Source organism: Clytia hemisphaerica, unplaced genomic scaffold (assembly GCF_902728285.1).
Source record: "Clytia hemisphaerica strain Z4C2 unplaced genomic scaffold, Clytia hemisphaerica genome assembly, whole genome shotgun sequence".
Lineage (NCBI taxonomy): Eukaryota > Metazoa > Cnidaria > Hydrozoa > Leptothecata > Clytiidae > Clytia > Clytia hemisphaerica.
Genome location: NW_027103551.1, coordinates 2438991 through 2492626, shown reverse-complemented (window position 1 = coordinate 2492626; position 53636 = coordinate 2438991). Strand labels below are relative to the sequence as shown.

Sequence of the window (53636 nt, the reverse complement as noted above, 5' to 3'; positions counted from 1 at the left end):
CCTAAAAATGTTCTTTCGCCCTTTTGAGGGTATTTTTGTGTGTTTTTCTTAGAAATCGGGTGTTTTGGAGTCCCCAAAGCCTTAAAATGTTCTTAACTTGTTCTTAACATTTTGAAAGTCTTCGAAGTCGAAGTCGTCGAAGTCTTATGTTCTTATATAGTTTTTCCTATAAAAAGTAACGTGTATACGATTCTAAAATTACAAGAAACTATTTTTACAATAAAAAATTCTTATAAATAGAAGATAGGTCGAGGACACATTTGATTGAGTGTCGCGGTGATTTGATAATTGTTCCGCCAGAGGAGTAGCAAAATTTCGCGCTAACTTAACAAAATACAACCTAGTACCCATTCTTCTTTATGTTCATCCTTCATTTTATGGTCAGCTTAAAGATTTTTCCCTACACAGATGACCCCCTCACTCTTTTGCAGACTAATTTGCTTTTTAAAGTCAAAAACCTTAAAAACTAATAAAAAAATGTTTTTATCTAATTAGATAGCGTCTAGAGGTATGCATGATTAAAAGTGCAAAAAGTGAAATATTTTCTTGGTCGCCCAACCGTGGTGGACCGTTTGTTCCCGCCCTCACTTTAAAGGGAAGGGCGGAGAGGCATCATTTTTGGAATATTGACCCGGCTGTCGAGGGTCGAGCCCACAACCCTGCACACCGCATAGAGTTATAAGGCCCAAAGGGCTAGATGTCGTACTTTAAGCTCTTCCAAGCAAAAAAAAGTGAATATCGCAAAAAATATAGCTGCTATTGTTTTCGAAAACCCGCAAAGATTCTTATTGGTCAAGCACTGAAATTCCTTTCTAATGTCACATGACCCAGGTAGGATTTCCTACCTAACCTCGACACACTTATCAGCCAAAGCACGACATCTAGCCCTTCGGGCTTTATAAATCTATGCAATATAACCACTCCTTCGTAAAATTTGTCTAGAGGTTTGGGTTCGAAGGTGTTTACAATAAAAGTGTTAAGGCACATGTGAAATCGATTACGATTATCGAAAAATGTGATGTTTGTGCTTTCATATTTACCGCTCTTTTATTAAAATTAACTTTCAAATATGTTTAACATCTTTATAAGAGCTATCGAAGTTATAAATAAGGGCTTAATTATTTATCCACTTGTCCTGTAGCTGTTAACCTATTTTATTGATGATTATTGATACCTAGAGGATCTCCTCGATTTTCTGTTTTCCTAATCTACTGTTCTGGTTGAAGAGCAAGACAAAATGTAACTAACTATACGCCAATGCTTTTCAAAAGATTTCATTCCAAGATGTAAGCATAGTATACTATGATGTAAGACACGCGAGTTCTAAGAGATTCTGAGTATGTAGTAAGCTAGGATCCCTGGGATGCTAAACTAGAGTCTACTTCTGACTGAAATTTGCTTTCTAAGGATTTTTGATGACGCTGAGTCCAGTGAAGTAATCGCGCTATCTATAAGTGGACCCCGGGCAACTGGGATGCAGGCTGTTAGGCCGGATGCACGAAGGAAAGGGAGACTTTAGTCAATTTCAATTTCAATACAAATTGAAAAGAGAGAGAGTTGATAGAGGGTAATTAATTTTCCCGGTGTCATCAATTAATTGGTTTCAATTGATTTGTTCAAAATAAAGGAAAATGATAATTAAGGTTGTTAATTGAGCCGGTCTTTTACGGTGTTCCCTCTCCACTAATGTATGTAGCCACCGTCCTAATTGTTGTCGCAAGTCTTTCAAAATTTTAATGATGCATGCTGATAAACAAAACTCGAACCAAGACCCCTTTAGTGTATTTAGTTGCGTAATTCATAATCGATGGCTCTGGCACCCGAAAAATCATTTAAAAAGGTAATTTAATAATTTAATCTCAATGCACCAAAACGTATCGAGTTATTTTCACAGCGCCAACGTCATAAACTGGAATGTTGTGACTATAAGCAGGCGCAACTATGCTATGTGCCGACGGAAGAAAAATTTCGATTCTCACTCCCTAACTCAAAAGGCTCTATTTCAGACTGATTTTGCCCAGAAATGAAGATCTAAAGTATCAATCGTGATATCTTGAAAATAATCTTTTACCTGCTCCTCCCGACGGCATGGGTCCTGATTCGAGTTATTTTATGGAGGTTCCACTATTGAGAGAACGCTGTAGTACACGTTTTTTTTTTTATAAGAACAAAGTATATAAGAACATAAGGCTTCGATGGCCGAAATATTAAGAACATGTTAAGAACATTTTAAGGCTTTGTGGACTCGAAAACACCCAAGTTCTTAGGAAATTGCAAAAAAATACTCACAAAATGGTGAAAATAAGAACATTTTAAGAACATTTTTAGGCTTAAAACTCAAAAAGTTTAGAACATCGTAAGGCTTCAAAAATTTTTGACGTTCTTATAAAAAAAAAACGTGTACAGAAATTTACAAAAAAAAACCCCAACGAGGTACTCATAGGAAAAATGAGACCTTCAAATGAGACTTATTTCTTATTCTCATTTCATAAGTCATTAAGAATCACATCAGAAATTCTCGAGAAGTTTCTAAATTTTAATATTCTTTAAAAAAAATAGCATTCCGATGATATAATTTGAAGTTTTAAAATAATCATCAGTTAGGAAGATAATACAAAATTGTAATATGAAACTATTTTATTTGAAAGTGTTACAAACTTGGTAGTAAATAAAACCTTCATAATTCCTTTTGTTTTCATACTATGGTGTTACTTTTCCGATATAATGTAATATCAATAATATCATAATAGGTTATTACTTTATTACATTGATGCGGTGTTATTTATCTTTTCGTGTAACATGAAAGATGTGAATTTTCACAATATTCAGAAAAATACAACGATATAACCCATGGTGCGAAAATCTCACCCCTGATTATTTTTAATATCTCATTTTTTAATATGAGCGCTCGGGTTTGGCTCAATACACCTTTTCGACCTTAGCCGCCAATTGCCGCGCGGGCATTTTTTCCCGCTTTATCCCACTAAAAGCGTCCCAGTCCTTTTTTCGCGCCTTTAGACAATAGAAAAATGTGTCAAAAAAGGACTGGGACGGTTTTAGTGGGATAAAGCGGACAAAACAATGCCCGCGTGGCAATTGGCGGCTACGGTCGAAAAGGTGTATAGAACTTTAATGCATGTGAATTTTGGGGTTGATTTATCACATGAAGCAGCATTTCCTTTATGTGTTAAAATCATAACCTCAAATCAAAAAGACCTAGGTAGCATGAGATCAACGATACACTGGAGAAGCACTATACGTTTCTTGTAAGAACAAACTATATATATAAGGCTTCGATTGACAAAATATTAAGAACAACTACGAGCATTTAATTCTTTATAAATGGAATTCGCATTTACTCCGATGTGGTTTCATTTACCAAATGTAATATTTGAGCATTGTCAAGTTAAAAAGTAGAGGCCGCGCGTCCACAGAAATTTCTTCATGACTCACGGCACTAGGGGAACCATAACGGGTGCCACATTGGTACGTCACTTATGTCGGAACCCGTCTTTAAGAAGGATCTTAATGTTTTCCTTCTTCTAGGCTTAAAAGTGTTAGAGATTAAGCATTTTTGTTAAGCGCTTTCCTAAAAGCCTCATCTACTTGTAAAATACATGTATTGTAACCTACCGAACCCTACCAGTAAGTCTAGAAGAGTTCCACACCAACAAAGAATTTTGATCAATTATTTTGATCACGCTATCACACAGGCCCCCATAAACGCATCACGTCATCACGCCAAAAAAGGCCCTATCACGCCATCCTGCAAACCGCTTGGGGTCTCCAAAAATAACCTTGACAAAATTACCTGTTAATACAGAGATCTCAAACAAGGGGATTAATAAGAGATTCTCGACTATCAATCAAGATTTGCATTGAAATCTAAACAATGTTATGTTACTATAAAAATAGAAAACGCTGAACAGCGGATCAAGAGGCACAGGATGTTGAATTTTCTTCTTTTTTCAAATATAGACACTCCTTATAATCTTCTAAATAATACAGTATACTTTGGCTTATTCGAACGCTTATTCGAACTTCTATTCTCTGTAATCTTAAACCTAGATACAAGTATCAGAAAGTCTACCGTTCGTCACCAATACTACATACGACCCACATCCCTGTGCCACAGATTCCATTGGACCCTCGCCCTACTGGAAAATTCGGCGGAATTTCGTCCCGGTGTGAAAAAATCCACTACACGTTTTTTTTTTTATTAGAACACCTAAAATTTGGCTGAGCCTGGATGTGCTTATTTTTTTAGCAATTTTCAGCCTAAAATGTTCTTAAATGCGTTCTTAATTTTTCAGACTACTCTAAATCGACAATATGATACAAAATAAAGAGCACTTAAATTTGGCAAAATTTGGACAATATTTGACTCTCGACTTTTGAAGATCCACCCCTAAATTCGGTTAAAAATGCTTAAAAAGAGGAAAAAATTGTAGTTTCTTGTCATTTTTTTCCAAACTGAGGCTGGGCATGTTCTTAAGATGTTCTTAATTTTTCGACGAATTTCAGCCTATATGTTCTTATAAACTAGGTTCTAATAAAAAAAAAACGTGTACAGTTTTAGCTCAATGGGGAAATTGACTTTGATTTCATCCCCATTTGATGGCCTGAAATAAATTTCTTTGTAGGAAACAAACTGTGTCGTCTGAGTGGTTAATAAAGCTCACGTGAGCAATGGCTCAATTTTGACGAGCTTATTAGAAACCTTGTAGAACGAATTTTACAGTGAATTACTAAAAAGGTTTTATTAAACTGACGTTTAGCTTCGAAATATTTCACGTTCAAAACAAGAGCATGAAAAATGCGGTAACGGTCCATTGAAGTTCATTTAGTATTAAAGTTTGAAAACAAAACATCAAGAGTGTGTTAAAATCATTACGATCGTGATGCTACTAGGGTTTATAATTCCAGACAAAAAGGGATGCATTGTTTTAATTGAACCTTTTAAATGGTGGCTAAGAAAATCATCATTTTAGTACTAAAATCATTTTTCAATTAAAGGGTTGGGTCTAGCTGTAGATGTTTCCCGCTTAAAGTTGATAACACATAGTGTTTAAAAATTGCTTTATAATCAACTTTGACATTTCAGAAAAAACATTTAGGGCGCTATAACTGGCACACGACGTTGTTTCAACATCCATCTAACGTTTTATGGACGTTATGAACGAAATATGGACGTCAAAAGAACGTCACATAGGCGTAGCAAGATCCCTGCAAAATTTATGAGGGAGTGCAGACGTTTATGACATATTCATTATCTTTTGATAAAAAAAAGACAATAATTACAGTGTCGTAAAAACCGCTCTCATCAAGAAAGTTTCTTGCTCTCATCCATAAATTTTGCAGGGTACACGCTTTTTTTTTATAAGAATGGTGTAAATCCATTTCATCATGGATATTCTTAACTTTTTTGGGAAAATCATCCTAAAATATTCTTACAGCATTCTTATTACTTGTGGGTAATTGGCAATTTATAATTTAGAATGCTCTAAAAATGACATTCTTTGCTTGAATAGCAAAATTCCACGATGGTGATATTCTTAGCAGATTCTTAATTTTTTGGCCATTTTCATCATGGACATTCTTATAGTGTATTCTTATAAAAAAAAAAGCGTGTATCTCGCTACGCCTATGAATGTTGCTTTGGCGCTTTGTTCCATCTGGGATGCCTACATAAGTATCTTCACCAATCAGTAGTAGACATACGCCCATGTGCCAAAAAATTTCGATTAATCAAATTCAAAGCATTTGATAAAAAGTTTTGATAAATACCCAAATATATTCGATGCTTGATTTGTAAATTTGTCCAAACTTTCCCTGTACTGTAAAGGTAAGTGGTACTTTAAAAATAAGGGACCATTTTAAGACAATCAGTCTTCCTTCTTTTTTGTTTTCAAGGTACAGTTGGAATATTTCATTAAATGATGTTAAGTAACGGTTTAATTGAAGAAGATTGTCCCAACAAATCAATTAAAATCGGGAAATAGGGGACAAAAGAACGTCAAAAAATTAAACAATGGAAAAAAATATTCCTCAATCGGAAATTATTTAGGAGGCAGTCTGGAGGGAACATTATCGCGACAATAGTAAAGGGACAAAAATTTTAACACCTTATAATGACCCATAAAAACATAATTATGAAATTGACAAAACATTTTCTTCCTTTTTATCATTATCTGACACCAGCTCCCACTATCCTTAACAGCTCCTAAACATCCGCTTAATGACAATTTAACTTTATCCTATACTAATTAAATACTTCTTAAATACCTAGTTTAATAAGTATTAATTGTTTACTGTTAATAGGTATAACTTCCTTCATTTTAACAATAGATTCCTTAATGCCACTGAGATGATTGATCTTATCCTTGACTGTTAATCCCCAATTTCATATTCCTAAGGAAAACTAAAAAAGTAAACAAATTAGACAGTCTTAACATCAAATGCCTTGATTCTGTTTATGTAACCCTTATGATGATGATAGTATCAAATGATTAAACAAAAACACGGATTTCTGTGACATTGAATTCTATTTAATTCGATTTAATTAGCAGAGGATGAATATTTAGAACAGAGGATTTGTCTGTATTCTTCCAACATTCCTTTACTTTCCACAAAATTTTTTGCTTTAAATTTAAATTTAAATTTTCACATCACCCTCAACTTCTCTTTTGTAACAGTCTACTTAGGCAAATGGAGGGTACGGTATGTGCCGCCCTTAAGGGTACCTTTTTTGAATTTTCAAAGTCCCGATAAGGGTCGGAAAAATCAGAATATCAAATTTCAGTCCCACTGAGGATCGGAGAAATAGGAAAATTTCAACTTTTTACCCCCGGAAATATCAGAATTTGGTCAAATTTGTCCCAATAAGGATCGTAAAATTCACAAAATTTTCCTTTGTTTTCTCCTTTTTAGTCCCGGTAAGGGTCTAAGGGTCGAAAATCGGGCGGCACCCCCCGTCAGCTCGCAACCCTGGTACCCCCCCGGATATTAAAGCACTCTTACGAAGACCCATAGTTTGTGTGTTCTGACTGGCAAAGATTAAAGATAGAAAAAGATTTTCACAAGCAAGGCAGTCCCCAGGTGCGCAAATTTGTTTTTTAACTTTTGGCAGTGTGTATGATTAAAACAACTTACTTTCTTATAAGAAAGGTAGGATTTGGCATTCGTGGGAAATATTGGCTCAATCTAAAGTAACCTGATAGGGGTAATGAAGATGACGATTTTGAAGAGGGACTAACACTTTTTGAATGCGAAACATACAATAAATATATAGACAAATACAGACAACAAACTCAATGAAGGAGCGTGCGATCAGGAAATTCAAGCAGAGATCGCGGATAAATAAAATCTAGAACAGGCGCAGGCTAGACGGTTCGCACAGAAGCGAAGGTGTGAAAGTTACTTAGAAAAACATCTACTATATTCGCCGGGAGAAAGTTAATGAAATTTGAATGATATTGACACAAAACATCAGGCGTTTACCGATAGGTTGCGCGAATTGTAAATAACCCTTAAAAATTCTGTGTATTTAAGATTACGTAATGAATATCGTGAATACTTCTAGTCAATAAGGTACAGCCGAAAGCTTCAGTCAAATCTTATATTTAGGCTTTGAAGCCACTTATTTTCTATACATAAGTTGCGAGGTCAGCGTCGTCGGTTTTGAACTAACATTCTTGAAGTAATGTTTACTACCAAAACTTGATGTAAACATATGAACAAAGAAAGCGCACGATTTCATTTGTCATCTGAAATACGGTGCAAATGTTGGGCGCGTTATCTTGCTTGAGGAAGGTTGAACATTTCGCCTTTACCATTTGGCTTAAAACTGAAAGCTTTTCTACTGGAGTCCTCCTCCGTCCTTTAAAAAGCGAAGTATTCTTATTGTTGACAAATGTGATGATATAAAAACTTACAAACACGGAGTTGTTAATTTTGATTAGGATTAGCAAGCACATCAACTAATCAATCCGTTAGAAGGATCAAAAGCTTTCATCTGTCCGCCCCCTATCTTCGAAAATAGAAATTAGATGACAAAAGTATTTGATTTTCTAAGCCATTTTATGTGTTTTTTTAAGAATCAATAAATTCTAGCTGAGGCTCAACTGTTCTTTTTTGGCTTAAATGTTTTTAAAATTGAGCCTTTTTGTTCTTATAAAATTGTTCTAAAACGCTATTTTAAATGATAGTAAAGTCAGAACAGACTTGCAGTCATCACATTTTGATAAATTGTTCTTGAAGGTAACAAATATAATGAAAAAAGTAATACCTATTTGGAAAGATAATTCTAAACGGACTATTTTAAGGCTTTAAAATCTTTAAAGGTTTTCGAAGATGAAGATAAAAAACGAAAAATTTAAAAAATCATTATAAGTGAAGATTTATGTAATACTGTACAGTGTTTGGAAACAGAAAAACACTATAAAACCGTAACGGTACAATATTGGCTTTACAACAATCGAAACAGACCAGACAGCGGTTCCGTCATCTTCCTCACATCAAAATAAAAAACAATCATAAATTAATATAGAGAAGAAAGACGGGAATTGATGTCTATTTGGACTTCCAAAACAACAAAGCCTGAAGTCTCAATGCGTGTGGCTCTAATTACTTGCACTTTATCTATACTATTTATTGTATTAAGTTTTCCTAAACTGCATCTAAACAATCTCTGCGTATCGCTGGAAAGTCTATGCACTCTTTCTTTAAATAAAAACAATTTTATAAGAACAACGATGCTTGAAATTGTCAAAACATAAGAACTTGAGAGCAATACTGATTCTGGAATTTTGTGAATTTATTTGCAATTATTTAAGCAATTTCGGGATTTAAGTAGCAAAAATCTACTGGTTCTTATAAAAAAAAGTGTATGTAAAGTTACATGGATGTTATGGACGCCAGATAGACGTCGTTCTAACGTTGTGTGTCAGCTGTGAAGTGTTTTAGTAACGGTGTAAGTAATCGGAAGTGATACATCAAGACGCGGTATGCATCAAAAGCGTGATAGCGGTTGATAAAACTAATCGAGTGCCAAAAACCGCATTATTTCCGCGATGCCAGTTTCTGATGTTGCTCAGTTTTTACGGTGTTTCTTGTGTGCGTTGTTAAGTACTTTATGCGTCTATGTATGGACATTCAAAGTTTTACAAAATTAAACTGTTTCAAGCCCGGGGGGCTTTAGGCAAATGGAGGGTACGGTATGTGCCGTCCTTAAGGCTTAAGGGTACCTTTTTTGGATTTCTAAAGTCCCGCTAAGAATCGGAATAATCAGAAAATCAATTTTAGTCCAACTAAGCGTAGAATTAATAGGAAAATTTCAACTTTTTACCCCCGGAAAGATAGAAATTTGGGTCAAATTGGTCAAATTTGTCCAATTAAGAGAGCGCTGGCGCCTTGACCACTCGGTCATCGCTCCATTGTCAGCTGCTTCCAGTATACTTGCACTTAATGTGAGCCGTATACAAATCATACACAAATCTGAGGCGAAAATTAATCATCAAAAGAGCTAAATCTCATGTTTTTTTTGCGAAGCAATCAATTTCCTATCAACTCGGATCTACTTGTGACGCCCAGGGCGTATATAGACAATATCAGACTATATCTCATGTATAGTCAAAGGTAGCTCTTCCAAACGTGGCTAAAAGATTCTAAGGCAAATGCTTAAAATAGAGTTTAACCTCATTTCCTTATGATTAATGACTTATCAAAACAATCCTTCGGCGTTTCACAATTGATTGCTAAATTGTTTGATAATCAACCCGTTAAGTAGAAACGGTTCTTTAAAGGGAAGGTAATGAAGTAAGAAAAAATGAAGAAGAAAAAAATCAATTTCATCCAAATAAAATCAATTAAATTACAACCAGTTTTGGTTACTGTGTTGATTTCAAAAGAAAAGAAAAGAAAAAACTATGCTTTTTGACAAGTGGCGCATCTCATTAAATTTGAACCACAAGTAATCATGAAGTTGATTATTTACAAATTAACAGCGAATTCCGATTGAAAAAGTGGTTTTAATTTGCACTAAAATGGACAAAGGTTAATTTTGAATAATCAGTCACGCTCATTAATTGTAATTAGTAGAGATTTCTTAAAATCAGCTGGTTTTTAACATATAAAGCGAAAGGCATTTTTAATCTTGTCTTTTTTCAGCATTTTCGGTGAATAAGTTATAATTAAACTCATTAAAACGGGTTAAATTAGAACGCGCCTGAATCCTTTAACGTGCAGTGTTCAACTAACATTCGCCGTGATATACTACTAAGGCGGGGTAATCTCTCGTTTTTGTGAAGCATTCTCATTTCTTCAAATTCATCGCAATGAAATTTCTGATCCTCAGAATTCAGAAAGAACGTTTACAAAAACATAATTTGTACCCTTTATCACCACGCAAGAGAAAAATAAAACCTCGTGGCACAGCCAAAATTTCTTCCCCGGTGAAAAAAACTACCCAACAATTTTGCCCCAATGAAAAAAAGACTTTAATCCCAATTTAAAATTCAATGGAAAAATTGGACTCCAAAACCACCCCCACTGCTACTGTTGGAAAGTGTTCCAGCAGGGCTGTGAAACAGGGGTGTTAAAACGAGTCTAAGATTCAATGGTGTGTGGGAGTGGAAGGCATCCAGGTTAGATGTGGGTTCAAATTGAAAAAATATTTTTTCCGTTCTCTTTTCTAGATATCCGTAAAGTCTGCAACTTTAAATTTTAAAGATCTGATACCAATTCAGTGTTACTCTTAGAGATCAGTGATTTACTTCATGATAATATCGATAATGATAAATAAAGATGTTTCGCCAGATTGGTGTTAATAAACAAACATAACAATACTAATTGGATTCCTCCATACTGTTTCATGCTATTGTTTATAAGAAAAACTTTATGAGAACATGAGGCTCAATTTCGACTCAATTGTGAGAGCAGATAAAGAATAGTTTGAGCCCGGAGTTTGAGCATAAACTGAATGACCGAATACAAATGTTAAACCCATATTCATGATATGTATGCACCATTGCAATGTCTAACATTACGGACCCAACAGCTGATTGGTTGTAAGTGACGTAGAATCAGTCAATACGTCACTTACGTTGGGTCCGTGGAAAACATTGCAATCGTGCATATCATGAATTCCTTAAGAATGGTTAAGCTTTAAAAGAAGATCTCTGGAGGCTGAGCAAAAACTGGTTCTTACAAAAAAACCATCAACCATTTTATAATTGAAATGAACCCTATAAGACGTTTAGTATGGGAAAGTGAAGTATGAATTTCCATATTCGTATGAAAATTTATAAAGAAGAGATACCGGCTTGTTGAGCGATATATTCTTTAACGAGTTTACCATACACCTCGCAGATTAGTTAATAAGATGAATTTTTCAACGCGGTATATTTTGATGTTTTTTGATAAATGAGTGAAAAGTTCTTTTTATTTCGACAAGGTTGATTATCATGTATTCGTCTTCACATCAGGGCTTTATATCAATTTCTTAAATGCAAATTTATTCTATTTTGTAAAATAATTTTTTCAGTCGAAGATAAATTTCACAAGGTCTATCAAATGATATTAATTTTAAGATTTTTCAGACAGGAAAACAAACGTTGAAAAGCAAACTAGGTTCCAGTTCACCAGAGCTTGCCAAAGTTTACGGGTCTAATTTCACCTCAATGGTGTATAATAGCTTCAGATAGAAAACGATGATTTTTGCCCTCAAGCTACAATGCTAGACAGAACTGTAAGTCAATCCTATTCCCACAATATTAATGTTGATGGTGGAGTCTTGTGAACGTGCAAAATTTAAACTCCAGCATTGATTTTGGGGGGAGAGGGGGGGCTTGCCGGTGGAAAGGGGTCATCGGACACCAGTTTTGACCACGATTGTACCAAGGAAAGGCAAGGAAAGGAAAGAAGCTAGAAATATTACTGTGATAGGTGAGACATAACACCAACGATTGACCTAAGCAACACTTCAGTTAGAAGTAACTCTTGTTAAAGGAAATGACAGCACCATCATCACCCCGCTGTGTCACAGACCCGGTGGAACCCCAATCCTGAGGAAAATCAAGCAAAAATTTCGTCCGAGGTGGAAAAATACCCTACAATTTCACCCCCACAGGGAAATCGATTTTTAGTTCATCCCCATTTGAGATTTAATGGAAAAAAATGCACTTCAAAACCACCCCACTGGATATTTTAACCTTAGAACAATAGAATTCCTATCTCCGTTGTGGGAAGAGGTTCCACCGGAGCTTTGAGACATGGGTGTACCATCATGCACCTCTTTATTCTTAAGATACACGCTAAAACAGTATATCTAGTCTAGTACTCATTAAAGCATAATATGGATGAGAATTCATGAGGCTGAAACATAAAGGGGATGAAAAATATAAGAAGAAAACCAACGAATGTATGAAATGAATACATATGTAAAATACCAGAAATTTGTGCAGTCTGGACACGAAGTTGCTTCTTTAAAAAAAAAATTGATACGTTTTCGAAAAATGAAAATCGAGGAGGTTGAAAAAGGAATCTGTTCGCTAATTCAATTTTTTTTCAAGACTTAACATTCTTCACGCGTAGGTATCGGTCTATAATAGCTTTCTCTTTTTCTAAAACTTCACATCCAAGATTTTACATAGGAACAGAAGGTCATTGGAGAAAATCCTCTCCTTAAGTTTCGAAGGTGCAGTTGAGTCATCGACAATCTTAAAATATAACAAGAACAAAAATTAAGGAGTCCTAAAAATCTCTTACACTGGGTTGACTAGGATATTCACTATATAGAATGATAAGAGACTCTCGAAGAGACTTATATTAGCCAAAACCTAAGAACAACTAAAATTTAGACAATCTAATTCAAAATTTCGAAAATCACCAATACAAGAGAAAACTGGTTTGAAAGGGTTCTAAAGAAAAATAAGGATAACTGAACGTTTAGCCAAAATTAACTGGTTTTGTAAGAAAGCATACTAGATTGGTTCAAATTATATTATAGGAACATATTGATCTATAAGTAATGTTTCTTATGAGGAAATCAGCTGTGAAGGCAGTTAAAGTAAACTACAAGATGTAAAATAAGATATTTATAATCATTCACTAGATATTAAGTTTTTTATAAGAACAGACTACATAAGAACATAAGGATTCGATGGCAAAAATTCTTAGAATAAGTTAAGAATATTTTAAGGCTTTGTGGACTCTAAAACACTCAATCAAGAAGAAAAAGTTGAACAAAAACACTCACAAAATTGTGAAAATACGAACATCTTATGAACATTTTTAGGCTTAGAACTCAATAAATTAAAGATATCCCGACGCTCTGAAATTTTTAGATGTTCTTATAAAAAACGGTCAAAGTGAATGTGTTTGAGACTGTTAACTAAATGGAATTAACAAGATGGCGTTGATTTTTATGGAAAGATCTAATGATTCGAACAAACATTTAGGATGATATTGTTAGTTATGGAGATCTCAAAAAGGGAGAATCGAAAAGATTTCTTTTAATACGATGAAGAGCTGATAGAAAAATTTAAGTCAATCAATATCGATCCCATACTAACAACAATAAAAGTTTAAATTCATCAAAGGGAATCGATTTTTTTTGTTAGAACATAAATATCAAGAACTTATTGAGGTAATTGTGGAAAACCAAAGACCCCTCTTTTGGCAAGAGATGGGAATGTTGATATTTAAAAAAATGTGAGAAACTTACTGTTGGGGGGAGAGGGCACTCGATGACATACCTACGGCCCTAAAGAATACTTTTTCAGGCTTCCCAAAGTGTATTGTGAAATAAATGACGGAAAGTGCACTTTAAGGGCTTAAAAAGGCAGTTGTAAGTTTTTTAAGCAAAATTTTTTATATTTGATCATTTTTTGCTTCTAAATCGACAATAGTTAAAAAAAATACACCCTAAAGGGTCGATTTTCACCCAAATTTACTTAAATTTGGCTTAGTTGTATGGGTCCAATTTTGAAACCCTAAATTTTGTCCGTACGGTAGTCACATAACCCGAGTATTACTGAATCGACTGTAATATGTTTTATATTGGTGTAGTCCCCACCCAAAAGTGAAACTAGGAAATAACTCTGTTGTTTTTCTTATAAAAATGTATGTGAATTTATATTCTAAAACGGGTGCTTATGAATAATGTAAATATAAGGGCTCATTAAAAAATACGCAAATTCGAAAAAAAGGGTTCTTTTGTACGATCTTACAAGTGGCTGCTAATTGTTAAGAATAGAATTATTTCATATACACAATACGGTGATATCATTTTAGGGGAAAAAAGAGGGAAATTTGCCGACAATATCAAAAACCTGATAAATCGATATTAAAAAAAATTGATCTGATTTTATATTCGAAGTTTATGATATGTGCTAAAAAATAACAAAACAAAAGCGAATCCAATTGTAAAAGAAGCAATGACACATTCTTTCAAAAAAACAACAAATACAAACAAAAGAGGATCGAAAAAAAAAACGAAACAATAGAAATCATTATAAAGTTTGATTGTTTATAACATCTAACTACCAAACCCCGGGTTTTCAGTTTTCATAGAATCCGTCTACCATTACTACGACATCAAAAAATTAAGAAAACGCGGGCTGTCGGTATATCGTCTTTGATCGCATTTTAGTAGATAATAGAGCTTTAGAATAACACGGATATATGAAATAATGTATATACGGTCGATTCGCAACTGATAATTTGCCATGAATGTAACACAAGGTAATCAGTACTACTTTGGCAATCAACTTGCTAACACCGAATTGTTAAACTTCTCCAGAACGTTCATTTGTTAATTTTGTTGTGAGAGACGTACGGATTTGACAAATTCTCACATCATTTGATTGTTGTTTTGGATTGTGCAAAATTTGGTATTGCATTTTTCAAGGTAAAAAAACTTGATCAATTTAACAAACTTGTTCCCTTGTACACCATGGTAGCTTTATGGGATTCTTGATGACACCAGTGTTTAATCTTTGTAATACCTAGTGCCCCAAATTAAGTACATATCAGTGCACACAACGTTTTTTCAACGTTTATCTAACGTTCAAAACGTCCATATAACGTAAGATGAACGTTGAAACAACATTGTGTGCCAGCTTGGTAGGATCTAAGGAGGATTCAAAATTTATTGCACAATTTATGTTATTTTTGGCCATGCTTCTTACAAGAAAATGAAGACTATACGATAAGTAAATTTTGAACCCCCTCAGATCCGCTATTGATGTTAGAAGCCCGATAATTATATAATTGGGGACGATGTCTATTCTTTAATAATGTTGGATTGTCATTGGTTGGTTGGCTTTTTTACGAGACACGAAAATACACAGCATTTGCATAGAGCTCGTTTTCCTAATTAATGTCAACATATTTTTAATTAGTGTAATGACAAACAACGTTATTTATAAGGCGCCTTCATATTTATTTTTGCGATTTCATCAAGATTTATGACTTAATGGGGAGACAACATTAATAAAAAATCGCACGTAAAAATTCTTTCAATTCCAATTAGAAAACCGCAGGTTTTTTATGTATATAGTCGGCCAAAATTAGTAACTGTAGCCTTTTGCAATTTCTGAACATTACTTATTTTAAAGACTAATTAAAAGGGTGTGCGTTCTATAGAAATTATCATGAAATTAGTAAAAAAAGGTTAGATTTTGCTCTAAAATGCTAGAATACCTAATTCCATTGAATAAACGGGAGAGGAGGAAGAAAAGGCTTCAGGGGCACAAGATGTTTCAATATTTCAAAGAGGGAACTCTAATTTGATGTTAACTAGCCCAAATCTGCTCATATCATCGTATCATCCAATAAAAAAGATACTCTTAAAAAAATGACAAACAAAGCTTCGCCCGGCTCATGGTGCCAGTTATAGATCAGAAGGATTCGCCGCTTTTACGGCGGTTACGACGCGGCGCTGTGGGTCTATTAAAAACTCATTAACGAGGTGTTTAATTACCCTGTATTTAATGATTGAATGAAAAACATTACTATACTCTTTTTCTTTATTTAATATAAAAGATATTTAATGACCCTCCTCAAGAAAAATTTGGAAACTACAAATCAGTTAGATTTTTCATTTTTGCGTCATTTGATTATAGAAGTGAACTAGACGGGTAGCGAGCGGATCTCTGACCTGAAATATTGACGTATTTTATTTTCGGTGTTTATAGCTTGATTGGAAACACGTTTCAAAATGAAGTCCGATTTTTCAATGGCATCGATTTTGAATCGAAAAAGTGAAGTCGATAAAAATGAAGTGAAACTGTTAAAAGATGTTAATATGAGAATCGCACTTGAGGATGCTGATTTATGGCGAAGTTTCCACAGAATGACTAACGAGATGATTGTCACCAAAAATGGAAGGTAAATTATTGATACAAATACGTGTCAGTCGGGAAATAGTGTTGTATCTTGAGTAGAACTCAACCTTAAAAGGCTGGGATGTTACTAATGATGCAACATTCTTTTCCGGGTGCAATGTATATTTTAGTATTACATACCTTTAGATTTTGGAGTTTTTTCACTATAGTATTACGCTCCATCAATGAACTTTAAAAAGACTTGATTTTCACATAGGTCTCCGAACGGGGAAGTAGATATAAGCAAAAAATAAACTTTCGGCAAACATAAGAAAAAGCGGCTTGAAAATGAGGTCATCTGCGACGGAATTCATCGATAAATAAAACATTACGTAAAAGTTCCTTTCTAGTCTTGTTTCAAGACCTTTTTTAAGAGAAAAAAGGGTTTGTTTTGGGTTCTTTGTGGTTTTGAATATAATTAGTTATCGGATTTAGGTAAGTTCAAATATTTGAGTTTCTGTTCCTGGGTTTGAAGACTGTTTTCTTGAAGTAGCCGTACAGGGAAGGAAAATGCTAATTGTTTTTTCACGGATTTCTGCATTTAAGCCGATCAAAGGGCCTAAAAAAGTTTGTTTTTAAAGAAAACAGGAATTTATTTTCAGAAAAGGATATATGTATAGGATTGAGGGCTATATTTGTGGTCTAGGTTGCAGTGTTTAGAATTGTTTGAAGTGGTTTAACAAGTTTATGGTTGATACCAGATTCTATGCTAAAACTATATTGACACTTTGACCTCGAAGGCTTTGTGTTTCTTTGCGTTGATTGTAACAGGTTCAGCCTTAAGGTGTTAAGGTGTGAAGTGGTAGTAGCCTTAGACTAGCGACTTTGTTTATATAATTTATCGCGAAGTGAGGATTTAAAATAAGATCCCTAAAAATATCGATACTTATCAACTCGGGATTACCAAACTATATTGTCTCATTTTTTAAGGCTAATTATAAACAATTAATCCTTCAGTTAATCCTAAACATCCATAAAGAAGAAAAAAGAAGAAATTTTTAATTATTAAAGGATAACCAGGCAATTTTATCGGATTAAGTTTTTTCTATTGTGAAAACCCTGACAAAATTATACCCCAAACTTTTTCCGTTTAAAGAATTTTTTTATGATGTACTTAATGAATTTGAATAGATCAAAAGGTACCGGCTATTCCATGACAAATTAAAAATTTAATTGTCGCATAGCTAATTTTTCATTGTCTATTAAAATTACAGTGATAATTAATTTCACTTTTTTCTTTTCACAATTTTCATTAATTATGCCCCTCCGCGGGCCGTCGGTGTTTTTGCGGTAACCTTTTGAAAAATTTTCACGCCTTTTTATAAGAACTTTCACACTAGAAAGAGGGAATTTGATGAGAAATTGGGGTAAACACTAAATTTGAGAGAAGTGACAAAATCTCGAAACACACTTTTCTTACAATAAAGCACAATCAAACCATCCGACAAATCATTTGGTCTCTTTCAAAAAAACCACGACGAAATCAAAAAGATACCGACAAAACCGATAGAGCAATTCTCACCTAGCCATTTAATTACAATTGCAATTTAAAAAAGGTCATTTTCAAATGTTTAATTACTATTACAATTTATTTTATTCAAAAGCCAAATGAACTACCATCACATCCGTCCAAAGGTGAAACATGACGAAAACACCTTTAATGACACTCAAGAATCTAAAATTCATTAAAATCGTCCAAAAATAATCAAATCGAAAACCTATACATACTTAAAAACATTTAATAATCTTTACGTAAAGATTTGATCACTGATAAAAAGTTAATTTGGGATGAATTAGTGCCAATCGAATCTTAAAGCTGGTCATTTAATAGATCCTAAAATTACCCCATTTTCTACTTTCGTAATAGAACTTTTGCTTCGTCATTAAGTCTAATAAAATAATTAAATGGTTTTAAAAACGTCATAACTTTAATTTTGAGGTCAACAAACTCGCATAGACTGTGTAAAAAGTTGATAAAAGTTTATAATGTCTGTAGGCACACTCATTAATTCTTGTTCTATTCTTCATCTTCAGGCGTATGTTTCCTGTATTAAAGTCACGAGCCAACGGTTTAGACCCTACAGCAATGTACACAGTCATGTTAGACTTTATGCCAGTAGATGACCACCGATGGAAATATGTCAACGGGGAATGGTCACACGCAGGAAAACCAGAACCAACGGCCGCAAGTAAAATCTACGTTCATCCCGACTCACCAAACTTTGGAGCTCATTGGATGAAAAGTCCAATTGTTTTTTCCAAAGTCAAATTAACAAATAAAGAAAACGAAAACGGACAAGTGGTAAGTACGATGTGGTTTCTTTTTTCTCGGACAGATTTTTAAAATGATTTCTTTTTTTCGGACAACACGATTTAGTCACTTAAGAATTGTAACTAGATTCTTTCTCAAAAAGAGATTTATGTAAAGTTTAATGGACTTTCGGTAGGTTAAAGTCTTAAACACAAAACACAAATTTTATGATATGCTAAGCCTTAGTTTAGATAAAACGGGTGCTTAAGAAAAAAAACGTGTTTAACGTTGACATTATCTAACCCTAATATTTTCTTGTCACAACAGTTGATGCTCAATTCCCTCCACAAATACGTCCCACGAATTCACATAGTCAAAGTTGGCAATGGAGAAAAAGTCGTATCAACGTATTCGTTTGTCGAGACAGAATTTATTGCCGTCACGGCGTACCAAAATGAAGAAATTACAAATTTAAAAATACGTTATAATCCATTCGCGAAAGCATTCCTCGACGCAAAAGAACGTAACGACCACCGTGAATACGTAGAGCGACGTAACTCATTTTGTAGTTGCTGTCCGCCATCATCACCTTACGCACTACCGGGACACCATTTCCCGACACACCTTCCGTCACCACATTACATGGGCGCAACGACGTGCGGAGCCGAAAAACTTTTAATGAGGCATCACCCGTATTCTAGACCCACATCATGTAAGTATTTTACTAACTCGAATGACTCTTTAATTCGAACAAGTTTTATGATCTCTTCAGTGAATGTCTTATAAACTTTACTCAATATCTTAAAATTTCCTTAACTCGAACAAACTTTTGTGTTCCCCGTGCGTGTTCGAGTTATGAAGACTTCGATGTGTAAAGTTCATCTCCCTTGAATTTGAAGTTAAAGATCTTAGAAATTTGACTGGGTAGTTAACAATATCTCTTAACTAACCAGAAAAAAATTACACAAACGATTCTGCCTTGAAGTCATAACTGTTGCTTCAAAATACCTAAAATTTCTTTGAAATATAACATTCAAATTCAATAATAATATTCATCAATTGTTCTTTTACAGATTACCCATCATACAATCGTTCAAGATCAACCACATTCTCCGATATCCCTTCACCAACCAAAAGTTCACCATTAAGTTCATCCTACCCCACAACACACTTCAAGTATGATGACGATATTCACCGTCATTCTATTTCTCCGCCCATATCTACCCGCCATTCACCGCCTACACTGATTCGTAGCGATGTATTATCTTACCAAGATCAACTGAGAATTAAACTAGAAGCTTCAAACATTCATCATCGCTTTCATCAAAATAACATAAACCCTAACGGACAAATTGAACTTAGACATACAGCAATTTCTAGATAATTTAATTTTCAAGTTTTCAGTCTCCCATACTTTGTATATACTTTTTCTTAGAGATAATTTTTTCTTATCGTTCTTTTTTAAATTCTTCTAAAACACTTTTTTAAACAGGTCCTCTATTGCAAAAAACCTTCATGGTAATTTTTCGGAAAAGTGAGTTTACTTCTCAATTTTCTTACCAGTTTTGGTTGTAAATATCTTTCTCGACTTTCTTTGAAGGAAAAGATCCCAATAGTTACCGAAGAGAGGATTCTACATGGCTTAAATAGATAAAAATATTATTTTTGAAGAATATTTTGATGACACTTGTAAATAACAAAAGGAACAAACAAAGCTTTTACAATGTAAATATAATTAATTGAACAAAACGACTAATTTAAAAAAAGATGCACAAATTCACAAACAAACATAAACAAAGGAAATATTGTTGGTCATTATTTTGTTACTTTCTCTGTGCGAGAAATAAATAATAATCCCTTTCTAGAAAAAGCCCATGACCCTTAAATGACCCCCTCAATTTGCCTGTAATTTCTCAGATTGTTCTTGTCTTTTTGGTTTCTAGAGCCCCATTTGTCTCATAAAATTGTTCTTATAAAAAAAGAGTTTACCCTTCATTTAAAAACTTTCTTTTGCCGTATAGTCAACCAAACTCGGACACAAAGCTTTAGAACTTTGTATGAAACCCTTCCAAGGTACTCTCTTGTCTACTACTCCAAAACTTTATAATTCTAGCAAATTGTGTATCCTCCGTGAGCATTTGAGTTAGAGAGAGGAGACTATGCTACAATAAGAATGGAAAAGCAATTATCTCGTACCCAGAGCCACTTAAAATGATTTTAAATTTATGGGGGAAACGCGGGGGAGGGGGACTGTCCATTTAGGTCTAAAAATGCATTTTCTGGAAATTGGTATAGTGAATTTTCTATATCTCAAAACTTAAGGATCGATCTCTCCTATTCGAGATAAAGAAAATTCGTGATAAAATGAATATTTTGTTCGACATAGAGGGCGGTCAAGATAGAGAGCGTTCATAGAACCATTAAGCTAAAAATAACCCCACTTAAGATAAAAAAATTCGATGAATTGTCACAATATAAAATGATTGAATGAGAGGAATATATCATATTACAGAGCATTAAAGATGCATTTCCCGTCTAGATTAAGCCTTAGGGTCCGGTATAAAAAATCATCGTTACTCAAAACAATCTAGCTTTGACGTCAAACATGTGAGATGAAGAGAGTGACCGCACATGAACTATGATGATATTTCAGGTGACTAATATCGAAGGATAGCGATAATGAACTAAGTGGGTTTTGGATCTTATAACACCCCTTCTCATAAACCCTGTGGGCTTTTTTCAGCCAAAGGAAGTAGAAATGACGGGCAGAAACTCACGGGGACTGATATTCCCATGTTTTGCCGGGGATATGAATTGTAGATGGAAAATATAGGAAATAATTTTTTTGCACTGAGGATTTGTTAATTTGATTATTCTAGCGGAGACAAAAACTGGAGCATAATTTTCCGACAGTTTTTCTATTTGAGGGGGTCCACCGGGTCTGTGAGAAGGGGTCGTATACGTTGGAAATAAACTTTGATGAAAAGATTCGAAACTTCATCGCTTCCATGGCAGTTAGAATATTGTCAATTAGAATCATGTTACAATTTTTAGAGGTGTAAGAGAGATTCCCCTTGTCAAATGGTTACCACAGATATCATATTTATTTACACAATAGATAGGATAACTGCTCAGAAATTTCCCATGGAAGTGTGTTCAGTTTGACATCGACTAGTCCACTGTGTGTGGTTTTCTAATTTCCATTGGATTTTCAGACGTTCGAATTTTCAAGGCATTCAAATCACGCTGTTGACGACCAGAGCTAAATGCAAGATAACGGACTAATAGCTCTAAAACTGGACATTTCCTTAATATGGAAAGCCTGTTCCAGTCAATGGCGGACTAGTGAGGTGCATTAGAAATGAAAATCTTACCTTTAGGTTCAATCCTTTTCTGATGACCAACAAATGACAATAAGTTCAATATAGCGAACACCTGAAAGTATCAAAAGAAAAATATTCCTATAAATTTTATATCCATACTGGGGGTGGACGAATTTTTCCAGGGGGTTTAAGGTATGAAGAAGAATTTTCCAAGGGTCTTTTTACTAATTTTTTTCATTTTGCAGGTATCCACACATGGACTTTACTTTAGGGTATAACGTCGGGGTAGAAAAATTCACTCTTGGTTAAAGAGATGAAATTTAGGGGTCATCATTAGCCGGACAAGCAATGTCCACCAGGGTTCGTGTTATTGAAAATTCAGGGGGAAATGTATGAATTAATGCGGTAAATGGTTAGAGTTTTCATGACAAAGTAAGTTAGTCTGCAACCACAGTTGGAGGCGACCAGAAGGCTCCTCTTTCGATAGCTATCAATCCGAAGGTAGGGGATAGCAACACTCTTTCTTCCTAGATAGCTTCACGTACCCTTGATCCTTCTCTTAATTGCTGAGCATCAAGCAGGGAGGCATGTAGTACCATTTTGGGAATATTTGGTATGATCCGGCTAGGGGTTTAACCCACAAAATTACGCACCCTAGCCAGATGCTCTACCACTGCACTACGGTCGCTAATGACAAAACAAGGACACTTAAATAATTTCTTTTGAAATGTCTGTGTCAACTCCGCTATCACTTCGTGTCGGTTAAAACCGGCTATTGCGAAAAATGCAAGATATATTAGCTTGAAGCTAAATTCCGTTCGTTTAGATGCACGTAAATGAGTTTAACACGGAAGCCAGCGTAAAATCCGTATTAAATCATCAAGTGAGAGGGAAACAAATAAAACTTATATATGATGTCAAGTGAAGATTAAACCAAATATGATCATTTCCTAATGCAAAGTGTTTACGCTGTATAGATTGTGTCGAGTATAAATTATAAACGGATATCGCAAGCGTTGATAGGAGATTAATATGACTTTTCTTTGATTGTTTACAGAAGTTGATCACAAAATATCAAAACATGCATTTTACGTCCCGCAACGGTAACCAGAAAATGTAAAATTGAGTATGGTCAAGGGCAATAGACTTCGACCTGTTAACACAAACGAAAAACACAACGCATGTATGTAGAAGATTCTAAAAAAGAACCTGGCTCGCACATACCCGAAAAATCTACTTTGTCTAAATACCCCCCATCAACAGGCACAAGATACTTTGCTACAGAAAAAGATCTCTGAAAAATCTGCGAGAGGTAGAGTAAATTATCATACCTTAAGTTTGTAAGCTGATGAAAATTCTTCTTCTATTCAAATCGAATCCATGTATTACTTTTCTTTTCCACATTGAAATAAATATTGTACTTTGTCACTAAAAGCATATAGTTATCTAGAGATGAAACAATGGTAGCATAAGTGGATGTAGGAGGTACTTCATCAAGACAGGACTATTTGTCCACCCCTCCCCCAAAAACTCTATGTTGATGGTGGAGTCTTGTGAACATGCAAAAATCACTTTAACATTGATTTTTGGGGAGAGGGGCAGAGGAAGCTGGCGAATCTTTTATTACTATTTTTAAGAGGATAGTCTGGAAATATTTTGCACAAAATACAAATTAACTTTAGTTGAATTTCGGCGTGTTTTTCATTCTCAAAGCTGAAATCTCCATAAAAAAAATCAAAAGCAGCAATCAGGGACAAAATACTTGGCACAAAAGGGAAATTCACCGGGGTGTTTTGAAACCACAATCGATTTGTAAGTGCTCTAAAGTAGGTTCGAAGGGTAGAGTTTTAACTCTGAGTTTTAACGCTAGACTCAGGGCCGGCGAATCAATTTTGAAAGTGGAGGGGCCAAATAGTAAGTGTCTAATGAGGCGCCACCATGGTTGGCGCCGACGGGCCTATCTTAGCAAAAAAGTGGGGGGGCCATGGCCCCCCGGCCCCCCCAGTTTCGCCGGCCCTGAGACTTAAGACTTGGGACCTTAGGATCTGAGGATCCAAAAGTTTAAAAATGGTCCAGTAGGGCTTGAAATATAGCCTAGAAACCAATAAATCCCTCCCAGATCGAAATAATCGATGAAATCAAGTTGAGGGCCTGAAATTGACATTCTCGCTCGAACTTCAATTTTCGAAAAGTGGTAAATTAGCCAAAAGTGCAAATATATTATGGCGCGGATTGAGGAGTCACAAAAGGGGCCTCGTCCATAGCTTACACGCACTTATTCGCGACTCATAACCTAAAGAGGTCAAATTGGTCAATATTTAGATACACCTGGTTATCATTTTGTGATTAGGCCAGCGGCCGAGACAGTGAATTGTGTCACTTCGTAGAGCGCCGCGTAGATCAGGGCAAATTTTTGATATTATGATGCTAATAGGGTGGAGAATTGATAAAATAAATAAATAAAATTATTAATTTGTAAAGTTTCGACTATATGGTGCCGGGATAATGCCTTTTTTAAATCGACGTTTTGGGCGTTTTCCAATGACGTCAGCATTTTTCTTGGAGCGATTTCAAAAAAAAATGAACCTCACAGCTGTATAACTCTGGTATACATATGATGACAAGACAAACAAACTTTATGTCATCGGCTCATCAAGGGGCCTGGAATCTAGTAAAGGTCATTTGAAAATCAAAACTTTCGGAAATGTTTAACAGTTTCATCATCACTAAAGAAGATACCAAAAAAATGAATTAAAATATTATATACACAAGAAATGATTAGAAAATTAGGCTTAAAAAATGTCTAAATAATTTATATTATCCTACTTATAAAAAACCCAGTTGACTTGGTTGACTGGAGTTAAGACACCCCTTCCAGTCTTTTTCGTTGAGGGAGGCTTCCCAGAAACCAGTGATGCTTGATCCTTTTTACTTGGACGGTACTAGACTAAAAAGTCCGGCAACAAGTCTTTCTTTGACCGGTTCTTGGCAAATTTCGCCATGCAAAATTTTCTATATCGGTGCCAATATTCCGGTATTTTACGACAAAGAATACTGGTATTCCAGTATATTGCATCCTCAGAAGCTTTGGTGAACTTATAAGAGCCTGTGGAGAGTATGTCCAGTCTTTACAACGAATGCAGTCAATGATACAAATGAACAATTCAAAGTTCATTGAAAGTAAGACGAATACATGTCACTCCAATCCACCAGCAAAGGCAAAGTAATAAAATCAAGTATCGAGTATACAGTAATCCAACTTTCGAAAAGTAGGTACTGCACTGCACTGCAATGTTTTTTGAAAATTGGTTTGAAAATAAAACGGAACCATTAGTACAAGTTTTGCGGATGATGATTATTTTGTATTTTACAAATGATGCGTGAACATAACTGTTAAGGTAAACAATGCTTCCGACAAAGTAAAGCTAGCTAAATGTTAATCAAACCATTAAATCTATATTGAAAAAAAATCAAACTTCCAAGCCCCTATTATTTAAACATTTACAGGTCGACTTTCAAAATAGATCACGGCGTTCAAAGCGACAAACCTTAATTTATCTAATTTATGCAATAACCAAGCTAAGTGGATAAGGACCATAATTCCTTATTTTCCCATCTACCGACGGCCCTGGAGAGAGGACATTAAGTGACTTTGTATAGAAGTGTAACACTACCAACATGAAAAGGATATAGATTCCATTCAAGTTCTTGCTTCATAACGCCAGATAAAATTAATTCAACATTGTAAATATCTAAAAGCAAATGGTTAGATGCATTAAGTAAGTAAGTCCGCGACCGCAGTATGAGGCGACCCGAAGATTCCTCTTTTGATAACTATCCACCCGAAGGTAGGGGGCACCACTCTCTCCCTGGATTGTTCCGATTACCCTTGATCCTTCTCTTTAATTGCTAAGAATTAAGTAGAGAGACATCAAATACTTTTTTGTACAAGGTACAAAGTCTTTGGTATGCCCTGGTCAGGGATTGAACCCAAGACCTTGTGCAACGTAGCCGCAAAAATACCAATCAAGGAATATAAACAAAATCTCTTAATTATATTATCTGTACTAGAGTCAATTAAATTAGGTAATGAATTTGTTGTGATTCTTCAAACAAAATGGGGCACGTGTATCAAGAAATTTTTCGGTAAAACAGAAAATACGAACCGAGTGTTAACAAACAATAATACGAGGTAACACCTAGTACATAATTTATCGAAATATTCGCAAAAATTTATTCCATTAAATTAATGTATTAAGGATGTGTAGAAAATGAAACTTACCATAGCCATCTTTAACGATGTCAGCCCATAGATTCTTATCATCTCCACATGAAACTAAGTAGCTGTTGTATGAAGGGTCCTACGTAGAAGTAATGAGGTAAAGTTTGCTTAAGATGGTTCATTCCATTTTATATCCATCCAGGGGGTGGACGAACATTTCCAGGGTAATCGGAAAAGATTCTCCAGGGGGTGATCGGAGAAGATTCTTCAGGGGCTGTAAAGAAGCATTTTTTCATCTTTCAAGAGGGTAAAAGGTTATTCTAAAATTTTCAGGGGGCAAAAGACAGATTTTAGTTCGTCCACCCTCACATTTAAGGAATGAAAATAATTTTTCAAAGGGTGCTTTTGTCATTTTCCAGGGGGTATTTACACATTTCTAAGAGTCTTTATTGCCTTGAAGAGGTTTTTCCACCCCTCTGTATGGCACAGTATGGAAATTTCATGGAACAGCCCAATTGGAGATAAATCAATAAGCTTTATAGAAACACTGGAGGCAGTTTCTCAATTCCAGTGAAACAAATCTTTGATCGCAGTGGTACCGTAATGGTAACACTACTCAACAGTAGTGTAAATGCATCAAGAGTGCTATAAAAAACTTTTCCTTGAATATCTGTGATGATGTAGCAATGCGAGTCTAATAAAGGGTAAGACATACCAAATAGTTGGTAAATTAAAAAAAAATGTTTTGTTTTGGATAACAGATTTCGCGTGAAAAGAAATATAATATCTTCACGAATATAAATTAACCGTAAAAGTCCTTGAAAGAGACTTGAAATTATTTTGGGAGTAAAAAAAGATTGAATTTGTTTTTATATATACTCACATTTTGTGCATTGTGAACAAAAACGTTGACTAATTCATCAACTGTTTTAACTTCTGTCATCTAATAAACAAAGTACAGTGAGTTAGAACATGACAAAAAAAATTCTCTACACGTTTTTTATTAGAACAAACTATATAAGAAGGTAAGGCATCGATGACTAAAATATTGAGTACAAGTTAAGAACATTTTAATACTTTACGGACTCTAAAACACCCGATTCTTTAAGAGAGTGGACATAGTACCCACAAAATGGTGAAAATAAGAACATGTTACGATCATTTCTAGGCTAAAACTCAAAAAGTTAAGAACATCCGAAGGCTTCAAAAATATTAGATGTTCTTATAAAAACGTGCAATTCTGTAAATTTGAATCTTTTGTTTATTATAAAATGCAATGCAAGCTTAAAAAATCCAAAGAAGAAAAATCGTTTAACACCGGGAAATGCAAATAAAATTTTGTTGAATATATGGTTCATACTTTTCCACCAGCACATTCGATAATTTCTCTCATCGCGTTCGGTGCCGGCAAAATGGCTGGCGTCACATGGAAATGTAATCCCTATTTGAAAACATGAAAGATGAGAAAGATTTTCATGGTATTGTGTACATAATAAGGAAGAAAGATATTGGGCTGTTGGGCTGGGGTACTTCTAAGAACCTCTGAATGCAGAAAAAGGACTGAAAAGTATCTCATCTATCGAAAATTCGTCGGCAAAAACTGTTTGTCTGTAAAAAGTGGAAAATAGAACAGAAAAAAATAATAGAAAGTGAAGAAATTTTTTGCCAAGAAATATTTTTTGACGAAGAATTTTCTACCTATAAAGTAATAGTATTCCAACCTTCCTAAATCCCATTCAAGTTACAAAACACGATTAAGATTTGTTCGCACGTAACGGTTCCGTTTCGCTTCAAGACGAAACGAAGCCATTCTATTGGTTAGAAGTGATGTAAAACTTAAATTTAGCCAACATAATGGCTTCATTTTGTTTCGGAGCGAGACGGAACCGGACCGTAGCGTGTGGACGTGGTCTAATAGAACTCAGTGAAGTTTATAAATCTGTATTCTTAGGATAATTTATGGCTATTCAGGGAGTTTTCCAAGACTTTGAGCAGAGGCCGTTTTTGTAAATGTACATTGAGTTTCTTATAAGCCTGAAGAAAGGGAATTCGCTCAGCGAAGCTGTACATTGATGTAGCTGGGGTCTGGTGGGTGTTCAGAGGGCGAAACTCCGGAAAAAATCTTGAATATGTAGATAATTTAAGTTATTTTTGCTTGTAAACAACCAACAAGTTCAGTTTTGCTAGAAAATAGCTTTTTGAATTGGGATTGAGTTTCAAAAACACATCTTAGGTTAAAAAGTGCTTAGAAAAATCACTGGTATTTCCTCTCCTTTAAGGGTTAAGTTTTGGACCCCATGGTACGACCGTAGATTTATAGAGCCCGAAAGGCTAGATGTCGTGCTTCGGCTTAAAAGTGTGCCACGGTTAGGTAGGAAATCCTACCTAGGTAACGTGACATTACACAATAGAATTTCAGCGCTTGAACAATCAGAAGCTTTGCGGATTTTCGAAAACAAAAACAACAATATTTTTTCCTATATTCAATTTTTTTTCTGCGATGGCTTAAAGCACGACATCTAGCCCTTTGGACTTTAAAAATCTGTGGGTACGACCCTTCGTGAACCTTACTTTGCAAACTTGTCTTGTTTGAGCCCTTTGAAGGGATCTTTTTAACTTGAAGCCAAACAGGTCTTCAGATTCAGGATCGATCAAGGTATAAGTCGACTCGTCTAAAACGAAATGGAATACCTTAAGGGAAGAAATTTTCGCGGAATTGAATTTCGCAGTTGAGAGGATTTTTTGTTTAAAGTATGGCCTATTTTTCCCTATAAAGACCAATTTTATCGGTGATTTTTTAAATCATGAGAATATTCGTGTTTCGCGGAATTTAATTTCGCGGATTTGTCGAAAAGCCGCTAAAATTAAATTCTGGGAAAATTTGTTCCTGCGAAAATTTCTTCCCTTAAGGTAATAAAAATATGGAGAGTTACAATGTAAATTAGATAGTATAGTATCCACTAAACTAATAAATATCCACATTTGCTCAATATGCTGGAAATCAATGTCCAACTCCTGAAGAGATAAATTAACAATGAAATCGCTTACCCAGAAAAGATTTTGCTTCAAAAGAATCATCAACCCATGCAGGAGCCACCAGAAATTTACAAATACTGACCGCTGATAAGAACTTCACTGTACGAGTAATCTGAAATTAACGAGAAAGTACTTAAGTCCTAATGGAAATTTGGAAAGATCTTATCCGCGAAATGTTTTTGAACAGAACTCTAAAAGTTTCAAATACCTTTTATAATGTTAACTGGTATCAAAGAAGCGCTAATAATGTGTATTTCAATAACTAGTATGTATAATTTGGCAGTAAAAAAACAAAAAATCATGAAAATAATATTGTCTCCCCATGTTATCCGCGAAATTAAGTCCCCGCGAAAATTTATCTCATTAAAGTACACTTAAATTGCTAGCAGATATTAATAACTATTGTTGAAGCTTTCTTCTTTAACCACGGGAAAATCAACCTTCAATAGTTTTCTACTGTAATTGAACTTAGTTGTTCAAGTATTCAGTATTCATGACTCTGAAGTCCCTAATAAACGCCCCCTTCTTGTTAATTTTTCTATTTTTTCTCTCCCCCCGGACACCCCTCCCCGCTGATTAATTTTTGAAGATTCTAGCGATTTTGGGTATAAAGCTAAGCCATTTTATAAAGATCAATAGCCCAATAGTTCAATATAAGAATCAATGCCTCACAAAACCAATAGTGTATCATTAATACTGAGATTAGGCACTTTTGAAACAGAGGAATAATCAATGAGCTGTTCCATTTAAAATCCATACAGAGGGATTGGACGAACCTTTTCATCAAGTAAAAAAAAAGTTATTGAAATTGTGCGGATACCCCCTGGAAGATGGCAAAGTTAGTATGAAACCCTTGGAAAAATTCTTCTTCGAGCATTAAAAGTGAGGGTAGACGAGCTAAAACCAGTCTTTCACCCCCTGAAAGTTTTAGAAAAATTTTCTACCCCCTAAAAAAATAAAAAACTTTCCTTAGGACCCCTGGAAATTCTACTTCAAATCAAAAGAAGTTTAATATCAAGCTTGATGCATAAGGCCGCACCAAAGCGACTACTTAGGGGTCAGTACAGAGTCCCTTCAGGGAAGGGGGGGGTCAGTATTAAAATCTCACACAATTTCAAATGGTAGGTCCCGAGAAGACAAAATTAGAGGGTGGCCACTATGTTAAAATATCCAAAAAAAATAGTACACGTGTACTAAAATACTACTTCTCTAAATTGAGGTGGTGGCTTGCAGAAAATTATTCTCTCTTAATACAAATATAAGTCTGAGATCTAAGTACCGACCCCCCTGGATGTCAGTAAATTGATGGGCGACTAGTTCCAGTCTTCTCCTGTAAGAAACACTGCCCGTCTTTTAGAGCTATGGCGTTAGTGTGGAGAATCAGGTACGTTATCTATATACACGTTTTTTTATAAGAACATCCAAATTTTTTGAAGCCTTCGGATGTTCTTAACTTTTTGGATTTTATGGCGTGGAACGTTATGATATGGCGTTAGTGTGGAGAATCAGATACGTTATCAACAAGTTTTTTTATAAGAACAAACAAGAACATAAGGCTTCGATGGCCAGAACATTAAGAACAAGTTAAGAACATTTTAAGGCTTTGCAGGCTCTAAAATACCTGATCTCTTAAGAAAATGGCCAAAAATGCTCACAAAAATGGCGAAAATAAGAACATGTTAAAAACAATTTTAAGCTTACAACTCAAACAAAAAGGTAAGAGCATCAGAAGGCTTCAAAAATTTTGGATGTTCTTATAAAAAAAACATCACTATCTAATCACAAAAATTTGTCGCCGTTATCAAAGATAATTTAAGTTTTTTCTTTAAGAATATTATGATGAAATTGTCAAAAAAATTAAGAATATGCTAAGAATAACACCATCATGCTACACCAAAAAGAGTGTAGCGAGTTCAAGATTGTGTGTTTTCAGTGACAACCGGAGACGGTTATAGCTTTTGATTTGTCTAGATCTGGATTTGGTGAGGACGAAGGTAAAATCAACACTTTCACCGACCTCGATTTTGTTAGTCAAAACTGAGGGTCGTTCCAAAAGGCTTCAGTCAACTCGCTTATCATGATTTGAATAAATCTATGTTGCCTATTTCCGTCTCTTAATATTTTTTGAATTCGTTTTTAAAGTACTTGCGAAATTTGTAAACAAACTGTATGCAGTGGATACAAAATCAAAACAAATGTCACATGTCAAAATAAAAAATCAAACCAAATATGGCTAATTTTGATTGTTCAATTGTTTTACAAGTTTGTTTCGGACACGTGATTTTAATTGTTCTCTTTAATGACACGTGGTTCGTGCAATGTTTACATTTTACTACTTTAATGTCCCTTTAAGATCACTATTAACTTCAAACACCAAAAAAAAAAAACTAAAGACCATCAGAGCGAAAAGTTTCTGCCAAGTTTCCGATGATCGATAAGATTTTCATTGACGTCATCAAAGTAATCAAAACTGTCCGATTTTATTCGATGCACATTCACAATCTTGGCGCCGCCATGTTCCGAATCGAAATCTTTGGCTCTCGAGTCTTTCCACCTCTTTATAAAGAATGCTGCAGCGATAATTAAGAGTGCTATTATTGTACCAATAACAATGGCAAAGATTTTGATAAAACGGCGCTCCATTGGTTCAGATTATGTATGAGTGTAACTTGATAAAGACAAACGTCTAGGCGTCGAACACAACGGTTTTTAATGTTCAACTGTAAATCAAAATTGACTTGTATGTCTTTTGGATGAGCTCTTCCTACGACGGAGACGGTTAGTTTTAATTTCTTTAGATCCTGACTGAATGAGGTCGTTGGTAAATTAGCACTTTTACCGTATTCGATTATTTCCTGATGAGGAAGTGTTTGAAATTATCAGTAGTATTGTACGTGGATATCAAACGCAATAACGTATTCCCTGAGTATTTAATCACCAATATTGTACGGAAAAACCATTGGAAAATCTACTTTCGGATAAATATCAATGTATGAGCAGTAGAGCTAATAATTTTATAACTCGATTCTTCTATACACCGAAAGTAATGTCGTTTTTGTGACAACTAAGATTCTTCCTGGGGCTGTTAATTTTATTGACACGAGACAATTTGAATTTTGATGAAATCCAGCTGTCAAAAAGAAAGAAAAAAACTACTGCTCTCCGTATCCAATAAAAATTCGTTTATAAATCCTCTTCATTTTCTTTATTTTTCTAATTTTTTCACAAAATATTTCTTCACTTTAAGATATTTATCTACTAAAATAAGGGAGGTGGTGGTGAGGGAGAAACGAGAAAGAGAAAATTACTTTTAATTTTCTTTCTGTAAACAAGGAGAAACCTATCCCTCTTTATCGCTTTATCTTACTGTTTACGTATGCAATGTGTGACGGGACATTTTTTTCAGGCATGTGAAAAAAAATGGTTAATAACTAGAAATCAAAGAAAAAAACATATCGACTTTTTGTCACCTATCTATGGAACAAAAAATAGTTTTTATTCATCGGGGGGGGGGGGGGGTGAAAAAAAATACATAACATAGACTTTTCCAGAGACTAAAAAGTTACTTTTTAGTACATAGTTGGTGTTGGATGTGGAAACTCTACAGTTGAGCCCATTGAGTTTAAAAGCCCGGAGGGTTAGAGAAGAACCTTCAACCTTTTGAAAGAAAGAAAAGTAAAGGTTTAAAATTTGCGGTGCTTTAAGAATGACGGATTGAATCTAGCGCTTTCTTTCTTTTCACGCGGCATATTGTTCGAGATCTGGCAATTTCAATTTCAATCTGGCATTTGTGCAGACGTGTAAACATTTCAGATGGGAAATAAGTGGTTTCATTCCCCATCCAAAAGTTTAAATTCTACCCCCTTCGGGGCTTTAAGCTAAACTGAGCCACTCCTTCCCACACAGTTTTCAGCCACGCCTTTTTAGAATCAATTCCATGCTGAGAATCTTTTGTTAGCTTATCTGATATTCAACTTATCCCACGACCCTTGTATGCACTATCGAAGCTTATATATAATGTAATATCGAGAAAATCTTTAAAGGTTTCGAAAAGAAAAAATTTGTTTATCAAAACAGGATTTCTCGACATTTCCACGTAAGAAATGTTAGCGTCAAAGGTCATTTAAACCACCTTGTTGAACGATTTCAACATTAAACAACGGATTCAGAGTGATCTAAAAGCAGGCATCTCATATGTTTAGAAAAAAATATAAAAAAAAACCACTGGTCAGCCTGGAAAAAAAATTCAAGAAAAAAGAAGGTCTGTGATTTACACGTTTTTTTTATAAGAACAAACTTTATAAGAACATCAGATGGCCAAAATGTTAAGAACAAGTAAGAACATTTTGAGGCTTTGGGGACATCCGATTTCTCAGAAATACCCACAAAATTGCGAAAATAAGAACATGTTAAGAACATTTTAGGCTTAAATCTGAAAAAGTTAAGAGCATCCGAAGGTTTCAAAAATTCTGGATGTTCTTATAAAAAAAATGTGTATATTTTTTTTCCTTAATCATTCGCGGGTGTCATTTTATCACCTTTGAATATCGATTGAAAGAGAATATTTAAACATGGAAAATTCAATGGAATAAAGGAAATCCATGAAGGGGAGAATCCGAAATATCAAACTAAATAAAAATCCACCGGTAGTGAAAAATTCTCGTCAACCAGCTTGTGTTATAAAAATCTTAGTTTCCCATGAAAGGAAAATCAAGGCAAGATACATATTGATAAATAAGTTTTCTTTGCATATAGAGATATTGCCTCTTTTTGACATTTTCATGTCCCCATTTTCACCCAAATTTTAAAATTCTAATCCAAATTACGAGCATTAAGGAGGAAGTGAGGAAGTCAATTTTTGATATTTCATAATATTTGGGACCTTTTCAGAGACTAGATTGCTGTTTTACCCCTGTGACTTTTGAGGGTTTTGAAAAGGGACCCTAATGGCTCACACATATCCCCCTCCGCCTGGATATGTGAGTGATACCCATTTTCATTACCAAGAAGGTGGTCACGACGTCGTTTGAACGTACAACTAACGTCAATCAGATAGACGTTTTTGAACGTTGTTCGACGTGTTATGTCAGCAAGGTGTCCACACTGACCTTTATATATCCTTGGACCAAGCTATATCCGCCATCTTTGATTGAAGTTTTTTTTAAGTTGGTACCCGCAAAGAAGCCATTGTAGTGTTTGAAACTTTGCCTAACGACAAATGGCGCTAGCTCTCTCTCTCCGCGGGTACCGATTTCAAATCTCCGATCATAATATTTTGCTTGGCCGGCATTGAGGGGATATATAAAGGTCAGTGGGTGTCCATCTAGAAGAAAATGTACGAATTCAAGGGGGACATAAGACTCACCTTTGGAGCAACGAGATGAGTGCAGTCGTTGACTCCTCTTGCCAATTCACCTTTTAGTTTCACAACATTCTGTAGAATAGAAAAAAGAGAAGAGATGTAGTGCAAATTATTACACCCTTTCGACCGTAGCAACCAATTGCCGCGCAGGTATTTTTTTGTCTGTTTTACCACCCTCAAACTGTCCCAGTCTTTTTTTCGCACCTATAGACAATAGAAAAAGGTGTAAAAAAGGATTGGATCGAGTTTAGGGGGATAATTAAATAATAAAGCACGCGCCTGACCGCGCGAAAAGGTGTATTGCGAAAGAAGTTTATTAAGTTCACGAATAAGCCTGAAAATAGCTGAAAAATAGCCATTTTTTGGACTGGTTTCTCCGCTGAAAATGCCAATATAAAAATTTTGTGGTGAGTCAAGAATCTGACGTGTTTTCGCGAAATCGCGAAAAGTTAATCCAATTAAAGTAATGAATTTTTCACAAGCTCATAGTTCTTAAATTTAACACTACTGTACTGTGGAAAACCGGGGCGTTTCCGTAGAAGACATTATGCCATTCATATCATGAAAACCTTTACATACGAGCCCTTGTTATGAGGTACGAAAAACACAAACATAAAAAAGATGCACAAACCTGGCGTAAACGATGAACAGTTGTACCCGTAAGACCAGTGAATAATACCCTCTTTACATTAGGGTTTAATTTCCTAAAGTTAAATATAAAAAAATCAACAGTCAGGCGTAATCAAACGTTATTTGATCACACACATGTTGAAAATGGAAAATTGATCTTTTTTGCTTCAAAAGAGTTTTGGTGCATTTTTTTTTCTCTGGGACGAATAGTAATGATAACTGATGGTGAAATTATGGAAAATTTCGAGTGGTTAATTTTCTATTTTGCATGCCTACGTTGAAGATTCGGGTTGAAGATTTTACCAAAGAATCGAGGATTCATTTTCGTGTTTTTTTCATTCCTTAATCATTGAGACCTCAATTTCAGAACTGGAAAGTTAAAAGAGTTCAAGAAATCGAGCCGGTTTATAAAGTGGATGGGATTTTTCTTAATCATATCTACAATACTCACCGCTGCTTTTCTTTAGGGGTATTGTCTGTGCCGTCTTCACCCTAAAAAGATAAAAGTAATTCATAAGAAGATATTTTATATAGCCTCTTATGGCTCGGCGTGGGAGGGGTGAGAAAATTTTTTCTTGTTTTTTCTTTTGTTTCAAAGTATCGTGTAAGCAAATGGTAGGAGATACTTTAAATGATATACTTTAAATGCGTTATAGTGCATTAGCAGGGTAGCAGTGATAGCCATGCAAGAGCTTTTGGTTTAATTACAATCGGTAGAAACCCTCATTCAAGTAACCGTGAATTGTGCTAGGAATCGATTAATCAATAAATAAATCAATTCATCAATCCATCATGGATATTATGAGGGTGTGCTTGCATGTTTCCTATTTATGATATGCACCATTGCAATGCCTTCTGACATTAAATCACGGACCCAACAGTTGATTGGTTGCAAGTGACGTATTGACTGAATTTACGTCATTTACAACCAATCAGCTGTTGGGTTTATGATGTGATGTCGAAAACATTGTAGTGATATATATATCATGAACACACAAACCGCTTTTAAGGCTTGACGGTTTTTGAGGAGACTTGTAATGAATTTACATAGAAATGACATAACAATAGACGATATCGGCTTTCCGAATTCTTCCCAAATGATTACCCATGATGCATTGCGCAAAAAAATTCACGGACGATATTGACTTTCCGTGAATTTTTTTGCGCAATGCATCATGGGAAATCATTCGGGGAGAATTCGGAAAGCCGATATCGTCTATTATTTATCTTTGAGAATGTGAATGCAATGGCTTTAGATATTTTGGCGTCATTCCTTCCTGGTAAACTGGAGCCTAGTCTCCTCGCGCTTCAAAGGTTAATACAGTCAAGTCTCTCTAATTCGAAACTCTATAATTTAATCTTTTTGTAATTCGAACTAAAATATTAGTCCCCTCAGCTGAAGCCTAAATCACTCCCTGTTATTCGATTTTTCTCTAATTCGAAGAAAACTTTTGGTCCGTTGAAGATCGAATTAGAGAGAGCTAACTGTAGGCGTATTGGATTGAATAATGTCTCGATCTAAAAGAACATGCCAGTGTCTCAAAATCTGGCAAGCATTATAAAGCATTATATTGCGTTCAAAATGAAACAAAGTTGGAGAAGTTGAATAAAATATTGAAACGAAATCAAGCAATACGCACGATAGAGATGTGACAAGGTCATCTTTCTCATACGATACAAGAACCATGAAGGACTGCTTAGACTACACAATATATTGACGAATTATATAGTTTGCGGACCGTAATGTACCAGGTAAAACAGCATTTGAATATGGGGGGGGTGGAGGATATAACATCTTTTGGAAATTTACCCTCGGGCATTGTGACTTTTGACCCCCGGACGCAGGTCTAACCCCCCCCCACCCGGACAAGCATCAGTTGACCCCACAGACAATCAAAATTACCCTCAAACAGAGCAAAATTGCCCCTAAACGAGAAAGTTTACCCCCGGCAAACTTTGTAGATTTTTCACTACCCCCCTGGACACTATATCCCCCACCCCCATGTACGGACATTTTCTGGAAGAGCCCAATATAGCAAATCGAGCTGACATAAAGACACCTTTTTAATATATTACTGGTAATGTATGTAGTCCGTAAAACAGAGGTAAAATCGACTTTATTTTACCTCGGGGAGTTTCCTTTTTTCACCAGATGTAGCGTCAATGGTTCCGTTCGCACTTTCTGATTGTTCGCTCGTGTTGCTATCCCAAAGCTCTAAAAAATCAATAGAATAAAATGTATAAATTAAATAAATCAATCCTTCCGTACATCTCGAGTAATAGATTTAATAACAGAAGCTGCTTCTGATTCATTTTGAAATTTATTTTTATTTTAAACGCTACGGCTTCATCAGAGTACCATCATCAGTAAAAAATTAGTTTTAATGAAAATGAAATGATGAATTTTGAATGCAACTTATTATCTCATAAAACCAAAAGTTATAGATTTGGTATGATCATTTATTATAGTGAAAGGGCTGTCAAGGGTACAAAATACGGAATAAGGGTAATTCTTTAAGAAAATACCAGCGTACCGGTCAAAAATGTATCAATACCGGTAAAAAAAATTTCTGACGAGTACTACAAGAATACCGGAAATTCGACCTTTCCGAAATACCAAAATACCGGTCATTTTTCCATCAAATACTGGATAAGCGAAAGGGGGAGCCCTGAACAGTAGAGAGTCTTCAAGATAAGTCAAGTTGCAAATGAAAATTCATTACTACACGCTTTTTATAAGAATAGTGTACTTTGGATGAGGGTCCAGTATTCTTAAAAGATTGAGGATGAAATATTCTTAACGTATCCTTACTTACTTTTTTAGACTTGACTTTTAAACAAACATGAGAAATGATCAGATTGAATGTTGGGAGTTAAACATTGGGAGTTAAAATAATATTTTTGCCTTATAATGTTTCAATTTAAGGTATGTGTTCACCTTCCTTGACACATTCTCTTTAATTGATCATATCTTTAGAACAACAAATTTTTATATATCAAAAGTAATATTCTCTTTCTAATGGTAAAAGTTTCAGCTGAATTTAAAAAACTGGGCAGGATATAATTAAAATCTTAAGAATTTTAACCTTACCTACTTCAAAGAAGTTAAAGTCACCCATAGCTTTTGAATTTTGAAAAAATAATTTCGATACTATGTTCCCAATAGATTGAACTAAAAAACTGTCTTGGGATTTTTTTTGGAATTGACTTTAACTCTTTAAATCCTAAATTCTGTAAAAATATCGATAAAAAAGTAAATTTAAATGTGATTTTTTCAGTTATCTGCAAATTGAGGAAAAACAACTCGTTTAGAAATAAAATCCTAAGACACTTTTTAAGTTTGATCTTTTAGGAATCTTATAAAAAAAGAATGAAGTCGATATCTAAATGCTATGGGTGACTTTAACTTCGTTAAAAGTAGTGAGGTGTGGTAAAATTTCGTTTTTTTCTACATCAATTTGAAATTTTTAACGAGATGATTGCTGTTTATTTGAGTAATCAGTGAAATGTCTCAAAAATACTAATATTCAATAGAGGTGAGAATTAGCATCAGCTGAATTCTCTCTTTTGTCTTTGTTGTTTCCGAAAGAGACAATTATTTGAGTAAATAATCCATCATAAGACGAACTTTGTTTTGAAATTTAAATGGTTATAACTCTGGATCAAAAAAAGATTTTAAGGTCGCGATTTTACCAAAATGAAATCCAGTAACTTTTCTTCCACCTTGACTGAAAAAAATTTTTTTGACAAAAAATCGGAAAAAAGGTGTACACATACCTTAAGTATAACAATCAAAATCTGTGAAACTCACCCTAGAGCAAGAGCTTAGGGTATTCTTACAATTTGGCCAATTCTCACCCTAATATTCTTATAAAAAAAGCGTGTAGTATCATGTGAGCCTACCTTTAGAAAATTCTCGCAAACTTCTCAAGCTTAATCTTCAGACCTCTAACAGAAGAACTCAAAATTCATTTTTCAAGAAGAAATTAGCAATACAAACCTGTTATGTACTTTGAAAATGTCCGATTGATTAAGAGTTCGTCTGCAATGCCGACTTTTGCGTATTTAGATTTCAGTTTGCAAGGAAATGATTGGCCAGCTGAAAAAGAGGTAAAATTCCGTCAACGGGATATTTGGGAACAATAGTTTCTCATAAGTCATAACGCTTTTTCCACTAAATTTCGGTAGCTAGCTCGTTTGCTAAAATGTCCGCGTGGTCGATTAATGGCTATGGCCCCATATAATTGAAGTACTTCGATTATTTAAGCGAATTTTTCGCTTATATTCGATTATTTAAGCAAATTTATTTTTGAGAAGATCCCTAAGGACATCCACAGGCTACAAAAATCTTGGATGTATTCTTATGAAACTTAAAACGATTACTCACTCTGTATCATATCACCAAGCCATTTAGCGTTGACGACAGGAATACCCCATTCAAGTGCTGTTTTGTACTTGGCACCTTCCCGTCTAAGGAATAAAGATATGAAGATTAAAATGAAGAAAATAACAGGGAAGATAGTTCGAAAAATCTTAGTTTTGAATGGCTAGGTCATTGTGTCCTCAGTGGTCTCATCCCCTAGAAACCCTAAAACGTTCACGAACGTTCTTATTGAGTTAAATATTAACCTTTGGACGCAAAGGATCATTCACAAACGTTAGTTGACGTTCCGGAACATTCCTAAACGTTCGAGAACGTTCTGGAACGTACTAGGAACGCTATGGAACGTTCGTGAATGTTCAGGAACGTCTGAAGAACGCTCCATTTCATTTGTATACTTCAAATCGCTTGTGATGACACATGAGTTTGAGTTACACTTACTTTTTACAAACAAGATAGGAATGATTCTTGGAGAGATAGCCAGTGTATTGAGCACCAAGGAAGTTGATCATATGTTTCACCAAGTTACGATCTTTATTCTCGTATCCCGTGACTGTGAAAGTCTAAATACAGAGATGAAAAAAAGTTAGATCACTCAGAAATAAGAACCGGTGCTGCTCGTGAGGAAAATTGATCTCATGTTTTCACTTTTAATATCAACCTGAATCTAATCTTAGGTGACTATCAACTTCTCGCCGATCTTTTGACTTCGCTCAAAATAGAAAAAAGAAAGAATCTCGTTTAAATCAGATGCACTAATAGCGAGTAATGTAAGGAGATTTCACCCAGCTTCCGTAAGAGGTTGCCAAATTGTGTCTCTTAGAAATTATGAAAGGTTTTTCTGTGAAATGTTCAAGGAACTTAATTTGAGGGATAGTCATTTTCAAAAACTCGATAAACTTAGAAAGGATTCATAGTGAACGAAAGTCTGTGATATCAGTGATCTTATTTGACGATTTTCGCTAGTCAAAGAACCAAAAGGAATTACAATTCGACGTTCTAAATATTCGGTTCTGTTTTCGCCTCAAGTACACATTCACGCCAAAAATAGGCTTGTTAAAAATTCGCCGGCCTAGAATCTAGAATACGCCGGAGTTAATTTTAATTTGCCTGCTTATCAAAAACAAAGAGCAACCCCTGTGATAGTTATGGATTATTAACCGAAAAGCCGGTCTCTCTGGCAAAATATCGACCGAGTTCGCGACGTATTGGAACGAGCGAAGCGAGGTCCAATACGAGCGAACGAGGTCGATATTTTGCAAGAGAGACAGGCTTCTGAGGTTAATAATCCATTTATAGCCCTGCAAAAATAAAGTAATAAAAGTAATTAACAAGTGTATTCTATTGTTTTACATCGTAAAAATTGACATTTCAATGATGTCAATTTCATAACTGGTCACTATGGGGAAATATTGACCGGCCACGTGACATTAATCATCCAATCATCTTTCTTAATAATGATTGACAGTTGTATTGTAGGGCTATAATATCAATTAAAATCAAGATAATCTATTTAAAAAGTCTCAAACAGACTTACAGAAGATTTCATTCCAGCAATGGTATCAGTAAAAGGGACTGGTAGATGAAGAGGAGTTTTCGGTGGAAACACTTTCTTGGCTACCAAAACGTCGTTCAACCAATAAGCAGTCGCTATCCTCTTCTTATCCTCCAAAGCCTGTTAAGAGAAAGTGAAAGAAATTGCGCGGTAAAGAATTTTTCAAAAATGTAAACGCAATCATTCTGGGCTCCACACTATCCTCTTTTCCATTTTTCAGATTGTTGAAAAACCCGAAGAAATACAGCATTTCAGATTATCACAAATAAGAATTAAAAGTTAAATGAGTCTACATACATACGTATCATTGATGAAACGTGAGCTTAAAATACTTAAAATTGAAATGGAATGATTTCCTCGATATAGATAGGGTTTGAGAGACTCGAGCTTTAAATAAAAAGCCTTCGTAATTAATATCCAAATGCTGTCATGTAAATAAAATTCTACTGAAAAGGTTCAAAGCAGTCACATCATACCAGTTCGACTGTGTATAGTCATACACAATATACAATACAATCTTTATAAAAAGATTTACATCAATTTTCATTGCACCAATTTGTTTTAAATGAAGGGGATTTCAAAGGTTCGTTTTATTTGTACATTTTGACAAGTGCAGTAGTACGAGAGAAGAACTCTGAGTGATGTACTTTTTAATTTGTTACGATGAAAACAAATCTACCTTCTATACACCTCCTTTAAAAGGAGACTCGAAAACAACCCCATCACTGTTTAATAATGTCGTGGTGCGCCAGCCTGTTACTAAGGCTGGGCCCACGGCAACGACATTTTTATTTAAAAGTTTTTCCCCGGATATCGGCCTGACTGCCGTTAGAAGACAGGAGATGGAGTTCATGGAGTAGATCAAGGAGGTGGGAGACACAAAATGTTGAAGTCTAATTTCATTCGATAACTCATTATACAATATCCAAACATACAGTTCCATAAAGCATAAAAATTCAATAACGTTCAACACTTCGAGAAGACGGGAACGCACGATCGACTCTGCCTGGCCGGTGTCATTTCCGAACGAACTCTTTACTCTTCCTGGTACCTGGATCTCTCCTCTCATGTTGATACTCCCCGACGGGAGGACTTGCCTCGCCCGAGGCTAAAAGCGAAGTGTTTTTTCTCCTAATAAAATTTCTATCTAACGTACTCAAGGTGAGCTTCCATTCAATGGTTACCATAACTACGAACATAAATAATAAAATTGCAGAACTATGTCCTCATGACAACACTCCCTCGACAATGGAGATTGGTCCCCAATCTTTCGAATAGTTTTCTTAAAATGGATCTATATCGTTTTCATTTTTTTTGTTATATTTTGGCATTGCTCGTAATGTTCTTCTTGCGTACTCTGAACCAACAGTTAATCGCTAAATGGCCAGGTTCTTGACAAACGTAACAAAGTTGGTCATTGCCCATGGTTTTGGACTGGTGTGCTTTATTTTCTGACATTTCTCTATCTCTCGTAAAGGGTTTTTTCGATTTTGACGATTTTCTCTTTTCGATTGACAACTTCAGCTTCAGTCTTCTAACAGCTTTTTCGTACGAATCAATCTCGTTCAGGAACAAATCATTTTGAGTGTTTTCGTCTAAACCAGCCATAAAGAAATCTAACTTTTCATCTGGTTTAACATTCAGCTCGGTAAACATTTGTTCCATTTTCTCAACATATTCATCTAACGTAGATTGACCCTGTTTGATAGAATAGAGATCCTTTCTCAAAAGAGATTCATTGTCAAACTCAGTAGTCAGACTTTCAATGGCTTTATCATACGTATTCTTTCGCTCGTTGCTTAGTCCTCGAAAATACCATTTTGGTCTTCGTCTCAAACGGGTTGGTAGTAGAATCAGCTTCTGGTTGTCACTCAATTCAGCAACGGAAGACAGTTCATTAAAATCAGCTAAGAAAGATCTAAAAGTCTTATCATACTCATCGAAAATCGGAAAGTCATCGTGGTCAACGTTTAGGTGATTCATATGATCTCAATACAAATAGTTTGTACGATAAACATCAATGTGATTTGCTCATAAACAAAAGAGGAGCAGTCGTGGACGTTTTCAATAGTCACATCGTGTCCGACACAAGGTTGGTATTTATCTGAAGAGCGGCCATCGATTTAAAAATCGATTGAATCCATGTTGGACGCTGCCATAGACGTTTAGTCTCCACAAATAATCAAATCAGAGCATTAATAATTAAGTTGCTTGGGTTTGATTTAACCTGTGGTTTCTATACAACGTTTGTTCATTATTGTTCATGATTCGGGGCGTGGCTGACGGTAATTTGGGTATCAATAAATCATAAGTTATACAGTTTGAAAAATGGGTAAGCAATCAAATTTTAATTTGATGAAAGGCTGCTCGCAAGCAGGTGTATCAAGTTTCAGTGAAAGGTGCATACATTTGAAGAGTTTGAAATCAGCTACAGTTTGTTCTGGTTTGTTTTCAATTCACAAAGATTGTTTGTTATTGTTAAATCTATATCCATCGTACCATCGATAGTGCGACGACTAACTAGACGGGGAAATAATTGTCGTAGTTTTTCAATGTAGGTAAATCGTGGATTAGTGCCTCAGCTGTCACTCGCCCAATGTCCGAACGTCCCGAGAGGATAATTGATTCGATAAATACGGTCGAAATAGTCGGTTTCTCGTCGTACATCACTGCCAGAAGTTCATTTTAGATTCTTCAGGCGATAATTTGAACTTCTAGGTTTGTCTGAGCTTGGAATTGTGCGAAGGTAAACGCAACTAGGCAAGCTAGGACAAAATGCGGAGTTTGTATATCGCTGAAAGAACTTGTAAGTGAACTTGAGGTATGGAACTATGTCAAACTTTTCTAACAAGAACCACACCCACCATAACGATTAAACAATTCTCCAACAATACAGAAAGTGTTTCATATTCTATTCAAGTATTCAGCATTCAAACATTTCGGTTCGATTTTCAGCTGTTGTATGTTGTAAATGTTGAAATTGTCGTTGTATTTTTTTTTCAAAGTTCGGTTTTTGAATTTTTCAATTTTTTCATTGTACATCTCCCTTATAATCTATCTCCATCAGGCTCATCCTCTAAAGTTGAGCCCCCAGATGTCGTGGTGCGCCAGCCGGTTCTAAGGCTGGGCCCACGGCAACGACATTTTTATTTAAAAGTTTTTCCCCGGATATCGGCCTGACTGCCGTTAGAAGACAGGAGATGGAGTTCATGGAGTAGATCAAGGAGGTGGGAGACACAAAATGTTGAAGTCTAATTTCATTCGATAACTCATTATACAATATCCAAACATACAGTTCCATAAAGCATAAAAATTCAATAACGTTCAACACTTCGAGAAGACGGGAACGCACGATCGACTCTGCCTGGCCGGTGTCATTTCCGAACGAACTCTTTACTCTTCCTGGTACCTGGATCTCTCCTCTCATGTTGATACTCCCCGACGGGAGGACTTGCCTCGCCCGAGGCTAAAAGCGAAGTGTTTTTTCTCCTAATAAAATTTCTATCTAACGTACTCAAGGTGAGCTTCCATTCAATGGTTACCATAACTACGAACATAAATAATAAAATTGCAGAACTATGTCCTCATGACAATACTATAGATAAATTGAGACAAACCTTTTTGAAAATGGGACTTTGTTGATGAAGGCATAGCACATGAGTGACATCAGGTCCATACGTGTCCTTTATAACTCCAGATACTTTGGTGATTGCCTGAAAAAAGACGAAACCAATTTTATCCATGTGATGCTTTATTATAATAATTAACAGTTTCAATGAAATAATTACTCAAAGCGCAAGCTAGACGACTAATTCAGACATAGCAGAGAAATATATTTCTTTAGACATAATAGAAATAAAGCAAAAAGTAATGGAGGGAACAAAGCTTATACAAAGTAAACCCCGTGACAATAATCGTATTATCATATAACGCCTATACTACTGTAATACACGCATTATATGTCGGATATTGCCTTTGTTAACAAAAAATGCTAATGAGATCATAAAATATTTTTACAGTTCTCCAGATGTTGAAGGTGTTTGCTGGCAGTCGATCTTCGTAATCACAAAAATAAATCTTGAATCCTTTCAACAGATCTGGTGGACCTGTTAAATAAAGAGAAAATAAAGTCTGACTGTCAAAGCGGCCTAAAAGAATCACCTGTGAGGCCTTATCTAAAATAATGAGAATAAAGAATTTTTATTTCCGAACTCACATTTTTTCATTCCTGTGTTTAAACGTGACGTCTTATAAAAACCACTAAATAGATCTACTTTATTATTCCCAAGCTATGGCAGTTGAAGCAAGAAACGAAGCACCGTCGTCTTTGCTATAAGTAGAACACTCAGACCACGGTAAAGACCTTGGTTTTCAAAGTTGAAATATTTTGACCCGCAATGGGTTCAAAATTTCAAGGCTCTCCACAGATATCATACTCTTTTACACACTAGATAGCCTAACTGCTCACAGATTTCCCGTGTAATTGTGTTCAATTTTGAAAACGACGTGTCCGAACGTTAATAAGGGGAAAAGCTCCATCTAATGTTATTTTTATGGTCTAACGGTGCTATGGTACATTACAAGTTTTCAAGGAAAGATAGATCTAGCGATCTTGGTCCTATTACACCACATCGAGTTGGTATCATTAGGACTATCAAAAGACTTTGCTTGGTCTTCAAGGTTTATATAAAGCTATATTAAGCTTTGCTGAGGAGCAAGCTCTACTTCTCCGTTCACCACAGGCTATGTGAAGGTCAACACTTAGTGTTTTGAGCACTCTGGTGACAAAAGCAGCCTATGCTCGCTTACCTGCGCCGCACTGATGAGTCCTGGGAAGGACGAAACACGTGTCTGCGGATAGATGTATAAAGCTATATTAAACATTTCAAAAAATAAAATCCAAATTCACTTACATTGATTTGTGCTAGCGCTTATCATCTCTATATTTTCTTTGTTTTGGTTTGTAGGGAGTGATAAAGCATCTGTAGCAATTTGTCCTGGTGTAACTGGAGTCATAAAAGCACTTGAAGTTGCTGTCGAGATCATATTAGGTGTTGTTTGTTTAATGTTTTCTTGTGATATTTTAGAAACCACCTTGACTAGTGGCTCATACTCTTTGACAAGTTGCTGTGTTTCTTTTAGGATGGAATCTTTTATCCAGTCTGGAGTGACTACATTAATTTTGTTCTGCAGTGCAGCCTCGTACTTTTTCTGGAAACACAAAGATATTGAAAATTTGTTTAAATCAGTTATAAATGATTGAAAATAGAAATGCCCTTAAATCTTTCTGTTGGAAAGGGCCAACGTCTAAGGAAAGGTCGATGAATAGTTTATTCTTCAGAATGTAGGGCCTACATGGAGGAAAGAGACAATGAAAAAGAAGAGAGGGCCTTAATACTATTATTTTACTGGAAGAAAGATAAAAGTTTCATTCATCATCGAAACACCATGATTTCCACAAATTATTATGTTGAAAGAAGACATAACTTACTACTAAGTTTTAGTTGGTATAAGTTTAGTCACTATTTTTTTAATTGGCGTAATATAGTAAGTAACACCATAAAAAGGTTCGAAAAATCCGAGCGAAAATCTATTGCATTGTCAGTATAGTGACTACCTGATTACACGAAAATGAGGAGACATGTAATCAACACGAATTAAGAATTTTCGTGTTAATTAAAACCCCTTGGTGTCCTTGAAAATGCAAATGAAATTCGGGTTAATTTTTTTGCGTGTTAATTTCAAGACCGAGTTAATTATGTGTCTACTTATTTTCGTGTAATAAGATATAAAACTTTTATTTTCTAACAAAAACAAACCCCTTTAGGCTGTCCAACTATGAGGTGAGTACAAACACTACTGAGTGTGTTCACAAACTTTCCTCCATGGAACAGCACCATACCAAGTAAAGCATTTCGATCTTCAGATGGCATCTGAAAAACAACAATCAATCAAACTGGTTTCTAGTGTTCAATAATTCATAAGGAAAATAACAAAAAAAAAAGAATTTACTATTGTAGAGGTTTAACAGACTTAACTACACGTTTTTTATGAGAAAAAACTATATAAGAACATAAAGGCTTCGATGGCCAAAATATTAAGAACAAGTCAAGAAAATTTTAATGCTCTACGGTCTAGAAATTGGAAAAAAATAATCAAAAAAATGGTGAAAATAAGAACTTGTTATATTTTTAAACTTAAAACCCAAAAAGTTAAGAAACATAAGGCTTTAAAAAATGTGTTCTTATAAAATAAAGTAAGAGAAAAATGAAAATACGACTAACCTGTGAAGCACATATCACAGTATTGGCAAAAATTTGGTCCTTTTTTAGTGAGAAGGCTGCATATCTATTGTGAGCCATGTATTAAGGAAAAGTATATTCAAAATTGAAGCTGATATGGAGTAATTTGAACCGCATTTTAAAGAACGAAGCTGAAGACTGATACCAAAATAATGCCCTGTCAATCCGAAACTGAAATTAGTCAAAAAATGTTTAATCTAAGAATGAAAGCATGAAAGCAATGAAATATAATACAATTGAAAATTTTTAAAAAAATACAAAAGGACTTCCCAATGATTTAAAAAAAGTTTAAAAATGAATACTAGAATACCAAGCGGTTACATTTATGAAATCTGATGCGAGAAAAACATCATCAGACGAGTAAAATTAAACAAAATGCTTATAATGACACGACATTTTTAGTTGGGGATATCTTTCTAATATTTCTCCGAGAAGAGCTGAGCTGAGCTGAGATTGACATATATTAGACGTGAGTATCATAGCTCCACTGTGGTATGAAAATATTTTAGTGGTACGTGGTGGCACGGTGGTTTTTTTAAGGTTGAAGATTAAAAATTTCTGGTGTCAACATTCAATTTCTTATACATAGCATGTTTTTGAATCTTTCTAACAATTCAAAACGCCATAACGACACATCATTAGCAATTAACTAGTTGAGTTTGAATCCCGGAGGAAAGCTTAAAGTCTCGTTTGGGAATTGGATAAGTGATTTTGATGAGAACTGCAATAAAAATACTACGAAAAATTATTTAATGGTGGAAGGAGGGTGAACAATAATGTCATTACTGTGGACAAGGCCTATACATGAGAAATTGGCAAAAATCAGCCAGTTGTTATTCCAGTGTCTATAATAATTCCTCGATTATACTATAGTACTTTTGAGTGAATTTTTAACGGGTCCTTAATGTTTCAAATAGTTGAAAAGATACGGCAATAATACATCGCATTTCACACACATGTGTACCCAACCAGACTAAAAGAGAAAATGGAAAAACCTAAAGCGTAAAGGGCGATAGTAGTTTTTCCTGAATGTGAGCATGGTCAAGTGGCCTGGGAAGACTTCATGTTTACACAAACGAAAAACAGCACGCAGGTAGAAACTTCCAAAAACTTATAACAAAAGAGCTTTTAGACTTCCCCGAAAAACTAAACCCAGCCAAAGAAATATCCCCTTACAGGCGTTTTAAATTTAGCAATTTCACACAAAAAGGAATTTAGAAAGATAACTGCAGTAAACCACATAAATGTATGCACATTTCTGTTTGATACACACCCTTTTTACAGACTGGGTGGGACCCCCAAATAAAATTGGCCAGGTAATCGTCCCCAGTGGAAAATTATACTTCCAACTTTAGTCACTGTTGAAAGTCATCGAACTCACTACAAAACATTGTGCCATCTTTCCATCCCCACTGAACCTTTTGACACAGTTTCTGTAGTTTCATTCCGTTATTTTTACCCCCAACTGGCTATAAAAAGGATGGTCTTGATTGCCAAAAAATCTATATTTACTGTGACAATTGGTAGGTTTGATTCTTTAGCTTGCTCATAATTTTGAAAATGAACATTGTCTGCAATGATTAGATTTGCCACAGGTACAATGTAAAACTCTTTCTGTGCTCCTCCATCTTTCAAAATTTGACTAAGCTGTAAAAGAAAAGAACGGTCGGTTAATAAGACCAAGGATGTATTTGTGTATCAGTATAAAAATGAAAATTATTAGTGATTTTGTCTTGAAATCATCAATGCATGGATCTTATAACGCAAGATCATCTCTCCACTCTCTTATCATTTTTGGATGAATAAAACACTTTTTAACTTTTCTGCGTGAAGAGGTAAGGTATGAATTTAACAGGGTGGAATGGCATCAATTTTGACAATTTTTCCTAAATTTTACTCATTTTCAAATATTACTACTAGGACAGATACTAGTGAAATATTTTAATTAGCCAGATTTTCATCTACAAAACTTATAAAGTACAAATGTAAAAAAAAATCTGCTACCTTGCTATTCTCCTCAGCCAAGTAAAATTTAATGTCTTTGAATAATGTTTTATTTGTTTCACTCATTTTTATTCTTTATACTCTAAAAATAAATAAACATGTAGAGTTTAAAAGATTAGACAAGCCAGGTTTTTGCTTTAGTCCAGGATTTTTAAAATTTCACTTACGGCCAATCCAGAGGAAGGGATACGTTTACGTCACACTCGTTTTTGACTGGATACAGCCAGTAGGGACCTAGGAGCCCTGCGACCCATGCACCATTTGACAGCACCCATAGAGGCGTTCAATAGACTTAAATGGTAGTTGAAGATTTCTGGGAATGGCCCTTTGTAATTCCATTTTAAACATAAAAACATAACGTTTAAAAAGCTAAAAAATCTATAACACACTGATTTTGAGCTTAGTTATTCAAAACTGATTAAACTGAATGCCATTTTTTTTCTAAAATACAATTATTCTTTAAATACAAATAATAACGAAATGAAATTCTTTACTACATAATGAAGATTTTAGATGAAAAAGCAAATAGTTCGAATTGGTGGCAGTTTGGAATGAACTATCAGTTTTGTAGCAAAATAAAGAAGGCATAAATGTAAAGAAATCAATAAACTCCCATTGGGAATTCCTTCTCTCCACCATTTATCTGATTAAATCAACCTGGCCAGCCAGGGTGTATTACATCTTTTCACATAGTATCATTGTAAATCAAATGTAAATCAAGAAGAACCCCAAAGCACTTCTAACAGGATATTTGAAATTTCCAAAATGCAATAAAAAAAAGAATTTTCCAAATGTTACAATAATAATAATCGATTTGTGTGATTCCTCTTTATGAGTTTAAAACACTAAGCTATTTAGCATCACAGAATAATTTAAGGTGGTTTATTTACATAATTATCACAATCTGTGACTTAGTGATGAAGGATGATAAAAAAGTTTTGATAGAGATTATACAAAAATTGAAAAATATTATTTAAACAGGAGGGCGTTGAGTTTGTAGTTCATGTCTTGGCATACTTTTCATTGATTTCATTGGTTTACTACCAAAATCAACATCATCACAACCAATAACAATAATTCCAGGGATATCTTCAGTTTTTTTCACCAGCTCTACTGGCTTTCCTGGAATCTCTAGTTTGGCCACAGCACTCAATAGCTCGTAATTAACAACAGGTGGATCTTCTTGGATTTGCTCCCAACCAACCGGAGGTGATGCAGGTGGTGAGATTAAAAATAACTTCTCCGCTTTGGGAAGCTTGAGGAAATCCTCACCCAGTTTTTTGGCTTCTTCTTTGAAAAAAACTTTCATACAACAATCTTTGTAATCTTTCTCATGTAATGAGCCTTTAGCTTTTAATGCATCATCTTTGTTTACAAAATTTACAATCACCCTCCTGAATCCTGGTAAGAATGTAAAATAAGCTGTACCAAAGTTTGTAAATAGCTCTTCAAAATCTTTCTTGATATTATCATCTATGAAAATATTTTCAGGTAGATTTCGAACTATCAAAGCTGAGCTGCCGTTAGCATTTTCTTCATTATCAACTTGGTCTGGTAAAGCCATAACTTTTCCTTTTAAATTCCTATTTTGGAGGGAAAATATGAAAGAAAAAAGGTTTTAAAAAAAGTGAAATTCTTGCCAAAGTAAGAGATATTTACTGCTAACCCAGTCAATCTTTCAGACAAGTTTTAAAAGATAAAGAGAATGATTTCCCCAGCTTGGCAAAAGTAACCTGAGATCAGATTGTGTGTTCCCAGAATACTTTCAACACCAAAAGATTTCAGGACCCTATTTGAAACCATTTTTGAGATTTTAGCCTGAGAAAATTAGACTTTAACTCTAAATATCACTGTTAGTGGGAAATGCAATACAATAATGGCAGACCAAGGCTCGAAATAACGATTTCAAGTGGGTCGGACAAAATGTCCGATCAGGGTTACTTTAGCTTGAAAATTATGATTTTTGGGTCGGACATAAAGCTATTTGGGTTGGACAATGTCCGATGTCCGACCGTTATTTCGAGCCCTGCAGACTTGGGCAAATTTCTGACCCAAACCATTTTGATACATCCAGAGTATTTTCAGAATACTTCCAAGATCCAAAAATTTCAGGACACCATTTGAAATCATTTTTGAGATTTTAGCCCAAGAAAACCAAGTTTTAGCTTGAAATAATGGCATTTAGCATGAAAACTCGATTTCTAGGGCGCCATTATGGATTTAAAGGAAACTTTTGAAAACTTAAAATTGATTTTTCCTGGAGCTTTCTGTGAAGTGTTTCATTGCTGAAAATTTCAAGTGTGTATATATATACCTTAAAAAGTTTAAAAGTTGTGGGTCCTCAAAAATGCTGCTTTCATGCATTTTGCTACCCAGAATCGGAGAAAATCAGCCTTTTTAGCCTGAAATTAAAACATTGAGTGATCTCACTGGGCTTATTTTGTCTTTTTGTGTTGAATATTAGTACAAGACACCATTTAGAAACCATTTTGACCTGGAGAATGCTGGATTTTTTACCTAGGAGGTTAAAATTTGCACAAAATGTCTTACAATAGATTAAATTTTCACAAAAAAATACTACACTTTGAATTTTTTGACTTTGCCATTTGACCATCTACCCTAACCTATTCTGATATTACTTTGTCTCCAACCGCATGTCATTAAATGTATTTCATTGGTCTAAAATTATGTAATCTTTGATCAAGCCAATCAAAATGATGGAACTCACTAGCCTGTGGTCTTTTGATGCACAAAAATAGCAGGCTGTCTAATCCGAATCGTAAAATATCGGGAAATAAATCAAACAATACGTTTTCTGGTCTGTAAAATTTCAAAGCCCATGCAAAGATTCTTCGTGAAACAACGACGCTAAATGAGATTCTTCTGCGTATGGTATATAAAACAAGAAAATGTTGTTTTTTCAGCAAAATTTTATTCTGGAACCATTTTTATTGCTATAGACCTTTTTTCAAAGAGGCCACCCTGTTGAATAATTATATGTAGTCCAGCAGAAAAACAATGATAAAACCATGCATAATTATTATAATATGCATGATACAGTAATTATGCATGGCTCTATCATTGTTTTTATTGCTGGACTACATACCGTAGGATCGTCTATTATCGACATACGTCTTCTAATCTCGACATAGCTGTAGGCTGGTCTACGAAATAAAAAATCAAACATAAACCAAAGTTATCAATCAATCACTAAATTGTACTCTCTCTCTCTCTATCATGTCACAGATTGTTAATATAATATGAGAAATGTGAACTGTTATTACTTATATTTGAAAAGAAAACTTTAACGATGTAGTAATCACTAAAAAACTAATTAGCATGCTTTCAACGAAGATGCCCAAATCACAACAACATTTTGCACGCGAGGAATTTTTTAGTAGACCTTTTTACTGTGAACCGAAAATAATTAAAAGAACCCGGTTTCCTTATGAATTTGAAAAGGGACCGGGTGTACTAGGTGCAGCGCCTAGAAGTTTAACGCAGCCTCCTAGCGCCTAGAGCATGTGCTTGCAATAAATAATAAGTAAATGGAAACCAGGTCGACTAAGCGCGCGAATTATTTTTATCACGTGACTTTAAGCGTAATAAAGTTGTAAAATTTTAATGATGGACACGAGAAAGTTACGAGGAAGTTTGCATGCGTTTCTTGTGTTGTCAGTCGGGTGTTTAAGATAAAAACTGCAATTATTGCTCTTTTCGGAAATTATTGCCAAAAACAGCAATTTTTTTAACGATGAAATGCTGAATCGGCAGAAAAATAAAAAAGTAAATAAATGAAAATTGCCATTTTCGGCAATTATTGCCGTTTTTGCAAATAAAAGTTGTAAGTAAGTAGGTAAGTAGGCCCACTGTGCCTCGTTTAGTTTTGTTTTCAACTGGTTTTTGTTGGAAATGCAAATAGCAAAATCGAGTCATATGTAAACAAATTTACAACGGGGGTTTTGTTATCTCTTTCTGGCTGTGTTTCGGCATCGATGCAGGATCTTTTAACATATTATTTTTGAACTTTTCATGTTATTGAGCAACGAAAAATTGAAAAAATCACTTTTTAAATCCGAAAAACCTTTTTCTTGATGCAATTTTACTATTTTCAAACACCTCTGACATCTTTGCCCTTAAAAGGACAACACATTTTGCTGATTCAGCATTTCATCGTTAAAAAAA

At 34.9% G+C, this 53636-nt stretch overlaps 3 protein-coding genes across 4 annotated transcripts; 1 reads left to right on the top strand and 2 right to left on the bottom strand.

Moving 5' to 3' along the window:
* Nucleotides 1-14613: 14613 nt before the first annotated feature.
* LOC136800261 (T-box transcription factor T-like) lies at nucleotides 14614-20417 on the top strand. Of its 2 annotated transcripts, XM_067056881.1 has the most exons (5): nucleotides 14614-14908; nucleotides 16197-16389; nucleotides 18420-18687; nucleotides 18964-19348; nucleotides 19710-20417. In XM_067056881.1, the coding sequence occupies exons 2-5, from the start codon at nucleotides 16220-16222 to the stop codon at nucleotides 20018-20020; spliced, it is 1134 nt and encodes a 377-aa protein (XP_066912982.1). In that variant the 5' UTR covers nucleotides 14614-14908; nucleotides 16197-16219; the 3' UTR covers nucleotides 20021-20417. The 2 variants fall into 2 exon arrangements, with proteins under 2 accessions (XP_066912982.1, XP_066912983.1); XM_067056882.1 differs by lacking the exon at nucleotides 14614-14908 and having other exon boundaries at nucleotides 16127-16389; nucleotides 19710-20108.
* Nucleotides 20418-24655: 4238 nt separating this feature from the next.
* On the bottom strand, nucleotides 24656-49538 carry LOC136800260 (PAX-interacting protein 1-like). The gene is made up of 23 exons (XM_067056880.1): nucleotides 49452-49538; nucleotides 48960-49094; nucleotides 48377-48420; nucleotides 47430-47493; nucleotides 46965-47078; nucleotides 46059-46356; nucleotides 45163-45251; nucleotides 44763-44858; nucleotides 41128-41265; nucleotides 40032-40153; nucleotides 39597-39679; nucleotides 39210-39308; nucleotides 37336-37424; nucleotides 35661-35701; nucleotides 35211-35283; nucleotides 34583-34651; nucleotides 29230-29329; nucleotides 28753-28853; nucleotides 27542-27622; nucleotides 27065-27124; nucleotides 26242-26320; nucleotides 25651-25711; nucleotides 24656-25339 (listed from the first exon to the last, which is right to left on the bottom strand). The coding sequence occupies exons 1-23, from the start codon at nucleotides 49515-49517 to the stop codon at nucleotides 25327-25329; spliced, it is 2115 nt and encodes a 704-aa protein (XP_066912981.1). The 5' UTR covers nucleotides 49518-49538; the 3' UTR covers nucleotides 24656-25326.
* A 707-nt stretch (nucleotides 49539-50245) lies between these two features.
* LOC136800259 (calcipressin-1-like) lies at nucleotides 50246-52188 on the bottom strand. The gene has a single exon (XM_067056878.1). It carries the CDS (start codon nucleotides 51013-51015, stop codon nucleotides 50425-50427), a length of 591 nt encoding a protein of 196 aa, XP_066912979.1. The 5' UTR covers nucleotides 51016-52188; the 3' UTR covers nucleotides 50246-50424.
* Nucleotides 52189-53636: the final 1448 nt, after the last annotated feature.

Bases quoted from the DNA above. Each gene is read 5' to 3' on its own strand.
- LOC136800260 (XM_067056880.1), bottom strand. From the start codon at position 49,517: ATGAGTGAAACAAATAAAACATTATTCAAAGACATTAAATTTTACTTG. The intron at 47,079-47,429 runs GTTAGTCGTATT...GTTGTTTTTCAG, and splicing joins CTGTGATATGTGCTTCACAG to ATGCCATCTGAAGATCGAAA. The intron at 45,252-46,058 runs GTAAGTGAATTT...TTTATTTAACAG, and splicing joins AAGCGCTAGCACAAATCAAT to GTCCACCAGATCTGTTGAAA.
- LOC136800261 (XM_067056881.1), top strand. From the start codon at position 16,220: ATGAAGTCCGATTTTTCAATGGCATCGATTTTGAATCGAAAAAGTGAA. The intron at 18,688-18,963 runs GTAAGTACGATG...TTGTCACAACAG, and splicing joins AAAACGAAAACGGACAAGTG to TTGATGCTCAATTCCCTCCA. The intron at 19,349-19,709 runs GTAAGTATTTTA...GTTCTTTTACAG, and splicing joins GTATTCTAGACCCACATCAT to ATTACCCATCATACAATCGT.
- LOC136800259 (XM_067056878.1), bottom strand. From the start codon at position 51,015: ATGGCTTTACCAGACCAAGTTGATAATGAAGAAAATGCTAACGGCAGC.